This window comes from Mytilus californianus, unplaced genomic scaffold (genome assembly GCF_021869535.1).
Source record: "Mytilus californianus isolate M0D057914Y unplaced genomic scaffold, xbMytCali1.0.p SCAF_9, whole genome shotgun sequence".
NCBI lineage: Eukaryota > Metazoa > Mollusca > Bivalvia > Mytilida > Mytilidae > Mytilus > Mytilus californianus.
In genome coordinates, this window is record NW_026262745.1 from 85,880,984 (window position 1) to 85,953,072 (window position 72,089).

At 32.8% G+C, this 72,089-nt stretch overlaps 1 protein-coding gene across 3 annotated transcripts; it reads right to left on the reverse strand.

The window, feature by feature from the left end:
- Positions 1-9,063: 9,063 nt before the first annotated feature.
- Positions 9,064-42,756, reverse strand: LOC127714194 (putative ankyrin repeat protein RF_0381). 3 transcript variants are annotated; one of them, XM_052220211.1, is made up of 10 exons: positions 42,594-42,756; positions 36,830-36,889; positions 32,299-32,373; positions 25,989-26,132; positions 21,345-21,429; positions 19,696-19,740; positions 18,915-19,128; positions 14,875-14,985; positions 12,967-13,133; positions 9,064-10,201 (listed from the first exon to the last, which is right to left on the reverse strand). In XM_052220211.1, exons 3-10 carry the CDS (start codon positions 32,314-32,316, stop codon positions 9,300-9,302), a joined length of 1,686 nt encoding a protein of 561 aa, XP_052076171.1. In that variant the 5' UTR covers positions 32,317-32,373; positions 36,830-36,889; positions 42,594-42,756; the 3' UTR covers positions 9,064-9,299. The 3 variants fall into 3 exon arrangements, with proteins under 3 accessions (XP_052076171.1, XP_052076170.1, XP_052076172.1); XM_052220210.1 differs by lacking the exon at positions 36,830-36,889; XM_052220212.1 differs by lacking the exon at positions 21,345-21,429.
- Positions 42,757-72,089: the final 29,333 nt, after the last annotated feature.

A 72,089-nucleotide genomic window follows, 5' to 3' on the forward strand; every position in this document is an offset into this window, starting at 1 on the left:
TGCGGATGAATTGATTGGTTATCGATCTGCAAATGCACAGTTGACCTAAAAGGGGTGAAATGTGCGGCGCGGGTAGTATAAAAAGGGCCCGAAAACGCTATATCGACGTCACTTTTTCCATATTGACAAACGGGAGAACTCTGTCAAAATTTCGGTAAAAAAAGTAATACCAGTTATTTTCTATTGATATATTTAACGTTAACGTTTATCTTTTGACGGAAACGTAAGTTTTTATTCCTTTTTGGAACTTTTAAATGAAAAATGCATTAATAAAAATGCTATACAAATTTAACTTTTAAGTGAAATTATTCTATTTGGAAATTATAAATGTTTAAATTCGCATTCACGGCAGTGCAAACTTATTTAGAAAAGTATTAAAACTTTTAGAACATACAACCGTTGCTTGTTTAACAGAGTCCTATAAGATTTAAAGTACAAATGTTCAGAGATAGAAATCTTATTATTTATTTTTAGTAAAAGGGTATCTGAGTTAAAAATTCTGTAAGATCTCAAGACTAGTATTATCAGAAAGTCTCTTTAGTCGAAGTCTTTATTATCAATTTTAATTAAACTGTAAGCAGTAAGATTTCATGAATTCAGGCACTCAGTACTAGTAAAGTTTATAGTATTGTGCATCATACATTTAGCACAATAAATAAGCCACGCATATTTTATAGTAAGATACATAAGCTAGTAGTCTCTAGCTGCATTTCTGATCATATAAGGTTAACTTTATTAACAAGGAGGTGTTTAATCATTAAACACATCTATTTGAATTCCATCAAAAATTCATCCTATTCACAATTCTGGAAAAAAACCATAATTCAAGTTTTCAATTCATACAAGATAAGCAGTGTAAACTGGTTAAACATTACATCGTATGTGTTTAGATTCTAAACACTTAGGTTAGCATAAATTGATAAACTACAGATACAGTTAAGTCTGCCTCATATCTTGACTTACATCTAGAAATTGATAACGAGGGTCGGTTGAAAACAAAACTTTACGACAAAAGAGATGATTTCAGCTTCCCAATTGTGAACTTTCCATTTCTATGTAGCAACATTTCAGCAGCGCCTGCATACGGAGTATATATCTCCCAATTGATACGATATTCCAGGGCTTGTATTTCCTATCATGATTTCCTTGATAGAGGATTGCTGCTCACAAGGAAGCTATTAAACCAAGAGTTCCAAATGGTGAAGTTGAAATCATCCCTTCGTAAATTTTACGGACGCCATCACAAGTTGGTTGACCGTTATGGAATAACCGTTTCACAGATGATATCGGATATGTTCCTTATGTCGTAACTACAATACCCTTCCCTTTTCACGAATGTGACCTACCGAATTAGACTATTTACCGGATTTGTAATAACATAAGCAACACGAGGGGTGCCACATGTGGAGCCGGATCTGCTTACCCTTCCGGAGCACCTGAGATCACCCCAAGTTTTTGGTGGGGTTCGTGTTGCTTAGTCTTTAGTTTTCTATGTTGTGTCATCTGTACTTAGTCTATTATTTGTCTGTGTGTCTTTTTATTTTTGGCCATGGCGTTGTCAGTTTGTTTTCGATCTATGAGTTTGACTGTCCCTCTGGTATTTTTCGTCCCTCTTTTGGATATACTCAGATACACCTTTATTATTAGTATAGTTATAACTTTTAAAAATTGACCAGTACAGTTTGCTTATAGGTTACTTGTGACACGCTACTAGTAAAGTCTCTAGTACCCTTGTCAATTATTTTGGACTTTCTTTATTTTGTATAGACTTCAGATATACGTTACTGGTAATGTCTCCAGTATGAATGTCATTAAAATTACCCCTTTTAATGACCAAACACCTTAGCAAACTGTACCTTATATTTGTATGTATATATATATATATATAGATCTCAGTATCTGTGCATCTGGAGAAAAAAACTATATAAATATTTTACTTAAGATAGCTCATAAGATAGCTCTGCTACAGTCAATCCAGTATCATTTTGAAGTTTGTCAAATTGCTCATATTTATTGAATGAATGAATATTCTGCCTTAGCAAATACTAAAGTATTTAAACTTGAAACGTATCAATTTCTATGAACCTAGAGGCATAATATAGACTGCAGACATAGATATTACTTTCCAGTGTTTATTTGGTTCACCCGGTATTTGGTCGGTGGTTCTTTTAGTCAGTTCTGGTTATATAAGTTTCATGGTCTAATATAATATTCAGAGCTTTTGGTGGTCATTGATATCCTCTATCATCATAAGCTCTTGCGCGCTACATTATAGTCGGGGAAGTACTTCCTGAGAAGGACAAATACAGAGTATACGAATAATCAGCACCGTATAATAAGAATGAGTTAAAATTAACGGGGAAGGAATCGATCAAAGATTTTGAAAAGCGTTTTGATAATAAATCATTGTATAAGATAGATCACGGAAAAACACAGCTATGTCGAATTATGAAGTTAAAAAATGGCGCATTTCATTTGTCATCATGGCTCTCATCTAGACTTTATGAAAACCTACATTTTGCTTTTTAATAACTGCGAACACTTTGCAAATTTCTGTGCAACAGGGCAACGGGAGAGCTATCAAATTCAACAATCTACTGTAGTAGGATTTAGCCGTGACATATTTGGTATCTTCAGATTTTGGTACTATCAATTATATGCAATTTGGTACTTTATTAAAATTATCTTTTCATGCTTTTCCGTCTTTAAAAGTTTTGTAAGAATTATGATTACAATCTCTAAAGGTTTAATCAGAAAGTTTAATCATCAAAAGCGTTATCACAATGCACCAGGCTTGTGATGCGAGAATAATGAATTAGACAAAAAAAAAATATAAAGTGGCAGAAAGACACATACACAATTGACAAACTATTAACCAAAAATTAAACTCAACACAAAGAACATTAAAGACCAGGTAAACGAATCTCTGGACTCTTCCGAAGGAGTAAACCGTCCCTGCTTCCAAAGAGACATTATACATCAGACAGGCTTGTGATGCGAGAATAATGAATTAGACAAAAAAATATAAAGTGGCAGAAAGAAACATACATAATTGTCAAACTATTAACCAAAAATTAAACTCAACACAAAGAAAATCAGAGATCAGGTAAACGAATACAGCAGAGCTGGACTTTTCCAAAGGAGTAAACCGTCCCTGCTACTCAAGAGACATTATACATCCGACAATATTTAATTCAGACCTCACTGTTGAAGGCCTCCTGTTTTTTTCTGTTAAGTCATAACCCTAGGACGTTCCAAATTCAAAAAGAGGTAAGAGGTAAAGGTAAATTGTGTTATCGATTGTAAATATAAAAAATAAAAAATAAAAGTATCTAGGACAAAGAATATTCACGACCATTTAACTAAATGGACATTTAGATGAAAAATAAATCATTAAAAAACTAAAGCAAATGATTATAAATCCCGATATAAACTGTTGGTAAACACGAATATTCTGAAAAGGTAGCATACGCCCTGTCAACTGCTATTTATCAACCAAAGATTGATCAATCTATCTATCTTGACGTATCTATTAATTCTTATGTCTGTCTGTTACATTAAAGGAGCATTAGCTGTCAAATTCGTGATCACCGATTTGCCTAAAATTCTAAATTTTTGTTGTACTATACTAAAACGTATATTCAAATTACAAAAAGTGTAAAATAAACAATTAACAATGCATGCACTCGATCATATGTATCAGCATTTCGTGTGTTTTTTTTTTTGTCTAGACGTCATCTAATAAATTATCGAGATGACCTCCGGAGACTGCCGATGGTTATATAACCCGATATAAACATAAATTTGAATATAAATAGATAGCGATTGGATTTTCTACGTCTGTTTGATTTCATATTGCAGGTTTAAAAGTATGTTTATAGTTATTTTTACCTGAATATGAATGATTTTTGTTGTGGATCGAATAAGTCAACCAAATGGTTCATCCTTGTTTCACTTTCAATGTTGACATTTGTTTTCCTTAAGATAACTGAATACATGTGTAACCCATCTCCAGCTAGGGGGTCAAATTGAAGGTCACATGAATACGGATTCAACGAGGTCGAATTATTCACTTGCAAGTGAATAATTTATCAGCGATGTTTCTTAGCTTATTTTGACAAAATTGAACCAAACTGGCTACTAAAAGCGAATCATTATTTCACTATTTCACTTTCATGAATGATTGAACAAAAAAAATCATATTTTGATATTTTTTATATCTCGTAGCTTATGCCCCTTTAAACTTTACTTAAAACGTAAACAAATTCATAACTCATAAGAGATTGTACAAACATTTATAGATGAAATTGACCCTTGGTTTTTTAGTCAAATGGTATAAGTGTTCCATTCACTTTAAAAAGTTTTGTTTGAAGATATTACAAAAGCATTAAGGGGGATGTTGTTAATTTGATTTATCTGCAAATAAAACAATATATTTTAACTGCAAATATTTTAAAAAATCTTAAACATTGCAGTCAGTGCAAAATGAAATTTAAGTCTCAATATAGCATTGAAAAACTAATTGATTTTTAAAATAAAAGAGTAGATATTTTTTATTAAGAGTTGTAATGCTTTTGCCATACTTTTCAGTGATTGACCAATTATTTTTAGAATGTGTGTACGTGAACATAATTTAATGGAAATATAATTACCATATGATATATTGGTTCTTTTATGAGAAATTCGTTGTGCAAATACAAAACTAAAACAAGAAAGATAACTTTTCAAAAAAAAAAAAAAAAAAAAATTATTGTTTAAAAACCATACTCAAAATACATGATGTTTTTCAAATAACAAATGTAGAGATTTCAATAAAATATGAAAATTAAATAAAAAAAAAAACATAAAAAGCATGAAAAAATACACAAAATAACGATCTAAAAGTACTGAATATCTTTAAATGTTATTTAAGTGGCTGACCATGAGAGACTATTCAAAAATATCTTCAATCTGTTTTGAAGTTAATAATATACTTAAACTATATACATGGTTAGTTCATTACTGAGGACATTTGCAACGAATGTCCGAAATTATTTTCGTACTAATTTATTATTTCTTAATGGACAAATGGTTTATAATAAGCTATTAAAGGATCCGACATGACATATTTGAAACAGTTCAAAGACAAAAGTCTGATAAATTTTGATAAAATGCTCCGCTTGGCGCAGCTTGATACGACCGCAGAGGTCGAACCCTGAACAGTTGAAGCAAGTATGGACACAACATTCAAGCTTGATACAGCACTGAATTTGCATTTTGATTAAATATTTGACACAGCATAGGTTTCTGACACAGAATAAATGTGGTCTAAGAACTTAAAATTTTTTAATTTACCTATTCAAACCATATCATTATTATTTGTTTTTATATATAAATCAGAAATAACTAATTTAAAATGGAAAATTTTAAAGAAAAAACAAGGAAAAAAATGAAAAAAAAATCCCTCCCCCAAATTTTTTGAACCCCCTTATGATTCATCACCCCAGAACTCAATCCCAGCCTTCCCTTTGTGGTATGGTACCTAGCAGTACAATCTCAGAGAGATCCATACACTTGAACACAAGTTATTGTCTGGAAACTAGAAAAATGCTTGTTTTTAGGCCCCTTTTTGGCCCCAAATTCCTAAACGTTTAGGGCAATTACCCCCAAACTCAAACCCAGCTTTTCCTTTGTGATATGGAACCTTATAGTACATTTTCATAAAGATCAGTACACTTACATACAAGTTATTGTCCTAAAACTAGAAAAATGCTTGTTTTTTGCCCCTTTTTGGCCCCTAATTCCTACAATTTTGAGGCAATTACCCCCCAAATCAATCCCAGCCTTCCTTTTGTGGTATGGTACCTTGCAGTACAATTTCAGAGAGATCCATACCCTTGAACACAAGTTATTGTCTGGAAATTAGAAAAAAATACTTATTTTTGGCCCCTTTTTGGCCCTTTTTTCCTAAATGTTTTAGGCAATTACCCCCAAACTCAATTCCAGCTTTCCCTTTGTGATATGGAACCTTGTAGTACAATTTCAGAAAGATCCATACACTTACACACAAGTTATTGTCATTAAACTAGAAAACGCTTGTTTTTGCCCCTTTTTTGGCCCCTAATTCCAAAAATTTTGAAGCAATTACACCCAAAATCAATCTCAGCATTCCCTTTGTGATATGGAACCTTGTGGTAAAATTTCATAGAGATCCATTCACTTAAACTAAAGTTATAGTGCGAAAATCAATGTGTCTTCGGACGACGACGACGACGACGACGACGCCAACGTCATACCAATATACGACCGGTCGTATAAAAATCACAAACGAAAAAGAAGCATGGCAGACAGTAACGATCGAAAATTGCTTAATTACAGACTGTATCTTCAAATAGAAATACTAGTGGGTTTGAAACATTGGTAAACCAATATTGCAGCTTCGTTATATGGGCATAAATAATGTTTTGAACTTATCGTTTATTCGATTAATCACAATTATCAAACAACATGGGTAAAACATGATTTGCAAAACAACATTTTTTTCTGATCATAAATATGTACTTGTTGACTATGAGATAGATATAAGAAGAGTTGGTATGAGTGCCAATGAGACAACTCTCCATCCAAGTCAAAATTTATAAAAGTAAACAATTATAGGTCAAAGTACGGTCTTCAACACGGAGCCATGGCTCACACCGAACAGCAAGCTATAAAGGGCCCCAAAAATTACTAGTGTAAAACCATTCAAAAGGGAAAACCAACGGTCTAATCTATATAAAAAACGAGAAACGAGAAACACTTATGAACCACATCAACAAACGACAACTACTGAACATCAGATTCCTGACTTAGGACAGGTGCAAACAATTGCAGCGGGTTTAAACGTTTTAATGGTACCAAACCTTCACCCTTATCTGAAACAATAGTGTAACATGAGAGACTGTTTAAACAAGAAAAGTTCTCTCATTGAATTGTGACATTCGCTATGTTCCAATTAAACAAATATTAAGAATTTCTTAAAAATAAATAAGATGTAGGTAAGATTTGGTCATTTTGATCTTTTCTGTAATTAAAACTTTTAACTTGATATAGTTTTCAAGATAACAGAAATATAAAACTGCAGAAAATTATTAAATGAATATAGAACAGACAATAACTCCAAAATAGGTTCTTGGATTCTTCGGATGTTTTTCAAGATAGATATTTTTTTTTTGTGCTGATTATTTTTTCAATTTACTCTGTTTACATAGCTGTCATAATTATCAAGATAACATCACAAACTTCAGTCGTTCTGATCTCATATTTACGAATTTCATTCTAAATATAGCTGCTTTTGTTTTTAATGTAAAAGTGAAAACTGAAACTTTGTTGAAATTTATCGTTAAGAGGTTATTACTCTATATAAGGCCGGTCGATTTTTCGGATTTTTTAGGCTAGACTGAAATGTTGATCAAGTAACTTTTAACCAAGCTCCTATAGCTTTCGGAACAATAACCAAGAACTACCAGAAAAGTCAAAAACAACATTTCAAAGGCAATTACTCCAAAACTGGATGACCAATTTTTCAGAAATTTTAATCAGGTTATAAATAGAGCTTTTCGTTCTGACCATTATTACCTCCATTATTATTTCAATATTTGCCACAGCTCCTGAGATATTTTATTTGGTAATCACGAAGCCTAGGTGACATAGTTCATCTACTGTATTATTTGCCTTTTAATACTGAGTCTCTTTTCCGTCTTTTTAAACCAGTAAGATCGGAACCTTTACATGATGAAAATAGGAAATTCCTTCCAGTTCAATTTTCAAATAAAGGAATTGATCCAATCAACAGCAACGTTCTTCATCACAAGGAGGTAACATCTAGAATTCCACATTTTTTTCAAAATCAGTCTGTTCCCTATTGTATCCAACAGTTATACCAAAACCATTGCACCTAAAGTATTTAACTGCATTGCAGGACCTTGATTTAGAAGAATTAAAAAAAAAAAAAAAAACTCGGACATGTGACTGTTCCCACTCGTCTTATATTTACATCCCCTCTGGCCATGTTATTACTGGGGATCTAAACATAATTCAACATGAACATCTACGAAAGGTGATATCTCATGGTCCTAAGTTCAGAGAACCCCAACACCAAGGAAATAATTATGGATTTAATCGAGGACTACGCCAGGGCATGGGCTAAACGAGAAGAAGTTGAACTGGACACTTTGTCAGAATGGGTCAAAACAATCAGGTCTCTCATAAAACATCGAATTCATAAGTTGAAAAACTGTAAGAATGATTGACCAAAGTCCGTTTTCAGAGACAAAGAAGCTGTGAAATGTCTATCATATCTTCACGATAAATATGTTGTTGTTCTGCGGACAAAGCTTTAAATAATATTGTCTTTGTATGTAAATCGTATTACTATGAGTGTCTTGTAAAAGATTTAGGAATAAATGAGCACTCAGGTAATCACACGTACAAAAATATATCATTTGACAAGGATGAGATTTTGGCTAATCATATGTCCGTCATGGCTTCAAAGAACATTACATTGAACAGAAAATCTGAGGACTTACTTTGTTTGTATTGAATACCTTAGCTTCACAAAATTCCGTACAAACAACGGTACATTGCCGGCTCATATGCATATCTACAAAGGAATTGTCCTTTAGATTGTCAAAAATTCTGTTCGCAGTGAAAGGGGGTCTTCAGTAATACTTTGAAAATATTTACAGCGATAAAAAGATAATATTATTTAATGTATGTTTTGTTTGTAGAATGATTTGACATATAATGTTGTCAGCTAATGCAGCATTTATAAACGTAAATAATTAAAGCCATGACCTCTTGCATGCCTATCAACTTCACCGTTTGAAAGAACTCGTAACATGTAAGTTATGATATTGTTGTTGCAATTAATTCCATTTGTTAGTACGCTAGTCATTTTCAGTTTTGGAATTGTAATCTGGATTTGGCCTAATCAAAATTCCGATACTTGGTTACGTTATTTGTGAATAATATTTTTAAATGATAAAGCTAACAACATTGGTATTACGTTAACAAATCTAATCTCATTGGCAGTAAAATATGCCGTTATTTAAATACTTTTATTAATGTAAATTTAAAATAGCAAGTTTTTCAAAGGAAAAACGTCTATCCAAGCATCGTGATAGAGATAGAGTTAATGCAATTTTACTGTAGACCACGCGATACCACAGAAACATTTCATATAAATCGTGTGACCTCTATGATAGGCTTTCTTGTAAGAGCCAACAGTAAAGAGTACTCAAATCTTCAATTATAGATAAGGAGGTTATAGTTTAATATGTTCACAGAATTTCGTCTTGGATATTTAACATTGGTTCAATTTCACAGTACATAAGGAAAGCTTTAAGTGTCTTTGGTAAAGGAAGGCCGTGAATGTTCGATTCAAACTCTTTTCCTGTGATGGCGTGTATTGTATTTCGTATAATAATTCTGGTCTGATCTTTCAGTGATGCTGGTTTCCTGAACTCTTCAAATATAAAATCTTTTGTGCTGGTTCCAGTTATGATGTTCGATCTTTCTATATTTAACGGTAGTACATTTCTGAATTTTAGTTCATGTTTAATTAAGATATACAAAAAGAATAAATTTGTTGATTCATAATTATATGTTTCATTTATAAGCCATGATGTTTCCTCATAATATTTCCGATCTATTTTGCAACCATATTTCAACAAAATACAAGTTGAGATATGCCGATGTGTCCTCATTCCATAATCTAAAGGAGATAATCCATGAATATCTTTACAGTTGACGATTGCACCACACTTTAAAAGATATTCCATAATTTTGTTTCCTTCTCTTAAAACTTTTAAATATTCATCGATTTTATGTTTTTGATCAAAGTTACTATATATATTATTTATTCGGCAAAATCGCACAACAATTTGAAACATCCCACTTCTTAAACAATAGAAAAGTGGAGTCTGTCCAAATGAATCTTTGATATTAACATCTCCACCTGACTTTATTATGACCTTCACTGTTTCTAATGTCCCCGCACTACAGGCGATATGCAATGGTCTCCTGTCATTTAAAAGAATAAGGTTGATGTCGACACCGTGCGAAATTAACAAAGACACGATGTTGGTGTGACGGTTTTCGATCGCAGTTATCAATGGATATTTTTGACACGTTAGCTGTGATATGGTTTCATTTCGTTTTTCTGTTTTATTGATAACCGCTCCTGAAAAAAAATGTATGATCAAAAACATTTGCAAGGTAGTGAACTTTCCACTTTCTTTTATGCTATAATGACCTCTACTGTGGACCTTCAAATCAGAAACAATAGAATGCCACTGAAGAACGTTAACGGTATTTTTTTCTGTTTTGACGTTAACAATACATATTTATCATTGGTTTATTTGGTCACGTGTTTCACAATATACATTTGGTTTTGTTTTACAATTTTGACATATTGACTCGACGTTACTATTTTAAAAAATTATATTGACTCCATGTTAATAAAAATAGTAACATCGAATCAATATCATTTCCAAAAATAGTAACATCGAGTCAATACCATTTTCAAACTTACACTATTTATATACGTAATGTATAAATTAAGGACTTTCACTCGGTCAAAAAATTATATATGGACCTGTTAGATGATATTGAACATCGGACTTCGTCCTCGATCAATATGATCTGAACAGGTCCATATATAGAGTATTAACATCGTTAATAGTCCATAATTGATAAATATTGGAGCGTGACGATAAAGAACAACTTTGTGAAAAATTTTTGATGTAACCATTTGGAAAAGAAACTCTGAAAGATAGTACCAATTCGCACGTTATGTCCTAATAGGCCCAAAATAAGGTAATCATAGAGAACAATGTTACATCTTCTACTACTTAAATTGAAGAAACAGAGAGATGTGTTCATCAGCTGGGATATCTCATTTAAAACATGAAAGTATCAGACGATTAACCAACTCTTTTTGATGAGATTTTTTACTTTTAAGGTCGTGTTTAATTTATGTAACAATCTGAACTAATGACGAAAGTACAGAATTTAACTTTGCTGTAAAGAGTACAGTCGGCAAAGGAGGATGGAAAAGTTAAAATAGTTGTCTCTGTAATTGTCAAATAGTCATATTTAATATTTTTTGGTTCATTTCATCTGTGTTATTGACAAAGTAAATGGAAAATTTTAAGACAGTGTTTTCTTTTAATTCTCACATTATATGCTGATCAACACAGATTTTTGATATACTTATAGATTATCGATGGTTTTTCAAACGAGAGAGTGTTTCTCAGCGACAATCTCATCAAAGGGCGACATCCTCGAGTTTGAAAGACCATTGATAATCTGTTTATCGCTAGTTTGCCTATGACGTCGTTAATGTATACATTGACAACGTCATGTGCATCCTTAAGTTTCTAACGATAATTTTCCATCTCAAGCGAGTAGCATGATATGAAAAATTATCACCAAAAAGGAATTATGCACGAAATGCCGATAAATGTAGTAAATAATACGTTGGCGATTTTTCTAAATATCAGCTAATAATTTATTCCTAATGAATTAAAAAAAAAAAGTCGTTATAAATGATGTGTCATGTGTTTAAGATTCGGATCAAATTGATATCCGTGTTCATTAAAATATCTATACAAGGAAAGAGGATTTTAGTCAAGATTGATGTACTAGTAATATAATTTTATTTGATAACATATAACTTCTTTATTTCTAAAGAAACATGAAAACGTATTCATTGTTTAAAGAAATAGTTTGACTTGCATTTAATTTAAAAATGAGTCCTCAGACATCCGTGTACTTTAAAAGACAACCTTAAGGTTTTATGAATATGTCTATACTTTGAAATGTTCGATTTGATTTCTATGTTATACATGTATATGTATAAAACAATTTCAGTCAAATCTAGACAAAAACCAACAAAAATTTAAAAGCCACGACGAATCACTGGTCTGAACAGTGTTTGAAACTGGTCCGAGTTGTCTTTAAATTGGTCTGAACAGTGTTTGAAACTGGTCCGAGTTGTCTTTAAATTGGTCTGAGATGTGTTTGTCCGATTCATCTTTGGTCCGAGTTGTCCTAATTCCGTTTGAAAACCTCCATCTAAATAAATGTAGTTTCGAAGTATAATCATTTTAAAAGGGTTGTTTGAACTGGATTTACGTCCTTGATAATCGGGATAAGGTAATTTAGTCTATTTTCCAAAAACAAAGGAAAAAATGAGGAAGTTTGTTAACATTTAGGCTTCAGTGCCCGAGACTTGATAGGCAAGTAAGAAATGCCATGACGATTACGTATTCTATAAACTAGTGGAGTAGGAACAGCTTACCCTACCGGATCAACATATTGATTTTTTTATTGATTGTTGTTTGCCGGAGCAACAAGTTCACTTCTATATCGTAAATTTGGGATTTGACGTTCGCAAATCCATGTTTACTATATGATATCCATATGGGATACTCAGTTATTTTATATAAATAAACTTATTATAGATACCAGGATTAGAATTGTGTACGCAAGACGCAGGTTTCGTCTTCACAAGACTCATCAGTGACGTTCGAATCAAAAAAGTTAAAAAGATTAAATAGTTGTTTGCTCAACTTTTCACAAAGTGACAATTGAGATTTTGAGAATGGTTCATAGTGTAAAAAGTAAAACAACAAAAAAACCAAAGAAAATTCAAAACGGAAAGTCCCTTAACAATTGGCAAAATCAAAAGCTAAAACACATGAAACGAATGGAAAACTACTGTCATATTCCTGACTTGGTACAGGCGTTTCTTTATGTAGAAAATGGTGGATTAAACCTGGTTTTAAAGCTAGCCAAACCTCTAAGTGTGCCCGTTGACCAATTGCAGGTCTGTGTAAAATCTATCATTGTAGGTAGTAGTTATGATTTAAACCTGTCCCAATGGCGATTACCTAATTACTCTTCTACTTGAAGGTTATTTCTTTTAATTCAAAATATTCTCACCTGATTCAAGTAACAATCTTGCAACATCAGTATGGCCATTTTGGCATGCTAAGTACAAAGGAGATTCTAAATCTTTGCTGAGTTTATTTATATCAGACCCACAATGCAGTAAGGTGAGAACACCATCTGTTCTTCCGTTACAACTTGTATAATGTAAAGCCGTTCTCCTAAGAAAATATAAAGTTGTGTAATATTTTGACATATCACTGCACGTGTTTTTTTAGAATGAGCTTCACCATTAATGTTCATAAACCAAACGGTGTTATCCAAAATGGTTTAGAGGAACCTCAAACAAAAAGTATAATCGTCTAAGATTCATCTTTGTCTTTTTGTGAAATTTAACCATCCATCTACGTTTCACATAAAACGAGGATTAATGAAAATATCGATAACACACAAGAATTGAAGAAGGTTGGGAAATTGCAATTGCAAACAAAATGATACAAAACAAAACACAAAACAAAAAATATTAAAGAATTCAAAATCAAGACTTTAAATATAGACAAATGTCTTTACAATATACCAAGCTCAAAAGCAACTCTAGGATGAAAAAACTGAATAACTTTAACTAAGTAAAACGCAATTAAACTAAATAATACCGTCGACATGGTCAAGATTAAAATAAAACTAGATAACCTTATTGTGATTGTGTCCAGGTCTGGTTCCAGTAGTTTCAGAGGAGAAAAAGTCAACAGATGATGAAAGCCAAGTGATGGCAAAAGCTTACAATGGCACTTTTGGCCAGGTGTGCTTAAAAGTTCAGACATTTGTTTGATTTTGGAATGAAACAAGAGTGCAACAAACGAGGTGAACCCTGTTTGAAAGACATGTAGACCATGCAAAGATCCCATATACCAAATAAAGTTATTCTATTACTCACAATAAGTTAGAAATGAACATGAAAAATTCAATACATAGTTTTAAGCAGTCTTTGAACCATGAAAATGAGGTCAAGCACAAAGGACATATGACAGACAGAAACTAGACAAAGGGATGCCGCACTCCACTCTGAAGTAACTGTATTATAACAAAGTCAATATAGGACTTTCTTTGAGATACTATTATGTCTGGGAGACACAAATGATGCCCCCACAGATGCAAAGTGTTATTTTAAAATACACAAAGTTGAGTATGGGAGCACATAGGTCTATGGTTCACTGTAAGAGGAGTTATCCGGAAACGCTATGCACCTCTTATGCATGTACATGTATATACTCCAAAAATGACAAAGTTCAACTATCTCCCAAAAGAGCAAATATCAATAAAAATCAAAACCCTGACCACATGCTCACCTTCAATTACGTACAAACAGCCAGCAAAGTGAAAATTTCCTAGCATTCAAACTGTAGGAGAAGTTATCCTGAAACACTATGCACCTCTTATGCAAGTAAATACTACAAAAAACGACAAAGTTCAACTATCTCCCAAAAGAGCAAATATCAATAAAAATCAAAACCCTGACCACATGCACACCTTCAATATATATACAAACAGCCAGCAAAGTGAAAACTTCCTAACATTCAAAATGTAGGAGGAGTTATCTGGAATAGCTATGTACCCATAATGGGACGGACGGACGGACAGGGGTTAAACAATATGCCTCCCAACTTTCAGTTGCGGGGTATAAAAATAAAGAATAAAATATGACTCACATAACACGTGTTTCTGATGGTTCTCCATAATTTGAAACCAACTCCAAAACGAAATGAAACATAAGCACATCATAATATCAAAACATCAGAAGATGGTAAGACCGCGCGAATTTCTTAGAAAGAGAACAAAAAACTTCACTTCAAATGCACACACAATAAACAATAATATTGAACAAATAATAAATATAATGCTATATTTTGAAACAGAGATGAAGTTCAACTGCATTTACAGTTTAATCTACACTATACAACATACCCCGTAGCATCTTCAACGTTCGTATCTGGATTGCGATGGCAAATTGCAATAACCGATTTCATGTCGTCAATTATGGCTGCCTGAAGTAAAATCGTTATATTCTGGGTTTCCCTGTAGAAATAATGAAGTAATGTTCATCAGGTACTCTCGAATGATAAAGTTGTACTCATTTTGACATTTTCAACATGACATGGTGTGCAAAATTTATTTTTATGCAAGTTCTGATATTGAGCGCAAGTGTTTATCGTCACATGATTGATTGTTTGAGAAAAGCTTTGTTGTCGCAAAAAATTTCATCTGCAAACTTCAATGGATTGGGACATAAACACGAGGATTTGAACTGATTGATTGTTGACGTTTAATGCCATTTTCAGACCTATTGGTTATATCATAGCGGTCAGTTTTTATTGGTGCAGGGAATTTGAATGCCCGAGAGAAACATCGACCTTCGGAAGGAAAACTAATCAATTAAGATGAAATTGAACGCACTTGCAACTACCGGTGAAAACAAAGAGAGGGTTGAATGCTAAAAAATGAAATACCCCATCCACATTTTCCTATGTCTAGTTAAAGTCAGGAATATGAGTCATGACAAGTAGTTGTAGTCAAATAATTTGGTATTTGATGGCAAATCTTTGATAGAATCTGTTAGTTTATGTCGCACCTTTATCCTTTATTAGATTCTGGGCGATTTTTTAGGCAAACATATGGTTTGGACTCTTTGTCTATTGTTGAAGGCCGTTTTTTTTTGTTGATTTGCTTTATCATGGACGTGTATCGAATACCTTCTTTTAATCATCAGTATGAAAATATGCCTGGAAAAAAAATTCTTTACCAGCTTTTTCATGAAAAGACACAATTAGAAATTGAAATGACCTTAAACACAGTTGTATATATCCGAACAAACTAATAACTACTCATAAGTTATTTTTCTCAAATATCACAACCATCTATCAAACAAGTTGCTTTCTTTAAAAAAAAGAACCCAAGACCGATGACTGGTCACCAAAAAATTGTTGCTGCATTTTTGTTTGCTTTTGAATTGAAATAATTGACTGTGAATAGAATAAGATAATGATGATGTTAAAACACATTTAGTTAAAATATGTAATTGTGTGTAGATTCTTGCACAAGTCAGTTGAAAGCAATGTTGGATAGTTTTGAATAGAAAAGTGTATAAATACAGCTACTATTTGAATTTAGATTTTAAGGCTCGACTATTTTATTTATTACTTGGAAGAGTACACCATTTTTTTCATAATCCTATTGCAAATCCCAGTTTCTGCAAACCGGATGTCTAATGCAGATTGCACAAACCAATCGCAATATAAATTTAAGCACTCAGTTTGCTTTATTATCTGCATGCATTTATTTTATCTATCATATCTTCATATTTTGTTTCCTGGATGCCTTCAATTATTTTTAACTCGTATTTGAAGCTGTCTATTTTCATGGTAGATGTTGTATAGATAAATTTAAAGTCCAATTACCATGTGAAATGAAACCCAGTTGCATGCAACTTATAAGGTTTCGTGTATTTTTCTTGAGAGTATATAACACACCAGCTTCATTGGGACCTCTTATATAGAGACTTATTTTGGTCTCATAAAACATCTCAAATTTTAAGGATTTCCTGATTCTACTTAAATCAATCCAAATTTTCTACTGGAAAACTTGGTTTTGAAGAATATCTTATTTTCAGAAGTTTTATGAATACCTGAACATACTCTCAAAAGAACCAATTTATATAAAAAGATACCAGGATTAAAATGCTTTACGCCAGGCGCGAGTTAAGACTGCAAAGAATCATCAGTGACGCTTGAATAAAACAGTTAAAAAGGCCAAATAAAATACGAAGTTTAAAGAAATTCAGGACCCAAAATTTCGAAACAAAGGTTTTGCCGAATACATCTAAAGTAATCTATTCCTATTTCCTTTCGAAAATGTCAAGGTTTATAATAGGACAGTGACTCGAAAAAGAAAAGAAAAGAGAAACAGCTAGAGGTCAGAATTCCGCAAGTAATGATGACTATGCTTGAAAGTCACATGTCAAGCTCTTACTGCCGTGTCCTGAATTTAGATAAGAAACGCGAAAATTCACATTCGCGAGTGAAATTAATATTTATGCATGCACGTGGTATATTTGCGCAAGAAATAGTAAATAGAAATCATACGCACTGATATTCTGGATAAGAATACGCATTTGCGTCATCACATATATTAATCTAATATTTGAATTCTACCTACCTCAAGTGTTTTGACTCCGGATTCATTGCCATTTAATCCGGAATTTGTGTGAACGCAAACCGATAGTGTGCGTGTGAACAGGGTTATATATAATGTGAATGAACCAAGACGTGTATGACAGCTGGTCAACACAATGAATACAATTTTCAAAATCGTACCACAGTGCAAAGATTAATATGCTATAAGGTTTAACTATTAAAACAAACAAATAAAAAAGAATTGAAATTCTATAATTAACATACATTCCTGTTAATGAATATTTTCCGATAATTTAGAATATAAAACGTCAAGTTATTACGGATGGGCATTTTATGCATCAAATCAATCTCTTCTTAAAGTCTAACTTTCCACTATATGGATATATTGCTATACAAAATATAAGCAGAGACTTATAAAACCATACTAAAACAGTATAAAATAATTAACATAGTAATTAAATTTTATGATTACTGTAAAATATTTATTACGTTTTTTGTGAGATGCAAGGATTTAAAATCCTTGTGAATTAAAACCATGCAAGTATTTGTTCATTCACTACCGTTTAAAATTAAGATATTTAGCTAACTTTGGGTACGCATCCCTGCTCATTGGTGCTCATACGTTGCATATAATTTTCACAAATGTAATGACTGTTCAAACCTGTGAGACATAATTATATAATGCACGTATATATAACATTTCAAATTATATTCTATTTAGAATAAATTCATTCTCAGTTTAACCTTAATAATGAATATTCTCTTGGTCTGGTAGTATCTATTAATGAAATAATTAGATATTTGTGACAGAAAAAAATCCGTTTGTTTAATTATCTTTCTGCTTTCCGACCACTGTGTTTCCGACCTAAGATAAATATTTATAACAGAAATATCGTTAAAAAAATCTTAATTTTCTTCATGCTTTCCAACATTTTCCCATGCTATGATTGAAATACAAAATATCAAATGATAAACGTTCAGAAATAATCAGTTTATTCCGGGACATTATATATCTATAAACTATTCCCAGGTTTATTGTCACAATGCACAACAGCACGCAGTATTAAATACTACACACACAACGCGTACAGGGATCGTCTAAAACCATGAATCATATAATTGCGTTTTCATTATACTTGATATTTAATAAACATTTGAATTATTAAAAACACATAAAGGCAAATAGGTTCTAACATATAAATGATATTTTGACTGCAATCTAGTCATTATTGTTTTACTATCCAATCTACAAATGAACTGTGATTGATGAAATATACGATGTCACATGGTAGCCTATCCATAGAGGGACCGTATCAAAGACATAGATAACTACCTGAGTGTATAAATGATCGAAAATTTTTGAGACGTTCTGAGAATCTTGATTCCATCATATATTTTCCAAGCCACAATTTGTAAAAGTAAACCATTATAGGTCAAAGTACAGCCTTCAACACAGAGCCTTGGCTCGTACCGAACAGCAAGCTATAAAGGGCCCCAAAAATGACGTGTAAAACCATTCAACCAGGAAAACCAACTGTCTAATCTATATAAAAAACTAGAAACACTTATGAACCACATCAACAAACGACAACCACTGAACGCCTACAATAACCTCGTATGTAATCGTAACTACTCGGTCATTCTAGTAGGCGTAGCGAGAAGTGGTTGTGGTAACCAACTTTATGGAAATATGATTCAAAAAGATGTTTAAAGTTTTAAACCAGAAATACAGCAAAACAAGAACTGAAACTAACAGTCTTTCAATATTGCCGCAATAGAATTAGCGTTACGAAAATGATACAATGGAAAACTTACCTAGTTCCTTTTACTGATTGTTTCACGTAAATATTTACATCAATTTCAATATTTGCTAGAAGTATTTCAGATACAGAGTGATTTCCCTTTGATATGGCTACCCATAATGGCGTCTGCTTCGACTGGTTGACAGTGTTAACGAGGAAGCCGTAATGAAGAAGGAATGACGTAGCCTCTTGGTTTCCTAACTTGCAGGCAATGTGTAACGGAGAATCTAGAAAGAACAAATGATGTATTGTCTTGTAGATTTTTTTGTATATGCTTGCTGAAGTTCTTGGTTGACTTAAATATGAAATAATTATATCGTTTAATAAAAACCCATTAGAATAAGGCAATGCCTTTTGCATATAATATAAAGAGATTTAAAAATAAGAAACTTGTTGCCTTCTCAAATCACGAAACTAAAATGGGTTATGATACTTTTTACAGATTCTGCAGTTTACAATTGCTACATATTCAAAATAAAACAAAACAGTACTAGCTAAAGGCCAACCCCCCCAAAAAAAAGCAATAAAAATTACCCCCCCCCCAAAAAAAAAAAACAAAAAAAAAAACAAAAAAAAAACCAATAAAAATTACCCTCCCCCACAAAAAAAACAACATTTTTAAAATGTATTTACAACAAGTGTGATTGGACTTGTTTAAAGTAGCAGCTAAACAAAATGTACCCTTTTTGTATCAGTAACATAGGTTGTCACATAATTGTATCGATTGAAGATTTTTCAATTTGATTCTTAAACATTTAAATGGCTACTGAAAAATATTTATTCGACAAACTTACGATTGTCTTTGCATTGCTTTGTGAGGATCATCCTTTCTTTGCCTCCTAAAAAAGAGAAAACAGATGAAACTTAATATACAACATCTCATAGTTTTGATATAGTCTCCTACTGATTTAATATCTATAAACTTTTCTACATAGGTTTTAAAGATGGGCTAGTTATTATTTCTGTAGACATATAATACAAGAGATTGGCTACTCCATTTAATGGCCATATTATCTATTGAAATAAAATTCCGTTCTCTCATTATTTTTCCGACTACTATTCACGTACAGACATATTCTTTCGCTTTTATTTTTTCTCCTCGTTTTTTTAGAAATTTTCCGGATATGGTTTTAAAACGTACCCTTTGAAATAAAATATATTATGAACAATAAAGGAAAAAATATGTCATCAAGATTTTGAAAAACCAGAGGTTCATGTAAAAAGAGATGTTTGTTGATATGGTATATAATTCATTTTTGTTTGTGATATTACAAGCACAGAAATCTAGATGATTTCTTCGATTTTATTCTAAAATAGGTCTTATCTTCTTTAATGAGGGGGTGGACAGCTTTTGAGGGAGGTGAGGGGGGGGTGGGGAGGTGGGAGAGAAAAAAATATTCTAAAAGTGGGAGGTGGGAGGTAGGGGGCGGGAGGTGGGAGAAGGGTATCCCTTGTCCACCCCCTCTTTAATAATTTCAAAGTAGCCAATAGTTAAACTTTCCAAAAAAGTTTCTATCATTATAACAAATATTTTTGGTTTGTTCGTATCAATATTTTGCTATTTCCTGTACTTTCGAGATATTTGATGCATGTTAGTTTTGAATCTTTCATTTTCATTACCATGCCAATTAGTTTTCAATCGATTTCCGAAAATCTCCTAAAACGTGTTTGGAAAGCAGCGAAGAAAAGGTTACGTTATAGTTCTAAAGTTCTACAAGTGCAGAATGGCATGATTCTGCAATATCCGTGTACATCCCATGAATCCCCTCATAACGACAGATACATATTACTTCTGTCTATAACTTTTCCCGTTCAGATTTTAAGAAGCACTCGATTAACCATGAAGGGAGGTTAGTTGATTTCACTCGAATGAGGTTCGATACCTTTAATACCGCTTTTAAAATTACCATCGATAGGTCATTAATATCTGATATTATAAAAGATGAGCAAACCTGATTTTACCCGTAACCATTAAGTTTTTATGGTACGATAGCGTCCGTTTGGCTGCGCGGGATGTATAAATACGCAGACACGTCCGTTTGTATTAGGGACTATGTTTCGTTTAGGGAGAGTCCAAAACTCTCTGCAGGTTAAAGAAAACTTTCAAAAGCCCTTTGACAAGCACACATATCTTCCCATTATAACCTTTTTATAATTTTCCAGTGGCAGTCGAAATTCCCGTCCTTCATCCCGGTTAACACACCAAGCAGAACCTACATGTATTGTTTAGATTTATTGTTAATTTAGGAACATTCATGTAATATTTGCTACTGTATGTTAAGCAACAACAAAAACCGACCAATGACTTAAATATAAGCGAAATTTAATTACAGAATCTAAAGGAATATCGACGATTTCTTTATTTATTATGGTTTTAATGAATATACGCTTATGAAAATAATACCCATAATGCATTGGATTCAAAATTAAGCTAACAAAATACCTGAATCATCTACTCTCTGTAAAATACATTGAAGCATTTCTGTATTTCCCATTTCTATACAGCAACAGATGGAATCTCGAACGACCTTTAGAAGAGAATGTAAAGTGGGAAGGTATACAATATTATTTACATTTTAAAATGGAGTTTGTATAAAAAAAAAAGTGTTGATCGATTTTTATTTTGCAATATGTTGATTTCGTCAGTTTATGGATTAAGGCTGTGGGGTCGTTAATACAAATAAGAATTAAGAAATTGAATGGGTCTATTAATACCCATGCTAAGCCTAGGTGGTCGAGTGGTCTAGTGCGTCGGGCATAGTGCAGGTGGTCGAGTGGTCTAGCGCGTCGGGCATAGTGCAGGTGGTCGAGTGGTCTAGCGCGTCGAACATAGTGCAAGGAGATTTGGTGCCTAGGTGGTCGTGTGGTCTAGCGCGTCGGGCATAGTGCAAGGCGATTTGGTGCCACGATATCTCAGTAGCATGAGTTCGAATCCCGGCCAGGGAAGAACAAAAAATATGCTTCCGCAAATTTACAGATCTAACATTGTTGGGCTGTTGTTTAGCCGAATTATATATACAGAATGTATTTTCAGCCTTGTATCACCATCACTGCTGGTGATCCGATGGATAAAATCTGTTGTAGAGTCGTCACTGTTTCAGACGTATTTATATGTATATAATATATATACATGTATTATATTTCATACAATTAATTAACAAGCAATTAACCACAGATCCAACACAAACTACCATTCGAACGATCAACACCATCCTTCAAGAGATGTGCAACCAAAAGCATATCGATAATGACACCTTTGACTATCTTCGACCTCTTGAGGACGAAGCAAAGGCTGGAAGATTCTATATGTTGCCTAAAATACACAAAACTGACAATCCAGGTCGACCTATTGTTTCAGCGAATAGTCACCCAACTGAAAAGATATTCGAATTTGTAGACCATAACTTAAGACCTCATGTTAAAGAACTTCCCTCTTACATTGAGGATACGACAGATCATTTGAAGAAAATGGAAAGCCTTAATCCTCTACCTGACAATACTATACTCGCATCCATGGACATGTCTTCTTTATATACCAACATTCCACAAGACGAAGGAATAGCAGCGTGTGAAGAGGTATGGAACACTCGTAGTGACAAAAATCCTCCAACTGAGTGCCTTGTTACACTTCTGAAACTAGTGCTGAAGAACAACAACTTCTCTTTCAATGACAAACACTATCTCCAGATAGACGGCACTAGTATGGGCACAATAATGGCCCCGTCATATGCCAACATATTTGCTCATTTTATCATGGTTTCGTTTTATTGACGATATTTATTTTAAATGGACAGATTCACAAGACCATCTGAATGAATTTCTACAACACTGTAACTCTTTCCACCATTCAATTAAATTTACACACGAAACATCTATGGAGAAAATAAACTTCCTTGATACTACGAGTTACATCCAGAACGGAACCATTATAACGAACCTTCAGACGAAAAAAACGGACAAACATCAATTTCTTTCTCCTAAAAGTTGCCATCCTAAACACTGCTCCCGGGGTATCCCATTCAGCCAGGCATTGCGAATCAAGAGAATATGCTCAACCGAAAATAAGCAAAATGCTAAACTTGGACAACTACGCAAACAACTAGTTGTTCGAGGATACAATAACAACATAATTGATACAGCTTTCGAAAGAGCAAACAACACTAGTCACCATGAACTTCTGGAGTACAAGGATAAAAATAAAGGAGTCAACAGAACACCTCTTGTACTCACTTACCATCCTGATCTTAATCAAAGCATCGTCGATGTTGTGATCCAGCCATATTCATAGCTAGTCTAATATTCTTTCTGACCATACTTTTTTCAATATGTTTTTCTCTTTTCATTTCCAATCTTACTGTAAAATTTCTATGTTATTGTCCAAAGGTAGGGAATTTCGCAATATTGATGCAAATATTGATATAAATATTGATATTTCAGTTTTAGACTCTGTCATATTTCTTTTTTATAAATATTTGCAATTTAAAGGTATTGACAAGAATGGAAATGGAAATCGTCAAACAAGTAATATATCTTTTTATATGTCATTAATAATAACTGGCTTAATAATTTCCAGAAAGAGGCATTAAAAATCCAATTTCTCAACAACAAAAATAAAAAAAAATAATAGCTATTTTTTATCTAAATTGGTGTTCGTTCTTCATTAAGAAAAAAAATACATTTCCTGTATTCAAATTAAATGAACAAATACCTAATGCTGAGATATTTCCAATTACTGTTGAATAGCAATATAATGGGATATAAATGTAGAAGAAACAAAAATCTCTGACATATTCCCCATTTCCATTCTCAATTTTAAATAAATTTTATGGCAGAAAATGCTCAGGTAAGAGTTATGCAATTTTGTTTATTGTTTCAACCAAATTTCTGATAATTCTAACTAATTAATTAGAACTTGATTATTGACTTATGTGACAGATGATAATGACACTGTTTTTACAAGTGAAATAAAATTTGCTTCCATTTTGTATACATATTTTTTTCATTTTTTATCTCTTCATTGAAAATAACCCACATCTGTTTAATCATTCAGCTAGCAGGCAAAATTAAAAAAAATAATACATTTGTAGGTATACTATTTAGTTCAAGAATGTGTGTATTCAGTTAGGTGTATAATAAATTGTGTCTATTTAATTATGTAACAGGTCATGAGATATTAACTTTGGTGAATTAAGACAGGGACTGTTTCCAATTAACACTTACACCTTTGAGTGTATTTAATGACTCTTACTTGCCTATGGAAAAAATTGGCATAATACCATTTCAAAAAAGAGTGGGAATCAACTTAGATATATTAATACACATGTTGACCTAGATTTCATTGAACAATCACTTACACAAGGATAAGATACTAATCTAATACTTTCAAAATTCTTATCAACTGATTCAATTGATGTACAAATACTTTTCAAATTAATTCATAAGTAGTAAATCATTATAAATTTTGATTTACAAAGGAACTATATGCATGTGTATATTTAAAATAAAAGGGTTATTCGACCAATCTTTTCTTAATTTAAGGGCAAATAACATGTCAAAAGTTGGCAGTTGATGATTAAAATGGTGTAGAAAGTTTCTGCAAGTCATAAAAACACATAATTAGTTTCATGATATGTCTTCAACTTAGTATTCTGCACCATCTCCAAAACCAGAATGATCGCATAGATCCAGCATGGCTGAATCAGAAATGTGTCATCCATTGTTCAAAAGCATTGGAAAATTGTAGAAAATGACTTCAATTCAAAGTATGTTCCTCACCACCAGTCATGGCCTTCAGAAGACCTAAAAACATCCGTGACAAATTAGTGACAGTTGTATTAACAAAGCAACCTACTCCACCTCCCGGTTGCTACAAACAATGTGGTAGAAGGAATTGCTTATGTTGTAAAGCTGCCAATACAAGCAGTTCTTTCATCAGCTCCTTTACAAAACAAAGTTATACCATCTACTCAAATTTCAACTGTAAAACGGAGAACTCAATTTATGTATTAACATGTAACACTTGTGGCATTCAGTATGTGGGAGAAACAATGGATAAATTTAATATTCGGCTTAATAACCGTCGTTCATGGTACAAAACCAACAAAAACTGTCCTCTCACAAGACATCTTCGCTTCGCTCAAAGAAACATCCTTTTGATAATGTTACTTTCCAAATCATAGAAGTCATCACCGAGTGGGACACCACGGCGAGAAGTAGAAGAGAAAACTTTTGGATACATCAGCTCCAGACTTTAGAACCTGATGGTCTTAATGAAAAAGACGAGAAAAGATACAGGAAATATAAAGAATAATTTAGTACACAGCATCGTCTTTTTTATCCTGTAATATTGGCCAATGGACGTTGCTAACTTCAACTACCAATTTTGTAAAAATCTTGAACTTCATCCAAATTATGTATTATTTTCAAGGCAGCTAAATTCAAGTGCAACATATACATTGAGCTGCAAAAGTTTCTTATCATCTACATCCGATTTCACCTGGATAGATGCACGCTTGATAAAGCTATAGTAAGTCTAATGAAATATTGCGTTTATTTTCATCATTTGGTAAATATTTTAAACATTCTTATATTTACATACTAAATAGTGTGTTAAAATTACATTGTTAGGCAATCTATATATATAATATATATATATATATTGGATGCATCAGCTACGTACTCTTGAACCTGATGGACTGAATGAGAGAGATGAAAAACAGTTTTATCAAAAACAAAAGGAATAATTCTTGAACTTCATACTATTAAACTAATACAATTATTTATTTTGATCTATTTATCGCAATTTACAATAAGCTGCAAAAATACACTAAAGGATATGTACGAAAAGCTGCAAAAATTTCTTAACAGCATTCGATTTTACCTGGATGTTTAGACTGATGAAGCTTATTTGTTTATCAAAATATTGCGTGAATATATAAAATATAACAATAATTTAAAAAAAAAAAGAACACAAAGTGAAGGAGTTTTTTTTCTCTCTAATTTATTCTTTTCTTGTACCATCTAGTATGATGTCTTTTTAATTTCTAGTAGGGAGAGAACAATATAATTGGAATGGCAAATAATTCACCTGTTCGCTGTTGAATTTATCTATAAAATGAATGACTTCTTCTGTATTGCCGCATCGGATTGCATCTCGGATTTCCTGTTTTGAGCCTCGATATACGATACCGTCAATCGCGTCCCAAAAGGTGTCAACAACAGACCAGAAGCTCTGAAAATTATGAAAAATATGAGAAATAAACAAAATATTATTAACTAGATTCTTACAATAAATCGTTCATATTTAACAGTGCCTTAAAAAAGAATATGGAAATCGATAAATGTATGAAAATCAATAAGACTAGAAATAGAAAATTTGTTCTCGGCCTGAATATGAATGAAATATTTGCCACTGGACTTTAAGCAAACGATCAATTAATCAATCAATCAATCAATCAAATACTCCACATACTATACACTTTTATTTACCTAATAGTATTTGTACATTTATAATAGTTATTAAAACACCATAATTGATTTCTTCAACTGTCGTCTTCATATCATACATTGGCATAATAATATTTTCTACACAAGTAATTATCATAGTGTAATACTTTTATTCATATTAAATATTAACAACTGTTGTACTTACATAAACGTATCTCTCATTTTATAGTTAATTCAATAATGTTTACAAGAAGTTTTCAATACATGTCCGTTATTAAAAGTACGTGCGTGAATATAATATAATACTTTTATTAAAATTGCATGCATCATTTCTTGTATATATTATGCAGAAAAGAACATTATTATCACATAAATGAAATATATTTACAATTTTAAATAAATTGTCTCAAATAACACACAACATTGAAAGAGATTTTTTTCTCTGTAATTCAACTATATATGAGCACAAGAATTTTTTTTTGCAAACATTTTTTAGTAATATCATTGTTTTCATTTATTTAAGGAATGACTGTAATATTTTTTCTGTCTATAAAGAAATAACATCAAAAATGTGGTGCACACTGAAAAACCCGCGTAGCGGGTTATTTTAAAGTGTGCACCACATTTTTTATGTTATTTCGAATAGACAGAAAAAATATTACAGTCATTTCCTATAATTTAATTCTAAATTCCATTTTAAACCTTAGTAAACCATGAAAAAACGTTGATGACGTCACGGTCACATGATAAAATTATGTCGATGAGCTGATAAACAAAACAACGTCAGCCAATCAGAAGACGCGTTACATCCAAAATTAAATTATTATCAGATTAATCAATATTTTATAAATGAATGAAATTGGGACCATGTCCTTCTTTATATTTCAAACATTTTTTTGTAATTTCCAATTTTGGAGGGGGCCTCGGTGGCCGAGTGGGATCAGTAGTCGAGCTACTACTAGTATACCACTAGCATGTCAAAACTGAGGTTGTGAGTTCGAACCCCGCACGTGGCAGGTGCGCTCGACTCCAATCGGTGGTTCTTTCCGGGCACTCCGGCTCCCTCAATCAATAAAAAATGACTGCCACGAAATAGCACAAAAGTTGTTGACTTTCAAAAAGAAAATTAGCATCTAGCAGTTCAACATAATTTTATATAACATTTTCTCTCATTAGACTTATATCGACCCTCTCGATTTCAAAGGAATGAAAGCATAAATTACTCTTAATGAATTCTTGAAAATAGTGCATTCTTGAACAGAGCAAAAGTAAGTAAATTTCCAACTTGCTGATCAGCATATTTAGTATTTTTTTCATATGATACTCTCACTTTTACTTAATTAAACTTATCTAGGGGCCGTCGTAAACTTGCAGTGAGGTGAGAATTGTTTTGGTCCATGTTGAAGGCACTGTGACTTTGAGATGAAGAACAGCAATAAAAGCGCTGTTTCTTTCCCTTTTTTTGTGTTTTGCTGTACATGTGCTGATTTTGTGTCGTGGATAGATACCCCATATCCTTTCTTTTCTATTATCGGGAAGAATTGGGTCTACTTATTTATCGGTCGTCCCACTGTCTATATCACTCTGCTCAGCTCTTAATAAAATTGCATATCACGGCTTTGTGACGTCAAATACGTTGACCCGACCTTAATAATTTTGACCCGGACATATCAGCGACGTCATAATGTTTGAACCGACGTTGATAAGTTTGACCCGAACTTATCAAGTCATCTTCCGGTTTACTGGTGAACCAAAGAAAACACTTCCAAAAGACGCAAATACAGCCCGATTAATCGATAATCAGGTTAACGGCATATTGAGATTGCTCGACACAATATGAAGGCTATTTGATCTCGTATTTTACAATATCAATATGCAGACAACCTGATAATCGGTACTTACAAGAGTTCTTAACATGCAGAGAGCGTGGCGGTTGGGTTTTGGGTTTAACGTAACCATTCTGACAAGACGTGGCTGCGAACTTGTACATCTCGCACAGCCAAACGGAAAGCCCACTTTGGAAAGGGTTTTACTGCCGGTCAGAAGAAGATCAAAGTGACCATATTTCTTTTCCCCAGTCTCCCTTGGGTGCCACACTTTTTGTATGTTAAAGAACCTTTGTAACAACTCTCTAAGGGACCCTCCCGTAGGTGACCTGATGCAAGGTAAAATTTCGGCCACTATAAAACATATCCTTATTTGTCAGTGGTAGTCCCAATTTCCCGTCCTCCTACCCTGTCGCTTTAATTTGCAGAACCAACATATTGATTGTCCAAAATATGCATGAAATATTTGCCACTGGACGTAAGCAAGCAACAACTAATCAATCAATTAATTAATTAATCGTATATATGTTATCGTTGTGTTATTATTTCTGTCTTTATTTAAAGCCAATATTGCATTTATTTATTTGATTGGTTGATTCTTGTTTGTTTAACGTCCAGTGGAAAATATCTGATGCATATTTAGTGCTATACCCAGAAAATTTTAAAGGTAGCAATGAGTTGAAATGTTAATCGTTTTACGTCATCAAGTATTGAATAAGGAATGTATTACTAAGTTAGTTCATCTCAGTCCCCGAGGGTATCATCAGCTCAGTAGTCAGTACTTCGGTACTGACATGATTTATAACAAACCTTTCTAAAATTGTCTGTTTATAAATTTTGAAATTATAAAGAAACTAAGGTTTCAACTCCCTCAGGCAAAGTTGACCTTAGATGAATTTGGCTATTTGTTTTATGTATTTTTGTCTTTATAGCTCTTCAACTGTTTCGGTACTTATACATCCCTCGGATTTCAAATGTTTGGCTTTGAGCGTTCCTGATGAAGGTAAATCCAGAAAAGCTCTTTGGACGCATAAAATTATTAAACGTGTTGTTTTCATTTTTTTTTTATCACCAGTGGCAAACATTTCATATATTTGCTGAGCGACACGTGCATTTTACACAATACATTAAACATATAAGGGCAAGGATCAGATAAAGTGTAACATTGGTGTGACATAACGTCCATCACATTTAAGCCCATATACCAAGATTTTAAATATATCAGAGGAATCTTCAACTTTTCAGAGTTGACTTGTGTGATTATAGAGATAGTTCTTTGGTTCAATACTTGTCAACAGACATTCAAACAAAGGCACAACTTTTGTGATGGACGTTACATTGACTAGTTTGACATGCTAATTTCAGATTATTTAAAAAGTTTGAAATGTATTTCAAATTAATTCAATTATAAGGTTTTCATTCTTGTTTTGAACTCTTGAAAATGCACATCTTGGAAGTTTAAAGTTCAAAAGAATAATGAGGTTAAAAAAAGTAAAGGACGTCACAAAAATATGATGTATGTTTGTTTAATTTCCATTCCAACTAATCACTACTGGACACCAGGAGAGTCAAAATGGTTAAGATTATACAACTGGTAGTAGTGAAAACCCACAGAGTCAATAGGAAATGGATATTAATAATGGTTAATTTGTATAGTGTGATGGAAGTTTTGTTTGACAGTTTGACATTTTATAAGTCACATGTCACATTCGTGTAACGGGCGTCACAAAAATATGCTGTATATTTTTTTTATTTTTCAACCTAATTTCTCACAACTGGACACCTGAAGAGTCAGAATTGTTAAAATATTTCAAAATGGTTGTATGTAAACATAAATAATCAATAGAAAATGGATACTAATGATAATTCATTTGTATAGTGTGACAGAAGTTTTGTTTGACAGTTTGACATTTTACAAGTTAAATTTTACAATCATACATAAGAATTTGAAAAGAAATGATGTACTAAAAACTTTGGTACTTAATCAAAGATGTAGGACCAGCATTTCTTGCATACTACTAAATAACATTGCGTATATCAACACAGTTCGACAGAAATTATAAGATCTTATAAACTAATTATTTTAGGGAATATTGTCAAAAATAACACCTGTTCTATATGATTGTGGAATTTGAAACTGAATGAATCAACTTCGCCTTTCTATTGCACAATTTCAATGTTAGGGTAGAATAATAACAGTTCACTGGTTTCATGATATTCTCTGTTCAAAACAATGAGATAGATACTTGCAAATGTTCGCCCGTTACACAGGGAGGTCAAACAATAACGGTCGTTCGTTTATTTATTGTCAAATAGTAATGGGCATAGTCCAAATAATTATGACGTCTTGCAAGGCTATTTTAATTATTTCTGTGACGCCTTCCTACGACAGGAGTCACAGAAAAAAATTAAAATAGCCTTGCAAGACGTCATAATTATTTGGACTGTAATGGGCAAAAATAGTTTCCTTGTTTTCATTAAAATATTTCATTTTAACAAACAATAATTGTCAGTAACTGTCACAATATCTATGTTAAATATAACCATAACATGATACTTAGTGGTTGTATCTCATATGAGACACTTTGTACAATCATTAAATATTAGAACGCCCGTTATTCTCGAGAAAATATTTGACCGACACTAAACTTAGTACCCTTCTGCAAGTTACACTGTCCATTTTTGACACATAGATCTATGACATAGTAATCATGTGTACCCAACCCAGTTACAAAGCACATGATGCGATGATGTATACCACTCTTTCATGTAAATATAGACAGTTTGATCGCCCGTTACTTTTTGACAGACAAAACGTTTTAAAATTTAAAATGCAGTCTTTTGAAATATCTATGTCTCAATACAATATTTCTTAGCAAGTTTTAAAGGACTATTATTTGAAGGTTCCTGAAAATTTGTAGGGTTATATTAGACATTGCAGTTCAACAGTAAACAAAGTTAAAAGTTGGGTCATATTTTGACAGACAGCATAATGGGCAAACAGTGATTTTTGACGATTTTTTTCTCAATAAATCTGCACAAATTATTCCTACTCACAGGTTAGAAGTGTTCCTCGACATGTTATTTCTCAATAACAATAAAGCTGGAGAACATGCAATTTGACATAGTGATATTCTAATTCAACTTTTTCAAAGGCCTACGAAATGTCACAAAATGGCAGACAAAAAACATTGACATTTCAGGATAAAATCCAATAAAAAATCAAACCACAAATAGTTGATATATGATTTTATTTATTTTATATATACACTACAAACACCACATTGTATTGGTTTCTGACTCTTATTTACACACATAAGTAAAGAAAATTTTCACAAGAAATGTTCGGGCGTTACTTTTTACACTTTATCTGATCCTTCCCCATAAATCTCTTCCTGTATTAGCCTTAAAGGTGTAGTGCCAAGTTCACCTGGATTTTTTTCACACAAGGACCATTCTCAAAAAGTCTTTAAGCTCCATATGTGTACTTTGGGGTTCTATGAATATAATGGGATGGCCCAAAGCCGCAATATTGACAGATTTTGACAATTTATAAATAAAAATCTACAAGACGGACATTCATTAATTTACAATGTACCAAAACAAAATTATGTTTAAAAAAAATATATATTCAAGATTTGTCCATCGGATACACCATGTACACATTGAATGATTTTTGTTCGATACGCCATTTCGAGGGCCTCAGGGAAGATAAACTGAATAACTTGCTGTGTAAACCTCATCAAATAAAGTATAATTGTTGTTGATATAAAATTCTACCAAAAAAACCCGTTAAATTATCTGTTATGCATCAAAATCCTTTAACAGCAATGCAACATGTAGCGCTGATAATATTTTGATTTTATGGAAATATGTAACATTGTTATAAGTAAAGTATATGAAGAAGACACACTTTCATATTCAAATTCAACAACTTGTAAAATTAGGCGTTATATATATATGAGTGAAACGAGTGAAATTAGCCATACCTATTCAAAATCTGAATTAAGAGCATCTTTTTATAAAATGTCTGAGGACGAATTTCTCATTCACTGAGAGTCTTCCAATCATTTATTTACCAGTGCTAATGCTTTAGTTATTCGTTATAACATGAAATATACATACCGCTTTAGCAATCTCCATAGTTACCACGCTTCGATGTTTATGAGTATATGTTACTATTCGTATTCCATTACCACTCTGCAAAGTTTAAAAAAAAAAAATACTGCTTTCCTTACACATTTTACACATTAATAGTATTTCAGCAATTTAAATTATCTACACACACATCATATTTATCACTTGTGTACATACATCATATTTTTTTTACACACGCTTGTAGCTGATAAACTAGTAGTTAATTAATTATCACACGTCAAGCTCATGTTGTTCGGGTATTTATCTACATCTTGAATAGAACAACATTAAGTTACTTACTTTAACCTAGCAAACATCTAACCATAGATATAATAGCCATAGATAGTACTGGACCCACATCAAAAGCAGATGATATTTGCCGAAATTTTATCACCCCCTTATTGTATACATGTCACGCTTGGTGTTAATTAGCCTTCATTGGCAATTGCCGTCGATCGATATCTAATAAATTGTGAATCGGGAGACTTTTAGACACACGAATGTGCTACGTAATGACTTTTAACCATAATAAAAAAACGACTTTTTTTTAACTCTGCCAGGTCCAAAGCTCGGATAAAATAGGAGGGAAGTCATGAGAAGTAAATATTGTTAAAGCGCAAATGTCCATTTAAAAAACACAAACGTCCTATGTAAAAGCGCAAACGTCCCGCGCCGGAAGGGATATATAGCTGTATTTATAGTACGAATCACACCTCTAACACAATTGTAAGAAGGAAGAGGCAAAAACCATGAATGACACAGGACAAAACTCCCATATTTTCATTTTATTATAGCCATTATAACGCTTAATCTATATATTGTTTACTTCAAAAATGAAATCGACAATCAGATTATACCACCATCTATTTAATAGCAAAACAAGCACAAAAATGGTAAGCGGAAAGGTATATAGAAGAAACAAATTCAGAGACATGATTGTGCTATTTCCCAATTATTTAATGTATTCAGTGTGTCCACTACATACGTTTTCTTCACCAAACGGCGTTTAATAAGTTTATAATGTATTCCTTTTTTTCTCTTTATTTTCTAAAACTTCGTGTTACGACAGAAAGTTTCAACACTTGTAAAAATCTTTTTTCTTTTCTAAAAAATAACAATTTCTTCTTTCTGGCATAAAATATGATTACACTATTTTGAATCTCGATAAAAAAGAAATTTCTTTAACTCGCCATAGAAAAATTCGACCAGGTTCGACCTCTTAACCACGTATACCATCAGTAAACGATATGTCTCCTCTTGTAAATCATACAGGTCTTATTTTCCGAGTGCAACCGATGCAAGTGCTATGACAATTTAATTTTACATGCCTGTTAAGTCCATTTTCCATGATTTCTCTATTTTATTATTTCAACAACAGCATAACCTTTTCATTTGTTGACCGATTTTCTCCAAATAAATTACAATCCGAACAACTTTTACAACAAGATGCTTTATATTGCTTCCGCGTCACGGCATATTATTACCTGAGACAGGTAACGCATATTAATTATCGGCTGATAAGACAAGTGCCCGATAATTTAAATACAATTAAGTAATTAGTCTATTGGGAGGATGTCGGCAAATATCATCTACATCATAGGCCACTACGCGCAGTGCCCTGCTTTTGATATTTCAAAGGAAACTACATGGGGCTCAGTGTGACAAATTCTAAGTACTTTATCTATGGCTATTATATCTATGATGTAACATATCGCAAAATTTATTTGAGAAATCTGCGAGTAAAAAAGTGGGTCTTCAGCAGTAAATGAGGAGGGAGTCGAGTGGATGAGTGCCTGTGTTATATCACTTGTATGAGGGTATGGATTGGGTTTACAGAAAATATGGACCACATCTACAGAAAATAGTCAAAAATATAAAGAAAAGTGAAAAATAGGGCAAACAATAAAAAAAAAAAAAAAAAGAATAGAAAATAAAGGGGTTCAAAAATATTCAGAACAGAGAATAATTGGCAGAAAATTAATGAGATGAAGAATCCCACATCCAGACCCTCTTGTACATGTTGTATGTAATAAAACACAATAATGAGTCGGCATATATATGCACACTATAACAATTACAACACGAGCTCGGGGGAGCTCTTTAACCGAATAAAACATATCTATCTATACAATTACCGATCTTAAAAATTAAAAGAAAACTGCCGCAAAAGAGTTAAATAATTGCAACTAAAATTATTGCTACGAAACTGACTTTCAATTCGAGTAGTTTTATATTTCGGAGTGTCTATTCGTCCGGCCATCAAATATGCGCGTGCGCGAATGTTTGATATCAGCAGCAGTATCATGCGGCGATTTTTGTCCCCGGATGAGGTATCGGATTGCAAACGCGCGAATGCGATAGATGTTTTAAGAAATGGAGACCGTTTTTATGATTTTGAAGATGTTTTGAAGAAAATAAGACTCAAAAACTATAGCAGCTGCCATCTTCGCTAGCCAAGGGTTACGATCCACCTCCCTCGTGGAAAGGAGGGAAGTGGATCGTAACCTTTGGCTAGCGAAGATGAGCAGCTGCACGAAAAAGAGGAATATAAAGCCAGAGTTGCGGTTTTACTCTATTACCTTTGCCTGTATACAAGGAGGCAAAGCACATGAAAATTGTTCCTCGGGAAAAAGACCAAACCAAAGGTAGTTAAAAGACTTTTTTAAAGAATGGTTTAATGGTTTTAAATTCCTACTTATAATTTAAACCAAGATCTCATGTTATCGGATTAAAAAACTGTTTCTTGGTAAATGAGAGCGACCACTGAATTTTTATTGTTATATTTTCATCTTATTTTACCAAAAAATTCGTAAGGGTTCCGTGGAACCCAGTGTCTCGCCTACTTTTGCTGTTAATCACAGGCTCAACAAAATTGAGGAAAAAAATTAATAAAAATATTCCTCTCTATACTATCTTTTGATTGTAAGTAGCTTCTGTCCAAGTTTGGTAAAAATCCAGGATAGTTTATGAATCTAATAAATGTTTTAAAAACTTTTAAACTGCAGACTGTTATGTAATGTTAACTGGAAGAAAAACTAAGTCCATTTATAAGTAAAATACGGAAAAAATGGAACAAAATTTTAACAAAATTTCCTTTTAGATACTAGCTTTTAGTCATAAACAAGCTTCTGTCCAAGTTTGGTACAAATCCAGGATAGTTTAAGAAAGTTGTTAAAATTTTAAAAACTTTAACCACAGAGTGAATGTAATGTTAACTGGCAGAAAAACTAAGTCCATTTATAAGTAAAATACGGAAAAAATGGAATTTTTTTTTTTACAAAATTTACTTTTGAATATTATCTTATGATCATAAACAAGCTTCTGTCCAAGTTTGGTAGAAATCCAGAATAGTTTAAGAAAGTTATTAAAATTTCAAAAACTTTAACCACAGAGTGAATATTTGTGGACGCCGCCGACGACAACGACGACGACGACGACGCCGACGCCGACGGAATGTATGATCGCTATGTCTCGCTTTTTCGACAAAAGTCGAAGGCTCGACAAAAAACAAGCCTGAATATAGTTCGAAAGTCTGAAATGACTAGACATAATATTTTCCCCGATATAAATTTACGGAACAGTACTTGTTTGCATCCGTAGTTGATCGAAGTTTTTAAGAAACTAACGATATCCGCCAGCAAAAGATGTTCGACAAATCTAATAGTTAACCACCACAATGAGGTAACCAGCACAATGAGGTTTTAAGACACGCCTCTTTTCATAAATTAACGCCCACAAAATGGCTCTTTTATAGAAAGGTACAAAGAGCGTTGTCATTTCCGGGACTGTAAGACTTTTTTTGTTTTACTGATTTAACGGATACTACACTTCAAGAGGATTTCCCACTGAAGTGGATCATCTGAAAAAGGTGGAATTTACAGAATAGGTAACAGGTAACAAGAAGAAACGGCGGGAATTGTAATACACATATATATGCATTTTGGCTTTCATTACCATGATTACAGTAGGTTAGTATCCAATATGTATTTGCTCAATCGGCAATCAGTATGGACAAATAAGTGTTAATTATTATAAAAACTTGGAAGTTGGGCAACAATATTCAATACACACACTTTTTGAGTAGAAATCAGTTGCTGATGATGATAATGGATGGGTGTTAAACGTCCATTGCAGCCACAAATTTAGTGCATTCTCAGGTCGAGACCATGTTAATATAATATAAATATTAACCTTGCTGTTATTTAGATATTTAATATATATTATTCTGAGAAATGCAGAGGCGTATTTAGGAGGGGACCCAGGGGACGAGCCCCCCTTATGGAGCTATATTAATGGTTATGCATGGACTTTTAACATGTCCCATACCAAACGAAAAGAGGGGGTGTGGGGGGGGTGGGGGGTCCCCAAACTGGAAAACGTTTGGTATCGGACATTTTAATATGAGAATTATATGCAATTCATTCTTTGAGAAGATAATTATATATATATTGATAAGTAAATATATCCTGAAAATCCGGGTCTGTGTGTGGCAGTTCCTGGCGTAACTATATATAGATACCTGTTATTTTAACCCTGCACAGTTGTTGCAAACATCACATAATTCTATTTGTTTTTGTTCCTGTAAATACACAATAGTTTTTGTTTATTTTTAACTTGGTGTGTACTGGTTGACACACACGCACAGTATATCTGCGTTATGGAAATTTCGACTGCAGATTAACTGATTAACCACATAGAAGTAGATAGATATAGGAAGATGTGGTATGAGTGCCAATGAGACAACTCTCCATCCAAGTTACAATTTATAAAAGTAAACCATTATAGGTCAAGGTACGGCCTTCAACACGGAGCATTGGCCCACACCGAACAGCAAGCTATAAAGGGCCCTAAAAAATTACTAGTGTAAAACCATTCAAACGGAAAAACCAACGGTCTGATCTATATAAAAACGAGAAACGAGAAACACGTATGAACTACATAAACAGACGACAACTACTGTAATCAGATTCCTGACTTTGGACAGGTGCAAACATTTGCAGCGAGATTAAACGTTTTAATGGTACCAAACCTTCTCCCTTTTCTGAAACAATAGTATAACATCACAACATAGAAAAACACACTATAAAATATCAATTGGAAGGCTTAACTCAATCAAAAAACGTAAATTAACACACAATGAACAATTTGACCTGTGACGCCTGAATGCAAATACACAGTTAATAAAAAATTACAAGGGATAAATAATTAAAGTCAAAAGTAAATAAACGGGTTTAAACAAAGTTAGAGTATGTTATCACTGTGAAATTTCAAACAATTTATAGAAAATCATAATGAATCTAAATTAAAAGACAAATTTAAAGAAAGGAATTCTTAAAGCTTACTTTGACAAATTTTAAACTAACTTCATTTCAACAAGTTTAAATTACATGTTCTAAAATAGAGCTACAAAAAAATCAAAATTCTCTGCTCTATAGATTTTCTTTCATAAATGGAGTCTGAAATATATCCATAATTAATGCACTGTATCAAATCATGTATGAGAACACCTACTTATAAATTGTTAATCGTCGCATACTATGGATACAGACATGCATGATAAATCTAAATTAAAAGACAATTTAAAAAAAAAGGACTTCCGTTAAGGCTTACTTTGACAAATTTTAAACTAACTTCATTTCAACAAGTTTAAATTACATGTTCTAAAATAGAGCTAAGAATTGTTTGTATTGTAGTAAATTTAATTCTCTGAATTTTATTCAAATACGCTATTACTAAGTGCCAATAGATACAATGATTTTGTATTTGATAAATTAGTGCCTTCAATAAATAAAAGTCGTCATAGAACAGTCTCATTTTCATACCGGTATTCAAAATGACTCGTTTCATTGCTGTTACAACAAATATGTCATAATAACATGACAGAGAGTTTTGTTTCGAATATTCTAGATAAATATACAAAAAGCAAATTTTAGACAATGTACCCTCTTTAGCCTGGAAGTGGCTAGTCACATATAGTTAACCAAACATGGCATGAATGTTCCTTATGAGACGCTGACCAAGAGTTGTTACTTTACAGTCGGTCCATCATCCAAGATGGCTGCCAGCGGGGGACTTAGTTTAACATAGGACCCTATGGGAAATACATACAAATATCTTCTTTTAGAGAACAACTTAATGGAATGAAACAAAACATGGCATGAATGTTCCTTATGAGGTGCTGACCAAGTGTTGTTACTTTGCAGTCGGTCCATCATCCAAGATGGCCGCCATCGGATGACTTAGTTTAACATAGGACCCTATGGGAAATACATACAAATGTCTTCTTTTAGAGAACCACTGAATGGAATGAAACCAAATAATTATGGCATGAATGTTCCTTATGAGGTGCTGACCAAGTGTTGTTACTTTGCAGCCGATCCATCATCCAAGATGGCCGCCAGTGGTTGACTTAGTTTAACATAGGACCCTATGGGAAATACATACAAATGTCTTCTTTTAGAGAACAACTGAATGGAATGAAACCAAACATGGCATGAATGTTCCTTATGATTTGAGGTGCTGACCAAGTGTTGTTTCTTTGCAGGCGATCCATCATCCAAGATTGCCGCCAGCGGGGGACTTCGTTTAACATAGGACCCTATGGGAAATACATACAAATGTCTTCTTTTAGAGAACAACTGAATGGAATGAAACAAAACATGGCATGAATGTTCCTTATGAGGTGCTGACCAAGTGTTGTTACTTTGCAGCCGATCCATCATCCAAGATGGCCGCCAGCGGATGACTTCGTTTAACATAGGACCCTATGGGAAATACATACAAATGTCTTCTTTTAAAGAACAACTGAATGGAATGAAACCAAACATGGCATGAATGTTCCTTATGACGTGCTGACCAAGTGTTGTTTCTTTGCAGGAGATCCATCATCCAAGATTGCCGCTAGCGGGGGACTTAGTTTAAAATAGGACCCTATGGGAAATACATACAAATTTCTTCTTTTAGAGTACCACTGAATGGAATGAAACCAAACATGGCATGAATGTTCCTTATGAGGTGCTGACCAAGTGTTGCTTCTTTGTTGCTAATTTACTGTTCAAGATGGCCACCAGGATATTTTATTAAATAACGGGACCAATATTAAACCAAATTTAGCCTCAATCATTATTTGGGTATCTGTTATGATTTTTATCTATCTTTACATGATATCTAAAACCAAAGTAGAGTCAGGTAAGCGACACAGGCTCTAAATCAGTGGCGGATCCAGAACTTTTCATAAGGGGGGCCCGCTCCAGTCATGCTTCAGTGATTCCCTATATAATCACCCAAATTTTTCCCACGAAAGGGGGGGCCCGGGCGTCCCAGCCCCCCCCCCCCCCCCCCCTGGATCCGCCTATGCTCTTGAGAGCCTCTAGTTTCTTCAAATTAAGCATTCTGCTCTTGATACATTATAAGTGTTTTGATATTTCTTTTCTTTTCATAAAAAAAAAAATATAAAACAAAGCATACCAAGGTGTAATAAGTGAATGTTTAGACCAAAAAAACTGATTGTGATTTTTTTCTATGATTCTGTTGAAAAATGTCAAAATTTGCAATTTCTGAAAAAATCAATCTGTATATCCATGTTGTTTTAAAGTGTTTTTTTTTAAAGAGCAATAATCTAACAAGGTGTAGATAGCTAACAAATTGCAGTCACCATAACATTGATTTTTATATAACCAAGGGGATAATACAAAGAAAGCTAATTATAAAAACAGGCTTCTAAAATAATTTGTGCTGTCATATTTTTACTATAGTTAACTCGTAAAAATTAAACTCATCCCATGTATTTAACTGTTTCTTTCCACGAAATAATTGTAAATCTATTTTTTCTTGCTTTCTAAAGTTTCTATCTATAGATTGTAGTTTTTAAGATTTATGGCAAAAATGCAAAAAAATTGTAAAAAATCTTCATTAATTAAATATTTATTTTCATTTTACGTATTTTACTGATAAATGGACATAGATCTTTTTACAGTTAACAAGTAGTTACAGTCTGGGGTAAAAATTTGTTACACATCAATTACTTTGGCAAACCTTCATACAATTTTGTAAAACTTTGGCAGAAGCCTTTTTATGATTAAGAAATAATGTCTGAAGCAAACTTTTGAAAATATATTTTTTTCAATTCTGTATTTTTCTGAAAGATGAACGTAGTTTTTTACAGTTGACATTTACAGACAATCTGGGATTGAATTCTTTTGACATGATAAATTTGTACACCTTCATGGATTGTTATGAAACTTGGACAGACGCTAATCTTCAAGATCAAGAAATAGCAGCTAAAAAAAAAATGATTTTTTTCAATTTAGTATTTACTGATAAATGGACTCACTTTTTAGGTCAACATTATACTTTAACACTGACAGCTGCAAGAATCCGAGGAACCCCTTACGAATTTTGTATTGTAAAATATCTATCTATTGCAGAGATTAAAATAATAGGCAAAAATTATGTCATTTAAGGGCAAAAACTCCAACACAAGCTCGTCTGACAGTTTTGACGTAAATAGATGGTAGGGAAATCTCGACATTTTGAAAATTCCTGCCCCTGTCAGATTTTCTCTATCTTTAGCAGTTTTCAAGATAATAGAAAAAAACTTGCATTTTACCCCGGAAGTTCTATTTTTAGCCTTGTCGGCCATGTTGGTTGGAAAAAAGGGGGTGGTCATTGCACACAATTTCTAAAACTCTATACCCAATGGTGATTGTGGCCAAGTCTGATTAAATTTTAAACTCATGACGTCTTTATATTCTCTATAGCCTATAGTCAGACAGTGTCCCATGTTGTCATGCTCCACTTGCTTTCAATTCTTTTCAAGCTTTATAGAAAAATAAGGAGATGTGGTATGGTTGCCAATGGGACAACTATCCACCAAAGTTCTGAAGTAAATGTCAGCAATTATTGGCAACCGTTCAGCCTTCAACAAAGAGAACAACCCAGACATTATGGTTGGCTATATGAGGCATCGACTTGAAAAAATATGAAGCAGACCTGAACTAACGACAACCACTGACAACAGGCTCCTGACTTAGGACAGGCACATGCAGAATGTGGCGAAGTTAAACATGTTTATGAGCGCTCAATGTTTATCCATATCTTTATTTGCATAAAATACACAAGCGGATATAATGGGAGAGGTATTTGAGGTCCCCATTCCCCTAAAAGACATAGATTTTATAACAATCAAGCTGTATATTTTGAAGAAAGTGCAATTACACTCTGATTTGTATCTTGCAATTGCGACAATAATGCATATGCATGCACAAGCCATATTTTGTGAGATAAACGAATAAACGAGCAACCGAGATTTAGATATATACAAAACGTTATTCTCTTTTCCTGCCATACTGACACATTTTTAGATTCCGTTGATCTGTGTAATTTTATTTTGACACTAAGCTACCGCTATTGCAAAGACCAAATTTTGACAGAAACGCCGTCCAATTTCGATAGAGTATGTAATGTTTAATTCCATTGCTTACTTTTACATGCATATTATGTCTGATTACAGTAGTTGTCGTCTGTTTATGTAGTTCATACGTGTTTCTCGTTTCTCGTTTTTATATAGATTAGACCGTTGGTTTTTCCGTTTGAATGGTTTTACACTAGTAATTTTTTGGGGCCCTTTATAGCTTGCTGTTCGGTGTGAGCTAATGCTCCGTGTTGAAGGCCGTACCTTGACCTATAATGTTTTACTTTTATAAATTGTAACTTGGATGGAGAGTTGTCTCATTGGCACTCATACCACATCTTCCTATATCTATATTCAAAACTTTAGCATGATATGTTATGAGCATGAACTTAAACTTCGAGCTGAGTGTATAAATATCAATATAAAAGTCCGATCGGTGATCAATTCAATCACCTAGGTTTTTCAATGAGTTCTTTTTCATAAAACAATGTTAGACAATATTTTTCAGAATTATTCAGCCTTTACTTATCTCCTTAAAAACACGATGTTATATCTTCATCATTGTATATTTTGGCCGGACAAATAGCAAAATACTGTAAAAATGCTATTTGTCCGGCTTGCCGGACGAATAGACTTTTTTGCCTATTTGTCCGGCTAGCCGGACGAATAACATTTTTGCCTATTTGTCCGGCTAGCCGGACGAATAACATTTTTGCCTATTTGTCCGGCTAGCCGGACGAATAGACATTTTTGCCTATTTGTCAGGCTAGCCGGACGAATAACATTTTTGACTATTTGTCCTGCTAGCCGGACGAATAGCCACTGCCTTTATAATTTGTGTACATACAAATAGAGCATATATCAAACTTACCATGTATCGTGTACAAATACAAAATGTCCTTCATTTCAACTAAGCTCGCTAAATACCATACCTCATCAAAGACTTGTAAATGTCATATTAACACATAGTAAATACACCTGTCTTTGTGAGTTTATTACTTCCGCAACATATTTGTTAGTAAGCAACTCCTTAGTATATAATATAAATCATTCAAGCGAGCAATTTATACCTGGTTGATTTTTCTATCGATTGTTTATTTTTAAATCACAGATGGACATCGTATAGTTTAAATTTCATCTGATACGATGAAAGCAATTATCTTACGATGTATATTCATTTGAATTAATGCATTCATTGATTTTTCGTTTATTGACGTACAGTAGCAAATGTTTCATATATACATTTAGGACCAGGAGGCATAAGGAAAAGTTCTGAAAAAAATAACTGTCAAGAGTTTGTATCATATATAAAAGAAAATTCGTCATGAAAATTTAAATGCAAAGAGAAAATCTAATTTTTGAATTATGAATAAAAGGAGATGTTGGAGGCGTTCTTCATGAAACAGCAACATAACGACACGAAAAAAAAAAAAACAGACAGACATTATAAGGTCAAAAAACAATCTTCAACAATAGACAAGTCTAATAGTATATAATATATCAAGCGCTAGTTCGCCCCTCTTAAAAGTTGTAATAAAAACTCGACATTGTGACGTCTATCAAAAACATGCCATCAACACCAAAATTCCTTAAATGACAAAAACAGTTGTTACACTACGAGGTTCGCGACTTGAAACATGCACATGATCTTTTAATTCTCAACACTCCCCCCATTATTTTTATTCCGATCAGTGGTAAAACCAAAGGTAAATACAAGAAAGTACAATGAAAATCGACAAAGATTAACACTTACCATTATAAGAACGGCATAATATATCACAAAAACACAAGTACAAACAAACAATATAATAACAAACAATATCATATCGAAGAATGTTTGATGCTACAGAAAGCATGCTAAAAGTACTAAACTAGCAGATATGAACTTTGCCGTCCTCCACTCGAATGCGCTTCTTCCTAATCAGTACATTTTATGCCTTGTATTGAAAAAAAACCCGTGCTCTCTACCCCTTTCCAACAACGGTTTTACAATTGAATTTCCCGTCCTTTATTCCAGACCCATTTTGCAAAACCTACGTAATTGATTTACTGTATAATTTGTTCTCGTCCTGAATATGAAAGAAATATTTGCCACTGGACCATTGTGGACATTACTTGAACAACTATCATTTTTTCATTAAGCTTTATCTTGGAGATCGTTTTTCTTCTCTTTAACGCTCCCTTTTATCAACATGAATATTAGCACACACATTTCCTGATTTTCGTTTGTGAGAGTTGGTATTTTTTCGCTCTTTAAATCTAGTGAGGTTTCCTTTGCATTATTTATGTACTGGAAGGACACGCCTGTTGTTACGTTTTGTTTTAAATTCAATTTTTCTTGGTTGTTCAAAAACTTTGAAACAGCAAATTTTGATAATACTATATCCGTATACTCATGCCATGCCAGTACCGAAGTACTGGTACTGGGCTGGTGATACCCTCATGGACTAAGGTAGCAATACACAGTTAGAAGTTTAGTTTCGCATTTTGACCATGGTGAATTTTTTAAATATGAATGTTTGTGTACAATAAAATTGATTTTTAGATAGCTGAAGAATAATATAGCCTTCCAAGTGGGTTTATATGAACATCAAGATTGTTTTTTGCAAGTTTTATAGGCCATTTTTCTGTTTGACAGTACGTATTTTCATATCCATACCGCCCATTGGTCCAGAAATTAGTGTAGTGTTTTTCAACAAATGCTGTTTTAAAATACACCTTGAAATGTGTTTGTTTAGGAACTTAAAAAGAATGCGTTGTTTGAACCAAAGTTTGTACAGATTCGTTCATTTATGATTTTTTTTAAGAAATTCTATCGGTCAGTGATAAATTTTACATTATTTGTTTCCTGCATACATAAGTCTGACATATTCTGACATCGGACTCGGACTTCTTTTAAACTGAGTTTTACTGTGCGTATTGCTGTGTGTTTGTTTATTCTAAATTGGCTAGAGGTATAGGGGAGGGGGGTATGAGATCTCACAAAACATGTTTAACCCCGCCGGATTTTTGATAGCGCCTGTCCCAAGTCAGTAGCCCATGGCCTTTGTTAGTCTTGTATGTTTTTAAATTTTAGTTCATTTATTTGTTTTGGAGGTTAGTGTGACGTCAATTTTCATTGAAATAATACACATTTTTGTTTAGGGGCCAGCTGAAGCCCGCCTCCGGGTGCGGGATTTTCTCGCTGTGTTGAAGACCCATTGGTGGCCTTCGGCTGTTTTCTGCTCTTTGGTCGGGTTGTTGTCTCTTTGACACATTCCCCATTTCCATTCTGAATTTTACGACTTAAAATGTTCATATTTGTTTGATGAAACAGTTGATTTTCTTTTTGATGCCTTTAAAGTGACGCCCGCGGGGTCAACAGTTTGGGAATAAAATAAAAGGCATTCAAATGAAGTGTTAGCCAAAGTTTACGTCAGTGAACACCACAAGTAATATTCGGAATAAGATATGTCCGTCGTTAGTTCCGCGATACCACTTGGAATATGGATGCGGGCATATAGGCAACACATGTATTAACAAAATTATCAAATTCAAACTCGTAAATTAGAAAAGGGAAGTCCATAAAGCATGACAAATTCAACCGCTAGGATTATATCAACCACCGGAACAACTGGGAAACAACTGTCATATTCCTAAATTGGTACAGGCATTTCCGGAAGAAAATGGTGGGTTGTTGTCCATTCGTTTGATGTGTTTGTGCTTTTGATTTTGCCATTTGATTAGGGACTTTCCGTTTTGAATTTTCCTCGGAGTTCAGTATTTTTGTGATTTAACTTTTTAAACCTGGTGTTTTAGCTAGCTTTGAAGCCTCCAACTTGTATGACGGTTGCACATAGATCCGTTATAGTGAATAATCCAAACAAACATACAATCAAATTTAACAAAGGTGCCAACAAATATAGTTTTGTGTAGTTAATAGTTAATATGAACTAGTACAGTATAGTAGAACATAATGGCAAATACACATTTTCCTGATAAATTACAAATTAACAAGTAAACATAAATACGAATTGAAAATTACACTATACAAATTTTATGCGTCTGAAACGCCAAAAGCCAAAAAAAAAAACCGAAAGCCGGATGTAAAAATACCGAGCAACGACAAGAGTCAATCGGCCAAAAGCTCATTACAGCTCACAGTGAGTGATCTAGATTTGGAAGACTTTTTTACATTAGGTGATGATTTTGACCATGACTACGCTTAGGTCTTAAGCTAGTGTTGAATAAGATCATTACATTAACATCACCGGAGGCTGGACAAGTTTCCTACACCGTTGATGTTATGTTATCTTTGCAACCACATTGCATCACAGTACCTAATTTCCTTATTTAGGCACTCTATTTAACTGCTCGGAAATCGTTCTTAGTATTGGGCTATGTGAGTGATGGTAACTGTTCTCAATTATTCATACTTTCATGTGTAAAGAAGGATCATGGAACGGTTGATTGAAATGGTTATAAAGAATCCTGAATAGCTGATTTGTATTATCAGAATGTGTTGGTTCAACCTTTTACGCAAGGTACACACTTTTCTGTAAATTACATTATCCATGGAACAGTCCAGAGGCTAAAATGATTTTGTGTAATAGATTTAAACTGTTAAATTACATTTGTTTACTTGTGAATTCTTGAGTGATGATTAAAGGGGCATTAGCTACGAATAAGACAACATTCAATCAAATTTTATTATTTTTTGGTTTCAAACGTTTTTCGCTACTATCACTCGGAATGATTCAATTTCGTCAGATTAACACTACAAACTGCTCAGAGTCTGAAAAGACCATATTTTGTGCTCGACCATTTTACTTGATAAGACTCGACATAATCTTGACAGTACATAACTGTACTCGACTTTGGTCTCGACTTTACTTAATAAGTCTGATTGAGTGCTTGATAATCGTGGATTAGTCTGAAATGGTCTCGACAAATGCTCGACCAGTCTTGACTCAGTCTTGACCTGTCTCGACCAGCCTTGACTCAGTCTCGACCTGTCTCCACCAGTCTTAACATTGTTTATATCGGGTTAAATGACCGTCGGCAGTCTCCAGAGGTCATCGCGATAATTAGAAGGCGCCAAGTCTTAAATAGCACAAAATTCTGATACTTTATAACGAGTCCATCCATTGTTAATTGTGTCTTTTGGACTTTTTGTTATTTGACTATACGTTTCAGTGTGTTTTAAATCAAATACCAGAATAAAGGTCGAACTGGTAAACCTGAATTTTACAGTTAATACCCCTTCTTCATAAATGCCCCTTTAAAATATTGCATGTTTTAAATGTGCACTTTTCCCCTTTTTTGTCTGCTGGCAAATTGAAATAATTTGAACTCGGTTTCACTTGTAGCTGGGGTCTTTTAAACATTAAAAAATATTAACAATACATGGTTTAATTTTAAAAGTATCGAGTTCTTGAAGTAATAATTACCTTCTGACTACAGGGGTTTCCCGTATATAATGCATTAAATTACATTTACTTTTGCAAAGTAATGCTTTGAATTACACATTACATTTGTTAATTTTATTATTAAGTGAAAAGAAAAATCAAACATTTTGAAAAACAACATGCAGTCACAAAAGATTCTAGCATATGGCAGTAACTGTTTCATGTATTGAATTGAAGTATACATGTAAAAAGTCTATTCAATACGACTATCACATTTTAACATCATAAGGGTTTCAAAGGTTTTATCCTTCTTGCGCATTCTTTGTTTCAAGGTATACATCTCTGTGTTTTCTCTAAAAACAATTACAGAGATGAAGTTAACTACTTATTTTAACTTAACGTTAACTTTACTTTTATAAATATACATTTGTTTTTTTAATTCCAATCAAAATATTTACTGAGAATTTCTTTCCTAATTATATAATAAACACACAGCATAATTTATGACCAAGTGTCAAAATGAGGAAAAGCTTGATTGTAAAACAAACTAATTAGTGTTTTATGACAATGCTCAATTATCTATTATTTAATCATGACCAGGTATGCATTTATCTTTTGACAACAATGGAATACAGTAATGCTTTTCAAATATCAATTTTTTTATGCAGGAATGTATGAAATATAATGAAATAAAAAAAAAGAACTCAACCTGATATACAGTGTTGTGTTGTTAATTTAGAATTGTAATTTGGTTATTCTAGCATTTATACCAAGTTCTACCTGGGGCAAGGCTTAATCTCCAAGTTCCCTCTAGTAATTTATTTATGTAAAGGGTGAAAAATAAATAGAAAATAGAAAATCAATATTCAAATGATTATGTTCTTAGTTAATCAAGAAATTTTAAATTCTGCTGTAGTTGAATCTCCAACAATTTGTTAAAGTTTTATAGTATGTGAAAAAAGTATTGCAATGTAATACAATGTAATGTATGAAATTACACAACTGTTTGCTAAAGTAATGCATTAAATTACAATTACATGTGCATAGATTAGACATACATGAGATGAAATTCAAGGATTAACTTAAGATTAGGGACTTAAAAACTGACATTAACATGATGAAACACTTGGCTAGTAGACCAAACAACATGAGAACAAATATACACGTACAAATGGAAAAGAAAAGCTAGTGACAATTTCTCAGCCTAGTTTATATAATCAAGGAAACCCTAAAATTGAGGTCAGTTTGTAATGACTATATAGAACTTTCGGATATACTCAATATAAAAATATTCAATTTGATAAATCAACCACACATGCCCATGGCGAGCGAGAATCAAATAAGACCTTCAAATGTATATTGACAAAGAAATTTCAATAGCCACATTAACAACCACAAAGAATTGGTACCAACCACAAATCCCATGCCGGACCAGAATCTAATGCGACCTTTATTGGCACAGAGATGTTAAGAGCCATATCAGCGTCCGCAAGGAATTGATTATATAATTATTCAAGGACAAATTGTATGCAGCATGTGAATTTACACAAGATAAGTTATAAATGTGGTAGTGTTCAACAAGCAAATGTGCCTAGAATAAACCGCTTTAGAAATGATCAACCAAAATATTATCAGTAAGTGAAAAGTGTGTCTTTCTATATTGCGGTGTTTCACTATTGTTTCAGATAAGGGTGAAGGTTTGGTACCATTAAAACGTTTAAACCCGATGCAATTGTTTGCATTTGTCCTAAGTCAGGAATCTGATGTTAAGTAGTTGTCGTTTGTTGATGTGGTTCATAAGTGTTTCTCGTTTTTTATATAGATTAGACTGTTGGTTTTCCCGTTTGAATGGTTTTACACTGTCTAGTAATTTAATTTTGAGGCCCTTTATAGCTTGTTGTTTGGTGTGAGCCAAGGCTCCGTGTTGAAGACCGTACTTTGACCTATATTGGTTTACTTTTATAAATTTTGACTTGGATGGAGAGTTGTCTCATTGGCAATCATACCACATCTTCTTATATCTACTTTCTGTTTCAAGATATAGAAAAAAAATCGATTCTATAAAATGTAATGAAGCCTTCTATTTATGAAAGTAAGATCAGCAAATTTGTAAGCTTAAAATAAAATGCAAACTGCTAAACGTCAATTAAGGAGTGTCCAACGCAGGGCACAAGAGCAAAAAGATGCAAATACGGAGACAATTTCTAAAATCAAGATAAAGTGCCAACGAACTATTTCATAAATTCATACAAAAGCAACGAAGATCTGAATCTGTAAATGTTGATATAACATGTATAATGGATTTTAATAAATAAAATGCTGTAGAACATCGAGAAAAAATTTCGGATGGATGGAGAGATAATATCTCATAAATGTGTAACTATGATATTAAGAATGAGATTGACACAACAAAACTTAACATTGTAAAGATCCAAAACGAAATCATTGAATCTATAAAAAATGCTAACAACAATTTATAAATTTATTGCGTCTGAAGCGCTTTTCTGGATTTACCTTCATCAGGAACACTCAAAGCTGAATATTTGAAAACCAAGGATGAATAAACCGAAACAGTTGAAGCGCTATATAATCAAAAATGATCTAAAATAATAGCCAAATCCTTCCAAGGCCAAATTTGCCTGAGGGAGTTAAAACCTTAGTTTCTTTATAATTTCAAAATTTATAAACGAGTAAATATAGAAAGTTTTGTTATTAATCATGTAAGTACCGAAGTACTGACTATTGAGCTGATGATACCCTCGGGGATTAAAAGTCCACCAGCAGAGGTATCGACCCAGTGCTGTAAAAAATGAAAACACGTTATAAATTTAATGCGTCCGAAGCGCTTTTCTGGATTTACCTTCATCAGGAACGCTCAAAGACGAATATTTGAAAGCCAATGAAGAATAAAACCGAAACGGTCATAGAGCTATATAATCGAAATGATAAAAAGAAAGGCAATTTACATTTTTTGATTCGAACGTCTCTGATGAGTCTTTTGTAGATGAAACGCGCGTCTGGCGCAAATACAAAATTTCAATCCTGGTTTCTATGATGAGTTTATTTACAACCACTGGGTCGATGCCACTGCTGGTGGAGTTTTTATTCCCCGAGGGTATCACCAGTCCAGTAGTCAGCACTTCTGTGTTGACATGAATTATCATTGATATGGTCATAATTATAAATAAACTGTTTACAAAACTTTACATTTTTGAAATACTAAGGCTTTTCTACCTCAGAAATAGATTACCTTAGATGTATTCGACAAAACTTTAAGGAATTTTTGGTCCCCAATGCTCTTCAACTGTGTACTTTATTTGGCATTTTTAACGTGTTTTGATTCGCGCGTCATTGATGAGTCTTTTGTAGACGAAACGCGCGTCTGGCGCAAATACAAAATTTCAATCCTGGTATCTATGATGAATTTATTCAAAACCAATAGAACGAGCAACTATAAATGATTGATTGATTGATTGATTGATTGATTGGTGCTTAACGCCACTTTCAACACTATTGTGCTATTTCGTGTCGGTCAGTTTTTATTGGTGGAGGATGTCGGAGTGCCCGGAGAGAACAACCTACCTTCGGTAGGAAAACTGACAAGCAAAGTCAATTAAGATTGGAGTCGAGTGTACCTGCCCCTTGCGGGATTCGAACTCACAATCTCAGTGTTGACTGGCTAGTAATACAGTAGTTCGACTACTTAGAGAACTCGGCCACCGAGGCTCCCAACTACAGTGGTTAAATGAAGTGCAGTCATCAAATTGTAGGATGAACACAGAAAAATCTCCAAATTTTGATGGAATTAGTTCAGAATATTTTAAGTATTGACCAGAATAGGTAATACTGATTGTAGAATATATTGTTAATTAAATTTGTGAAATTTAGTTGTGCCGGAAAAGTAAAATTCTGGAACTGTTACTCTCGTATTAAAACAGGTTAATATAAGATAAGATGTACCATGTAAATAACAGAGGTATAACAGTTACGTATACTTTTTCAACCGTTTTGGAAAAAAGACAGAATTGAACCAGCTCTACTACCAAAGCAAAAAAAAAAAAAAAAAAAAAATACAGCGTGGTTTCAAGGGAAAGTTATCATCACTGATTACAGCAGTTATTGTCAAACAAACGACAGAATGTTATAAGGAACTACTAAGAGATGTTTTCCTTACTCTTGATTGCTAAGAGGCCTTTGATGAATTTAATCATGAATAACTCTTTGATAAAAAAGTATAATAAAAATACCAAACTCCAAGGTAAATTAAAAAAGTAGAAGTTCTTAAAATGTGAAAAAAATCAAACATTAGACTGTATCAACCAATAGAACGAAAAGAAAACAACTGTAATATTACTGACTTAGTATAGGCATTTTCGAAAGAAAATGGTTGGTGAAACCTGGTTTAACAGCTGGATAAACATAATAGGTTAATGTGACAATAATCTTGCAGCCAATATTGTTTAAAAACATACATCACAGACATACTACAAAAAATTCAAAGAAATATACAAATAAATCTAACAAAGATACCAACAAAAATAGTTTTGGTTGATAATAAATTTGATAAAGATGCCAACAAAAGAAGTTTTTGTAGTTGATAGTACATACAGTATTTAGTATAAACTTTTACGATAAAGTACAAAATAGGTTAAATATAGAAATAAGGGTAAACAAAATGAAAACAACACTGTAAAAAACTTCTCCGTCCGAATTGCACCTCCAGACCAACCCGTAAAATTTATGCCATGATGGAGTCCATGGTGGAATGCGGATACTTTTACGTAATTTATATAGAAATATGTCTATACAAGTGAAATGGAATACCAAAGAGTCTCTCATGTGAAGTGGAAGTAATACAAGGTGTACGATAGGGAGCAATATTGTCAACCGTTCTTTATAAAAAGTATAATAACAATACACTTCAAGCAGACAAATCTGACATGATGATATGGCCGTATTTGTGTCAGAAAGCAAACACGACGTACAATTATTATTGGATATTGCTAAAAATCTACACAAAAAAAAAGATTCCATAACTATCAATCCAATAAGTCAGATTTGGTTCCAATCACTAAATGTCAAAGTTAATTTTTCTTATTTCTAGGAAGCGATGAGATAACTCAAAAGTTTGAAACATATCACATAGGACTGATAAGAAATAGTAAAGACAGATTAAAAACTAAAGACCAACTAAAACTAGCTAGCAAAACTTTATATGCCCGGATTACATGCCAGAAAAGGAATGTCGCCAATAATATCCTATAAGATGTGAAAAACAAAATGTAATTTCAAGAGCATTTTATGGAATAGAGGATGAATTTTACAGAGTTAGTCTAAGACATCATTAAATTAGAAAGACAGCTGACAGTACACAGATCCAATGACTTTCTGATCAGACGGAAATCTTTGTCACTTACTCACAATACGGAGTACCGCCTCTTGAGTCAGAGGTAGACACACTAATACTAAATTTCTTGGGAAATCTCCTCCACAACAAAAATACGTTAGAAGTTAAGACTTTTAGAAAAACAACTATATAGTAAGTATGGCTAAACAAAAATGGGCAAAACTACATTAAACATTAATAAAGTTATTCAGAATTTAGAGAAATACGATGTATCAGAAATCCAAACATTACTAGAAAAAGAATAAGATACCCTCTGAAATCGAAAAAAAAAATCGTTCTAAAATGTCATATTAAGGTAAAAAAAAGCCGAAGTAAATGTCAACTGTACTTTCACATTACAAGTAAATAATAGCAAATTCAGCAAAAACAAAGAAACTGCCAAAATGCATAAACGATACAGAATATTTAGAACATTTTCGATTAATATGTGGTAAATTACAAAGTTGGAAAAAGAAACAACATTACATTACATAGCCACATATGGCTCACGTCGTGAAGTTCATAAAAATGTAAATCCTGTGACAAGTCCTATTCGGTAGGTCAAATTCGAGGAAAAGGGGACGGGATTGTGGTAACGAAAATTGGAACATATCCGTCGTGATCTTTGAAAAAGATATTCCATGGCGGTCAACCAACACGTGAGTGCGTCTGTAAAGTTTTCTGAAATTTATGTTTCTCTTGGGAGTTCTCCTTAGAGAGGGGAAAATTATCTAGGACAGTAACAGTAACAGTTTCATCGATGCTTTGTAAGCTTTTTTGAGAAGCAGAAAAAAACATGATTTGTGTCACATAAAAGCATTGTTTTGGATATGTTTAAAAAATGGCTGACACAATTGTACCAGTGATTTTTAAGATTCCCTAAATTGTGTATCCCTTACGTTGCTTTCTATCTGCAAACAGGATCAGTTCTTGAAGACAAGCCAGATATAGAATGATGTAAGCAACAAACACAATAGAAATGTACCAAATATGAAGAAAAGGATAAACAGTATAAACGTCAATGAGACAGTAACCTTTCGACACAAATAACAAAAAAAAAAAAAAACACCTAGAGGTCAACATAGAAAGTTTAGAGAACCCCAATACATCAATTGGTACCATAACTTCAAAATAATTATGGATTCGAATGAGGACTACGCCAGAGCATGGGCTAAACGAGAAGAAGTTGAACTAGACACTTTGCCAGAATGGGTCAAAACAATCAGGTCTCTAATATAACTTCGAATTCGTTAGTTGAAAAACTGTCTGAATGATCGACCAAAGTCCGTTATCAGTGACAAGAAGCTGTGAAGTTTCTATCATCTTTTCTCGATAAATATGTTGTAGTTCCTGCGGACAAAGCTTCAAATAATATTGTCTTTGTATGTAAATCGTACTACTACGAGTGTCTTGTAAAAGAATAAGAAATAAATGAGCACTCAGGTAATCCCACATACAAAAACATATCATTTGACAAGGATGAGATTTTGGCTAATCATAAGTCCTTCCTGGCTTCAATGAACATTACATTGAACAGCAAATCTGGGGACTTACCTTTTTTGTATTGGATACCTAAGTTCACAAATTCCGGTACATTGCCGGCTCATCTGCATGTTTTACAAAGGAATTGTCCATTAGATTAACAAAAATGCTGTACGTAGTGAAAGAGGGTCTTTAGAAATACTGTGAAACTGTTTACTCGCGTAGTGGTATTAACAATATGTGGATTCTAAAAAAACACTGAAGAACTTCGGGATAATTTTAAATCTCGATCTTTCTCTGAAATGAATTCTATCGTAACTTTTTTTTTCAACCCTGTATACCACCATTCCCCATGTGAAATTGAAAAATCGCTTAAAAGAGATAATCCACAATGCTTTTCAATATAAAAATGGTAGCATAGGCTATACATTTATTACTTTGGGATACCGTACGGCATATTTTGTTAATGGTGAACAAAAAGGTAAAACATTCTACACAGAGAAACAAGTGATCAGTATGCTGGAGTTTCTTATTAACAACATATTTGTTGAATTTGAAGGTAGACTTTTTCAACAAATTGTCGGGATTTCTATGGGAACGAACTGTGCGCCTCTCCTTGCCGACCTCTTCTTATTTTCATATGAGTTGGAGTTCCTTCAGACACTTGTCAAAAACAAGAAGATCAAAGAAGCCAGATCATTTAATTTCACATTCAGATATATTGATGATGTTCTTTCCATAAACAATCCAAACTTTTCTGATTGGGTTCCAGTAACATATCGTCCAGAACTAGAAATTAAAGAAACAACAGACACGACTTCCTCCGCCTTATTTTTAGACTTATACCTCGAATTTGACATCAGCGGTCATCTCTGTACCAGAATCTAAGAAAAACGAAACGATTTTAATTTTGAAATTATCTATTTCCCCCACCTTAGTAGCAATATATCAACTTCACCTGCATATGGGAAATACATTTCCCAACTCATTCGGTATTCAAGAGCTTGCAGTTGCTACTCAGACATTGTAAAACGTCACGAGTGTCTGAGGAAAAAGTTGATGAACCAGGGTTACGTCCTTTTTCTAAAAAAGTTCATCGGATACCAAGAGATTGTTGATAAATATTCCGTATCAACTTAACAAATAATACACGATGATCTTGATGTATAGAGTCTAGGTACTGACGTTGTTTATCATCTGAATTACGTGTTATAGTGTTCTTTTATTTGTCTTTGTAAATAATTAACGTTTACTGTTTGGTTCATTTTTGGTACTATCCTTAAGACGTGGATCGGTACTTGTACATCCCGCCATTGTGTTGGTGTGCTGTTGTCATTTTTTGTTTTTCTTGTGTTTCAATGTTGCGTATATGCTTTGTCTATATGCCATTTTGTTTTCTTTGTTGCCATCTTTGTTTGTTTTATAGTGGTTGAGATCATAACACAATGTTGACTGCTGTACCCCTATTTTTGACATTGTTACCTGTTATGTCTGTTTGTTTTGTTCACACATTGTTGTAAATATAATGGAATTTTATGCGACAGTCTTACAAATCAGAGGTTTAGCTAGCTATAAAACCAGGTTTAATCCACCATTTTCTACATAAGAAAATGCCTGTTCCAAGTCAGGAATATGACAGTTGTTTTCCATTCGTTTGATCTTTTGATTTTGCCAATTGTTAAGGGACTTTCTGTTTTGAATTTTCCTTGGAGTTCGGTATTTTTGTTGTTTTACTTTTTTCATTTATAGAAAGATGTCTATACAATATGTCAAGCTCTAAATACCCAAGGTTTTACAAAGTGGAAAATAAATTTCTAAATTAGTAAGATCTGTCATGAACAACAAATTCTCCACAAAAAAAAAAAGATTGATATACGACGAAATTCTTGACTTTGGAAAAACGAACGAACATGAAACAATGTAATGTAGTCAAATATCATAGGATTTCGTTTATATTTCAATAAATGATACTGTTAGTACGGGGCAAGTAAATGGTGGTTATGATCATGAAATACACTTTCTTGCATAATCAATTTAGGTTTGACTGAAATAAATGCTTACAGTTAATAGTTAATTGTCAACTTAATAATTCACTAAACATTCTGGAAAAAGGTGATAGTTAGTATCAAAGAAAGAGAAAACATTGAATAGAAAGATTAATCCACTTTGACATATGACATTTTAGTATTCAATAAAAATTTAATTCAGTGCTTTTCACTTCAGGTGATGTCAATTTGAACCCATTTTCACAAATGTTTCATGTTTTAAAAAACATTTAAACTGAAACAGCTTGTGTATTAAAAGTGATGACTGGTTTACCATCGAAAACAATTTTAGATAAACGTTAGGCATTTCCTTCTAACGCATTTTTGGGACAATTCAGACACTTGCCAAAATATACAATTTCAGAAAACTTGTGAGAATATCAATTAAAATGAAGAAAACAATAGGGCTGATTTTGTTCTTCACCTTTATTTCCAATGCGTCAGCATATCTAAGAAATGTTACCGATCATAAGGTATTGAAGATGGAGATAATTCCGACTTTCAAAATATTAGGAAAATCTACGGAGGCATACTGTTCAGGGCCATCAGCTGATGGAATTCTGGACATGGCAATTAATCCTGACATATTTAGCGATGTAGTACAAAGATTAGAAGAATCAAAAATTGTTGATCAAATGCTGTCTAATAACCTTCATGATGCAATAGATTATAAGATGGCTGATGTGTCAATAGATATGTTTAAATTAGAAAAAATACAATACATGCGATAACATAGAGGGATATTTGAACAGCTTGAATAACTGCCAATCAAAGGTATGCTCCAAGACTATAACAATACGGACGACAGCCGAAAATAGACCTATTTATATTGTAAAAAAATGAAAAAAGGGAACAAAACAATGTCGCCGTAAGACCATATTCGTAGACGGAGGTATGCATGCGAGTGAATAGATTAATTACATTGTACGTACTGTGTGACTATCTGAAAAGAAAAACCAGCCGCTATGAATTTAGTTGAAAAATTACAGTGGTTTCTGATTCAGGTTGTTAATCCTGACGGTTGAGAAAGAAAAGACGACGAATACAACCCAACGTCATTTTTTGCGGTACAGATTTGAACAGAATGTTTGGTTATAAAAGGGACCCTTTGAATGGTGCAACTGATAACTATAGCGACAAAGTTTATCAAGTTTATCGTGGTCGCTACAGCAGCCATATTGGGTAGTCCAGGCATGAAGTATACAGAAGGATCAACCGGGAACTTTTTGTATACTGCAAAAGGCACCTCAATTGATTATGCACAGGCAGTTGTCAAATTAAAATATTCCTACACCATTGAACTTTTCGATGAAGGTAAATTTGGACTTTTATTACAAGCCGATCCTTATAACCTACTTGGGAGCTTAACAGAGCAGGATTTTAAGTGTTTCGAAATTGTTTGGCTCAGAGCAAGAGCTTGGGAAAATATTGTCTTGCAGATAGTACAGAGAGAGATAGGGAGAGAAAAGAATAGAGAAAAGATGTCTCACATTGTTTGTGAAAAAAGCTATATGATGGCCTATACAAGCTTTTATTTAATTCCCAGTTATTTTTTAAACTGCGTTTTGTAATGGTTTGTTGATTTGGAAGTTGTGTAGACATTTCTGTTTGACAAAACAAAGTTCTATTACGAGTTAATTGTTTAAATGTAAAGTGATTATAATGACTTCAAAAGCACTGAATGAATTTGACTTGAGTAAACTTAGTACTTACATGTACAATGCACCTATTAAACAATATTTATCGTATTGTGCATTCATTATTATTCCTGGGATTCCAATTGGTTGGTTTTCGTGACAAGGAAAACCACGAATTTAAATGTTCAACGATTTAAAACTTTTCAACGGGCTTGTATGGCGTTGTTTCATTCGTGTGAAGCACAGTTCATAATTCTATTGTGATGTACTAGTGTACAGTCGTAAATGGAAGTTTGTCCGTTGTTATTCTGTGGTTTACATGTTGTAATGTACTATTATATTATTTATTTATGTATTTCTGTGTCCTGAGTGTTCTTGCGTTTATTTGTACTGTATTCCTGTCACGTTATGTTGTCATTTTAGCGGTATTTTTTACATTGCCATATAAGCGGGAGGTTTGGCTAGCCATAAAACCAGTTCAACCCACCATTTTTTCTTAAAATGTCCTGTACCAAGTCAGGAATATGGCAGTTGTTATCAGATAGTCTGTTTCTATGTATGTTTGTTTTTGTAGCAATTCAGTGTTTCTGTTGTTCCGTTGTTTTCCTCTTATAGTTGATGTGTTTTCCTCGGTTTTGGTTTGGGACCCGGATCTGTTTTTGCTCAAGGTAGCACTCCACAGTATCAAACCAAACGTTATCTTTCTTATTGTAACAGACTGCAAAAGGACGTGTTCTGCCTTGTGAAATCATTAGTCATGGTTGTTTTTTCCCGTTACGTCACAATAGAAAATCCAGAGACTAGCATAACATTTGACGTATCTTTTAATTTGACCAATGAAGGGATTATAGAAATAAATTAACGGGGATAGTCGTAAAAAGTATAAGACGGTTTAGATGTGTATCTATTGCTCATATGAAAGTAAAAAAATAAAGGTATCTGTTAAATTGTACGAGAAGACTCTGAAAGAGTTAACAATGTATTGCTTGTTATAAAAAGGGTGTACGTTATGATATATGTATTTGGTGTTAACGATTTCTGAAATTTGCAAAGCTACATTATTTAGCGTAAAAACATAACTCTCGCTGCATTATATTATCATGACATTTCATTGTCCTTTCCTTATGCTAATTTTCAAAATGTAAAGACATGTGAATAAGTTAGGCATGGATATAAAAAAGCATGTACTCTATGAACCAATATACCAATTCAAATAAATAAACGGAAGTTTCAACAGCAATACTTTGTCATTTACAACTTTAAGAATGTTCATACAACAGAATTAAAAAAAAACAACAAATATTACAAATTTAACTTAACTTTTTTTTCATGTATTTCCAATATAATGCACTTTTATTTTGTGGAAATTAATTATTATATATATCTACGACTACAAAGTCACCTTTCAGCTCAGCCGGTCGCGACATCAAATCAGCTATTTTATTAATTTGAAGCATGCAAACGTGGCCCTTTGAGTGTCATATATCACAGTAACCAACTTACACACCTGACATGAATATAAATAGTTACAAGTGTTAATGCAAGTTAGCACAGTTTTGATGACCATGACAAACACGGGACGAAAACGTTTCAAAAAGTATAAAGTTGTACCTAGATATACCTTTCTTTTTCTACCACAAAAATCTTTGAAATCTATATACATTGTAGCAGTCGATTTTAACAATTATGACCTTTTCACTGGATCACTATACTTTAAAACTAAGATATTGTACAAAATCTTTAAAATCAATAGGCCGAATTATTACTCACTATGAGCAGCATGGTAGATGCTACTACTAGTGGAGTAGAATTTGCCTGTTCTTCCGATGCACATGTGATCACCCAAGTTTTGTAGTTAGTGTTGCTCAGTACATAGTATTTTATGTAGCGTCTCTTGGATTGTTTGTATTTTCGTATTCTTTCGTTTTTATACATACAGGTAAGGATTTGGAGTTTGATGTATTGTATATATTGTATATATTGTACAAACACCTTTTTATTTCAAGACTGTATATTAACCTCTCTATGTGTCGGGTAGCTATTGTTGTCGCGGGGCTGCTGTCTCGTTATCGTTTTATCCAAATGTATCATTTTTACAAGTTAGAGTTTAAAAAATCGGTGAGGTTGAACCAGTTACGTGCACCTAAACATTCTATCTACACCAAATGTCCTATATGTAACAGGGAATCAAATGATGAATAACCTGCAGCAAAGAGATGATATCGTCAGAATTACCACTAACTAAAGCCGTGAGTAAAAACGGGAACATCACTTTAACAGGGTTCATCTATTGAAATTGACAATATTTGTAATAGGCTAGGACATATTAAAAATCGTCATATCATTTAAAGAAAGAACCATTCTTAACTGAATCAGCATTATGAATTCGATGCGATACAGATAGATTTTATCCGGGTCTCGGATAGCCAAGTGTTATTTGTTAGTATTGTACGTTTCCATTTAAGGTTTATCAGCAGCTAGTTTTAAGTTATGGAAATTGTTTCAAGCTATGGAATCTATTGTTTTAGCCAAATAAGTTAAGAATATTTGAACTGAATGTAAAAGACCATTCACACTTACTAAATAAAAGCGTATAAGTTGAAAATCTGTTATTCCTTTGTATCATTTTTATATTTAGATATTATTCATTTGCTTGAAGGGTTAAAGGGGTTTCATATGTAGAAATGGGTTTAAGACCACCATAAACAAAGGTGAGACTTATTTGAGTATATATCATTCTATGTTGGTTTTTTACATGTACTCTATTATTATTTAATCAATCGGTTTTGTCTGATGTACTAACTACAACGTTTGGTAAGTCCAGCTAAGCGTTGTTAATTGTATTCAGTTGTAAGACAAAATGCACAAAATGAATGCGACAAATTCATTTTTTTTAAGTGCATATTTCTCCAATTACAAAGAAAAAAACAATGTGTTGTAAGTACTTGGAAACAAGAAACCTTCATTAAGTAAATCTTATATCAAGTATTATATGTTAATAAATATTTAACAGTAAGGGTAGAAAACAACAATTCCCAAAAAGTAAACAAAAGATAAAAGAAAATATCAAGTGCATGTATGATGGCAATTGCAAATATAGAACAACAGTGAGTTTGTATGGAATTATGCTTGTCTGTGCAATATTTGCAGAATATCTCAGTCTAGATAAATTTATCAATATTGACTTCTATGATTATTAGTGTATGTATATAGCTGTCATAATTTGTGGTCTTTAACTCAACGAAAAGAGGAAAATCATGAACTGCTTGAACCAGGTAAAAAGTATATGCAACAAATTTCTGCTCCCCAGAGATCTTGATTTACCTAGACTAGAAGATATTTACTGTCTTTGTTTTTGGCCAATGAAGTACAAATTGCCGGACTAAGACTTCATGAAAACGAATACATGACAAGGTTACCTGTGTAAGAGTAAATGTTGTCCTCCTTATTTTTTTATCACTTACACGTAACCGTTGAACACATCTCTTAATTTCCAAATAAATGTGTTCGTTTTTTCCTCAAGATGGTCGTTTTAATTTTAACTTTTAAAGTTATATCCTTTTTTGTTGTGTATGAAATAATTGTATCGGTGTAATTCATGAACCGTAACTCATTATGATTATTTGGAATGAGATCCTTGGTCCATAAGTAGGAAATAGAGGTCAGTTTCAAAGGTTACGGTGTTTTTTTTATTTATCAGGCTTAACTTGTTATAACAACTCCTAAAAAACCGTAAAACATATCGAAAATTTGAAAGTAACGATAGGACGCAAAAGCCTTACATTTGCATCGAAGTACTACGGTTACCAAATAGTAATTATTTTCCTCATAAAAATGCAAAAATATCTGTTTGGTTGGATAACGCTTTTGATTCGTAACTATTAATAGTAGAGCCTTGGAGTTATGTATTTAGATCTACGTCATTTGACCAAAAAATTGTGGTCAAGGTCATAGTCCATTTTGACGCTATGGATGTTAACCTTTGCTTGTTTCTTTTGAGATGTCATTACTAGATCATTTTGGTTGACATGATTCGGTAACAAAACACATGTGTTCAAGAACATGATCTAAATTTTGACTTTTCTTGTGAGCGCATCTACTATGAAAATATATAAGATAGTTATGAAAAATGGTTTTTAAAAGTGAAATAAGGCTATGGTTTATTTGGTCCGAACAATCTTGAGACTTTTCATAAGGGTATAGCCCTTACATGTTTTTTGACTCGAGTTAGGTATCTCATTTGCAATTATACCACATAACAATATTTGCCTGGTTAATTGTATACAAAATTTTAATCAGTGCACCTGTGACACATTACGAGTAAACTAGAATACGAAGTCTTGATATAGCAAAACTTAGAGTAAAGACATAATATGAGTATCAACAGGAGGCAGGACGAAAAGTGTTAAACAGATATTGAACAAAAAAAGATTTTTTTTGGCAACATAGTCATCATATACTTTTGTACAAGTAAGTCACAATAACAGGACAAAAGTCGTAAACATTCATTTAAAATGTTCGAACACCTCTTTGAAATTTAATTGGTACCGTTGATGTTAAAACTTCTACTATGTTGAAACTTCTGCAGACGATGCCCTATTCGATAATTAAGAACGTCGGTACTGGAATTTCCAATAATGTGATTATTTTGAATAAATTTGCTGTTATAAAATTTTGACAAACTTTTACATTAATGGATATATTTCCATCGTGCATTGTTCCGATTGTCTGTCCTGGTTTGTTAATGATTTAGGTCCTATTTGGTTTAAATATTGATTTTAAATTTTCACATTTTTAGCCTGGAGGATCATGTAATAAGTGATCGAAATGCGCATCTGGTGCTGTAAACTCGGTAACACTAATGAATTTTAACGTTATAAAAGATACTGGTTAATAGTTCTCAGCAACAGCAGAACCTAAAATAATTCGTTGGTGATTCCCTTGTTTTCAAATGACGGAGTAAAAAACTGACAAAAATACAAATCTATTTTACATGAACACCTTATCTATATATGTGATATAAAAAAATATAGACTTCAACATGCCATCAGGAGAAGACCACCCTGACAGATTTAATATTCAGAAATAACATCTTCAAATCAAATTTCTTTATTCTATTTCACTACAATACCTTTTATCAAGTCATCAAATGATTTCAACGAAACAGTCAATAAATTGTTCATTGAGTCAATACGGGTTTAGATGTTATTTCTATGAGTTCTTTCACGTCTGATCATGTCTGCAGCTTTCTCTCCAATCATCATGGCTGGTGCGTTTGTATGACACGAAGGAATATATCGCATAACGGATGCATCGGCCACTCTTAGTTTCTTGATACCAATAACCCTGTTAGACAAGAGTATATTGATTTGTAAAATTAAGGAATGACTGTAATATTTTTTCAGTCTATTAAGAAATAAAATCAAACATGTGGTGCACACTGAATAACTCATGAAGTGGATTATTTAAAAGTGTGCACCACATTTTTGAGGTTATTTGAATAGACAGAAACATTGTTAGTTAGTCCTTAAAATCTAATTCTAAATTCCTTTTTTAAGGCGTAAATCATGAAAAAAGGTTGATGACATCACGGTCACATGACAAAATTATGTCTATGAGCTGATAGACAAAAAAATTTCAGCTAATCAGAAGACGTGTTACATCTAAAATTAAATTATTCACACATGCATTTACAACATAACTAAAGCAGTGAGTTTCACGAATATTGTATACTTCGTATCCGTGACATCAACGAATATGTGCATAAACATGATAAATGAAATCACAATACACGAAGAATTTTAAAAAAGAAGGTAGTTTATGAACCATTGTTATGCTCTTGGAATTCAAAAAATAATTAAATCTCCAATCCTTTCAAAACTATGTTAGTCATACTGATATATTAATAGGATGATATAGTCTGACCATTTAAGGACATGAATAGAGGTTAAGATGTTGTTTGTGATATAATGTTTTATTAGATTGGCATATTTGACGTAAAATGACCGTTTTACACATAGGTTTGTTTTATAGAATTTTATATGTGCAAAACCTTTGACCAGAATGATACTGAATATACCTTAACATCTTTGTGTTTGAAATCTTGTAACAGAACATTTTTTCGAGTAAAGCATTGGCTCATATATACATATGCATGACAATATCTTTACATGAGGCTATTTTCGTGCAGTGTTTGAAGTTTTGTTTAAGCGCAAGCAATCTACAGAAAATACAAAGTATCAATGTACAAAAATCTGGCAGACGAATAACTTCTGAATATCTCAAGGATAGAATTTCTAATCTTTAAATTCAAAATTAAATTAAGTCAAAAAGGTGGCGTTGCCATCCCGGTTCCTTTAGGATTAATACGTTGCTAAAAATAACAATCTGTTATAAATAGTAATATTAAAAAGACAGTCGTAGATATTTTGAAAGAGGGACGAAAGATACCAGAGGAACAGTCAAACTCATAGATCGAAAACAAACTGACAACGCCATGAGAGCAAAATATGTTGTGAAATTAAATCTCTCAATAAATATCACAATACCTTAATCTTGAGTCTACTACAACCGAAGGGTCATTAACGGACCCCATTCTACATGTTCCTACAAAGTGAGATGCCGTTGTTAGGAAATTTCGTCCAATACATTTCCAGTAATTATCCGAATCAAAGATTTCTTCACTACAATGTCCAGGTACATCTTGCCTCACCAAAGTGGCCCCAATAGATTTCCATGCTTCAGTTTGTTCTAACGAACGCATAAATCGAATGCCTGAAATTATATTTGAACGTATTTCAATACTGTAAAGAGGGATATATTTTATATGAAATTTCCCATTGATAGTAGAACATGTTTAATCCCGCCACTTCTGTATGTGCCTGTCCCAAGTCAGGAACCTGTAATTCAGTGGTTGTCGTTTGTTGCTGTATATCATATTGGTTTTTCGTTCATTATTTTGTACATAAATCAGGCCGTTAGTTTTCTCGTTTGAATTGTTTTACATTTGTCATTTCGGGGCCTTTTATAGCTGACTATGCGGTATGGGCTTTGCTCATTGTTGAAGGCCGTACGGTGACCTATTGTTGTTAATCTCTGTGTCATTTGGTCTCTTGTGGAGAGTTGTATCATTGGCAATCATACCACATCTTCTCATTTTTATATTTGTTATTTATGAATCTGCACCGCTTTCAGAAATGTAAAAATTAATTCAACATAGATATTCAACAATAATAACTTAAATGGAACACATTCCAAAGAGAGATAGTGTGTATTTGGTAAATATCTTTTCTCCAATAAAACAGTATTTGTAATAATCTATATATTATTACAGAATTCTGTAAAACTTCACCGAGAAATAAGCGTACGCTTTTTGACGATTGGCAAGTGAAAAACTAAAATGAATCTGCACCGCTTACAGAAATGTAAAAAATTAATTTAACAGAAATTCAACAACAACAACTTGAATGGAATACAATCCAAACAGAGATAGTGACAAAATACCGAAACACTCGTCACTTTTGACAAGTACATTTCAAGTTTGATATATATCATTCTATTGTTTTCTTAAATCTGAATGAATTTGGATGAAAAGAAACTTATTTGGACACAAGTTGGATGTTTAATGTATGTTTAGTTAGCAATGAAATAACCAAATTTTGAGGATTAAGCGATTTTATTTTTTTGTTAGAAACAGATTCACAAATGATTTGTGAATTCCGCCAAATAAACGGCACAAATAGCCGAAAGCAGAGCAGAAAATCATGCTTTACATTAACTACCAATGAAAAAACTTATTTGATAAAATGCAAAAAAAAAATATAATCTGCTACATGTATATTGCAGTTCATGAAATACTTAGGGAGATAGTTGGCCTCGAAAAATACTGTCCGTTCTAGCCAGTAGTTACAGTATAGTTGTTATATCACTAATCATACCTCTAACAAAGTCTTCAATGTCCTCTGGGTGAGAAAGATATCGTGGGTCTATTAAAGGAGAAGTGAACGGTGATTTGCACGATAGCCTCAAATAACCTTTACTTCTTGGTTGTAATAAGAACATTTTCACTATGAAACTGGTTGGATCAACACGTTTCAAATGTTCTTTTACAATCTGAAATATAATATCGGTATGAAATAATTACCGTGTTTTAAAAAAAACTACTGTTATGTGTGTTTCGTGTTATTAGTAACTTCCTGCCTTAAATCTTTTAGAGCGCAATAAAATATTTTTAATGAAATGATGTTTAGACAAATCAAATTTAACCACATTCAATCACCAATAAAAGATTAATTGTTCAGAGAACAATTGAAGGTCTTTTCACCTTAATTTACTTAAGATAAGAAAATGTTGATAAAAAAATAGTATGTCTGGAGTTAGAAGATAGCTTATATCACATTGAGACCGAAAATACAATGTTTAAAACCTTTTTTTATAACCAAGGGAGATAATCAGCTACTTCCGGTCAAATCAAAGTCACTTCCGGTGTCAAATAATAGCTAACATTACAAAAAACAAAATTCCTATATGCTTTTTCTAAGTTAATAAGTTGCTACTTCCGGTTTACAAAAATTCACCCATCATCTGATGGGTTACGTCATGCTGACTCCAAAAATATATTGTTCTTGGTACTTTTAAATGATATCAACAAATGGCTACTTCCTGCTGATCATTTCAAAGTGATATCAGTATATCTAACATAGTCTACCACCCTAATGCAAAAGTCCTCACAGCTTTGTCATATATGAATATGAATTTAAAGCAAAGATCATAATCTTGAACGTCAAATTTACCTTTGACCTTGACCTGAATTTGAAGGTCTCTACTATATATGGTTGATACATTAAATCACAATACAGTTTATTTAAAACATAAGCGGCTAGAAAATTCCCATTAAATGTCAACACTCACTTTTAACCAAAATATATATGTTACGACATGTCGTAATTAACAGTGAAGTAAAAATATTTTATCGATATCTTATCCAGAAAAAATTATTTTACCGATATCTTTTCCAGTAAAGCGCTTCGGACGCATGAATTTAATAACGTGTTGTTTTCATATTTTATACAGTATCTGAGGCCAAGCAATAATAAGCCAAAGCTAAAATCAAAATTTAAAAGATGACCTTTGACCTTGATCTCATTTTCTTTTGGTTGACCAAGGACCTCAAATTAAAAGACCCTAGGTCTGTATCACTTATGGTTTTTCAGTTACAAATTGATATCACTTATAAGAGGGAATAACTCTCATGTGAAGTTTCCGGACTGTTTCGGTCAACATTATTTTTGATACTCTGTTATGTAATGAGCAATTTTGTCGCTCTAATTTACGGTTGCGAAGTAGAGATAACAAGTGAAACAAAGTTCGTAGAGATAACTCGTACAAAGAAAAGTGTTCCGTTAAACGGTGTCAGTTTCAAAATTGTATAATATGTTCTATATCATATTCCAAATATCGAATAGACATCTTACGAAACAAAAGCTTCTTGCAAGAAATAAAAGTGGCGGAAGAAAAGTAATATAATCAGAACAAAATCGATAGGTCTGTGGATGGACCTAATTACAAATGTATTGTGCTTTACATTCATCGTATACGCATAACAAATTTATGTTTAAACGCCCTAATTTATTAGTCACCAAAACACTATAATTATATAATCTAATAAGAGTCATGAAATGATATGTTTAGGTAATTATGATTTAGACAAATAAGCAATTCATCGATTTATTTCATCCGTGTATCTCAAAAACGCAATTTATCCCTTAATTGACTTATTTATACACCACTTTTTTATATCTATAGTAAAATTGTTGGCCTCCTTTAAATATATAGTATATGTTTGACATGATATGATTTGCTCTGTTTTCTATTTCAGATAACATCAACATAGTTATAACCCTGTTCTGATTGACATACATCGTTAAGAATTTCTCATTGGCCTATTTAACATTTACCATATACACTTAAACTTGAAGAGTCAGATTCGTCTATAATGTAGGATCGTTCAAAATTACATTCTGATAGTACGTTTACCTGTGGTGTTTATGTCAGCTAACCTGAACTGCTACTCCAGATGTGATTTCTATATAGCATGGAACCAAACGATTTTTTTCTGTATAACTAAATGGTTCGTTATCGAACTTTTAACATACCATACATTATATCCAGTTGCAATCAAGTAAAATCCCCCAAACAAACTTAAAATAAGCTAAAAAAATTACGAGGGACAAAAGATGCGAAGGATAACAAAACTTATAAGTCGAAGAGAAACTGAATGACAAAATTCCTATGACTGCTCTCATTAGGTTTGAAATTTAAACTGTCACTATATTATCGAGTGTTACCATTCTGCTTCAATTACTTTCCTCAGTATTCAGATAAGAGTGATAAAAAAATGTGCTATGTGAACAAATATAATACTCAAGAAAGAAATGTTCAGAAATATATCAAATTTAAAGTGAAACTTATTTTTTTTATACTTCGTTTTTAAATGCCAGGTATGGGTCAAGAACTAAACCCTCTTCATAAGCACGGTTAGTCAACTGAAGTTCAATTTGTGGACCTCTTGTATATAGCGGGTTGACATTTTGTAGAATTACTCCTTCAACTTCGTTTCTTGAATAAAATCCTGCAAAAACAAATTAAGGATGTTCGCTACTCTGTTTCAAAATAACAAGCTTTTTAAAACACTGTTATAAATTGATAGTATATGAATAAAGGAACTAAAAAAGCAGAAACAAATTAGGGGTCCATGTGCTTGTTTTTGAGATATAAGCCATTGAAAATTTGGCGGGAAATGAGTCTCTCTAGACTTTTCATACATTCAACATTGGCACCTTTTTTCTTTCAAAAACTATAAAAAAATATAACAAGGGTTTCATAAGATTTTTAAAGACTGCTTTTTAAACTATATGTAATAATATTATGAAAAGAAAAGTAGGGGTTAGCGGACACAATTTTTTATTGACACTACATGGATAAAACCAGAGGATTCTGAATATCTGGCAAACATTCAAAACAAGAAAAGCAAACATCTTTAAGTTATTGATATTAACGAGTTTATAATTTGCTGATTTCTTATACTTTTCCTTTTTTTCATGTGTTTACTACGTGTGGTCATGTGATAAAAACATGTTTCGGGTTCAAAATTATAACTCAGTAAACTTGTTTAGTTAAACATTCTTATTCTAACTTAAACTTTTTGTGTCACCGTTATAAGGTGAACGGCGATTATTAACTTTGAGGTTTTTATTTGTATTTGGTCTATTGAAATGTTTGTTACTTGAGCATTATCAACACTTCACACCATATATTAAGCTTATCGTTAAGTAAATTTTACTTGGCATACATAACTATAAGACCAAACCGTACTTATGAAAAATTGAAACCGAATAAGTCATTGAATGTTAATTTGCGTTACTTGCCTTCTCTGTTGAAAATATAATCGAGAATTCTATCTGGTTCTGCCGCCTTTTTATTATTGATATTTAACGGTGCAGTGATATTATATTGAACAGCGAACAGCAAGTGATCATACAAATTCTGTCCAACAGGCAAATTAACTTTTAATGGTATCTATAAAAGAGGGTAAAGCACATGTAAGATATATTCTGAGCAAGACGTTAAACCCACTGTAATTGACATATTCTTCGCTTATATTTTGACATTATACCTCATGCATAGCAGGAAACGCTCCCATATCGACGCTTGCGGCTCTCTACTTTTCAGGGGTTCGTTCCGTTAGTGTTTGTTAGATGTATTGACTTGAATTCGTCATCGATTTATGAGATTTGCACATCGATAAACGACTATCGTCAATATATGTATATCAAGTAGAAGCACGTTTTTTTGGGTAAATATTTTCAAAATAAGCTGTTGTCTTGGATTTATGGAACATTTCAATTCTTTTACGTTTTGTTTGAATAAGAACGTGTTACTGAAATATTGGTGAACATTTTTTTAATTTCGGAGTAGTGAATATAGTTAGACATGTTTTGCGTAAAAACATTGTCATAAAAGTCAAAACCAATCAACTAAAAATCAATGAAGGTGTAGAGTATGTATTTATGATACAACACACGGACGACACAAATAACCAAAAAATAGTTTAAAGCAATATATATGCATTTTAAATTACAGTGGAATGTTATCTGACATAAGTAAGTTGCTCAGCTGTTTAAACCGACTAGGACTTGTTTAAATCCAACACAATTTAAAGTGAAACTGGTGAGTGTCATTCATTTCTTCATTTCTTCATTTCTTCTTTGAACGCAATTAGTTTACCGATATTGAAAAAAAAATATATTGACTTAGTTACTCGTTTTAAACTAAAATGTTTTTGTCAAAAAACTCTAATAAATGTTCGAAATCAACTTAAAAAGTCGACTTGTTCGTAAAAACGTGAAAATACTTATTTATGTTACCTTCAATTGTTGAAGATGTTGTCGAGGGCCGACTCCTGAGAGCATTAAAATCTGAGCAGAGCCTATAAATCCAGCTGAAAGAATAACTTCATGTTTTGCAAATACCCGTCGTCTCTTTCCATCTTTTACAAATTCAACACCAACAGCTTTGTTGTTCCTTATTAAAACCTGTATATTATAGATCATAGATAAATGTTTAGTTTTTATTTATAAACAGGAAAGTTACACACTGGGGGTTGAAATTAAATTTGAAAATTTATTGTTAATGGAAACGTAGATTTAAATGTAAATACATGCTTAAGTTTAAGGATGCGCTAAATCCTTTCCATTTAATTTTAGATTCATAGTCAGATTTTTATTGTTAAGTAATCAAGTTCATAATAGACAAATTAACTGTAGACGGTGACACTCCGTGTTGTCATTCTTTCTCAGTCTTGTTTAAACATAGCTTACATGGTCAGGAAAAATGTATCATAAACAATGCATTTTTCTTATTTTTTACCTGAGATCGTTTCCATGCGACTGGTTTCTCTATTAAGCCTAGTGTTTTCCTATGAAAAGGTAGCAAGAGATACCTCCAGTATTCAACCGACTGTACTGTAATTCTAATACACAATATTCACTAAGGTCAATAAGGAGTTGTCTCCCGTCTTTATTATTCATCACCTCTAAATTTTTCAAACTTTAAAATTTGACAACTTTGAATTGAACAGGGTCACTGACGTTTCTAAAGTGAAACATATTAAAACTCATTACCTTTGTTACATGAGACCGCAAACTGACTTGCAAGTTCCATCTTTCTAAGGCTGGCCGAAGATAACAGGTCGATGTACTGCAACGTTTGCCGTCTTTGACGTTCATCTGATTTTTACAGAAACCTAAAATATTTTATGTAAAACAAATGGGCTGTTTTCTGCTCTTTGTTTGGGCTGTTGTCTCTTTGTCACATTCCCAGTTTTCATTTTTCTTTTCAATATCATTTATGCACTTGCAATAATCAAGTAAACAAATTGTGTATTTTTTGTATAAAAAAGTTGCGTTTTTGATCTTTTTTCCCGTAGAGATTGTTTTAAAAGTAAAAAAACAAAGAAAACTATGAGATGATCTTGTAAATATGAAACTATTTCTAGACAAATAAAACATAAATATGAGTTAAAGACCATAAACACAAATATGTAGAAAAAGTTGAAAAGTCAGAAGCCAAACAATAGATAAATCTAAGAATATGATATATGTTTTCCGCATTTTTGCGCCTGTCCCAAGTCAGGAGCCTCTGGCCTTTGTTAGTTTTGTATGTTTTTTTAATTTCAGTTCCTTTTTATGTTTTGGAGTTTAGTGTGACGTCCATTTTCACTGAATCAGTACACAATTTTATTTAGGGGCCAGCTAAGAACCACCTCCGGGTGCGGGATTTTCTCGCTGCGTTGAAGACCCATTGGTGGCCTTCGGCTGTTATTTGCTCTTTGGTCGGGTTGTTGTCTCTTTGACATATTCCCCATTTCCATTCTCAATTATATTTCGAATTTTCATCCTTTGGAAAAAGTCATTATTTATGTGTCAATTTTTGTGTATGTCAGATTAACGGGGCAGATATTAAACATAACATTTCAAAATTTCGTATTGGTATTTAGGACCTACCTCAAGTATTATTGTTTTAATAGTGAATAAGAAGTAACACTTAAAAGTATTTCAGGATTACAACTGTACGCTAGTTGCCACATTGTAGTCACTTTGATATTGTATTGTTAATATCCTGTCTTTGGGCATCTCTGTTTCGAAATTCGTAGCCTTCATATACTTGGAGCTATTTTTGACCTCTCATAATGAAAGTGCTAGTCCAACGTAAAATAATGAACATTTACAACCAACATCAAGTATTAGAAAATCTTATAAAATTACATAAAATGTATAAAATCAATGACCAAATCACCGATATTGTCAACAAACAGCGCTGACGATTTAACTTGTGATACGATCGGTGAAGAAACGTCAAACAGAAGGGGCA

Coding starts and splice junctions, on each gene's coding strand:
- LOC127714194 (XM_052220210.1), bottom strand. Junction 19,129..19,695: donor AAAGCAATGCAAAGACAATC/GTAAGTTTGTCG, acceptor TGTTCTTTCTAG/ATTCTCCGTTACACATTGCC. Junction 14,986..18,914: donor CAATCAGTAAAAGGAACTAG/GTAAGTTTTCCA, acceptor TTATTTCTACAG/GGAAACCCAGAATATAACGA.